The 60,325-nt window shown below is 39.7% G+C and overlaps 8 protein-coding genes across 8 annotated transcripts in view; 4 read left to right on the forward strand and 4 right to left on the reverse strand.

Moving 5' to 3' along the window:
* The first annotated feature begins 858 nt into the window (after nt 1–858).
* On the forward strand, nt 859–13,145 carry LOC133987241 (6-phosphofructo-2-kinase/fructose-2,6-bisphosphatase-like). The gene is made up of 14 exons (XM_062426541.1): nt 859–967; nt 5,830–5,955; nt 6,081–6,177; nt 6,351–6,417; nt 6,690–6,764; nt 7,095–7,151; nt 7,264–7,385; nt 7,497–7,704; nt 9,033–9,179; nt 9,358–9,462; nt 10,913–11,042; nt 11,162–11,224; nt 11,308–11,372; nt 12,453–13,145. The coding sequence occupies exons 1-14, from the start codon at nt 916–918 to the stop codon at nt 12,510–12,512; spliced, it is 1,374 nt and encodes a 457-aa protein (XP_062282525.1). The 5' UTR covers nt 859–915; the 3' UTR covers nt 12,513–13,145.
* A 687-nt stretch (nt 13,146–13,832) lies between these two features.
* On the forward strand, nt 13,833–22,783 carry itih6 (inter-alpha-trypsin inhibitor heavy chain family member 6). The gene is made up of 17 exons (XM_062427773.1): nt 13,833–13,940; nt 14,674–14,709; nt 15,594–15,748; nt 17,395–17,505; nt 17,703–17,950; nt 18,175–18,344; nt 18,466–18,582; nt 18,754–18,925; nt 19,040–20,683; nt 20,764–20,796; nt 20,964–20,981; nt 21,098–21,145; nt 21,251–21,280; nt 21,438–21,482; nt 21,582–21,695; nt 21,814–22,197; nt 22,518–22,783. Exons 1-17 carry the CDS (start codon nt 13,833–13,835, stop codon nt 22,781–22,783), a joined length of 3,699 nt encoding a protein of 1,232 aa, XP_062283757.1.
* Nucleotides 22,784–26,317: 3,534 nt separating this feature from the next.
* gdi1 (GDP dissociation inhibitor 1) lies at nt 26,318–31,043 on the reverse strand. The gene is made up of 11 exons (XM_062426940.1): nt 30,581–31,043; nt 29,496–29,603; nt 29,171–29,270; nt 28,850–28,984; nt 28,535–28,733; nt 28,108–28,239; nt 27,902–28,001; nt 27,333–27,504; nt 26,899–27,043; nt 26,707–26,761; nt 26,318–26,470 (listed from the first exon to the last, which is right to left on the reverse strand). Exons 1-11 carry the CDS (start codon nt 30,623–30,625, stop codon nt 26,318–26,320), a joined length of 1,344 nt encoding a protein of 447 aa, XP_062282924.1. The 5' UTR covers nt 30,626–31,043.
* Nucleotides 31,044–32,329: 1,286 nt separating this feature from the next.
* On the forward strand, nt 32,330–38,005 carry atp6ap1b (ATPase H+ transporting accessory protein 1b). Its single transcript, XM_062426892.1, has 10 exons — nt 32,330–32,469; nt 33,742–33,868; nt 34,259–34,333; nt 34,429–34,622; nt 34,723–34,760; nt 34,876–34,961; nt 35,099–35,319; nt 35,428–35,463; nt 36,644–36,881; nt 36,982–38,005. The coding sequence occupies exons 1-10, from the start codon at nt 32,342–32,344 to the stop codon at nt 37,192–37,194; spliced, it is 1,356 nt and encodes a 451-aa protein (XP_062282876.1). The 5' UTR covers nt 32,330–32,341; the 3' UTR covers nt 37,195–38,005.
* A 1,163-nt stretch (nt 38,006–39,168) lies between these two features.
* Nucleotides 39,169–42,624, forward strand: LOC133988248 (ciliary microtubule-associated protein 3-like). The gene is made up of 5 exons (XM_062427827.1): nt 39,169–39,318; nt 40,165–40,263; nt 41,231–41,364; nt 41,451–41,568; nt 42,559–42,624. The coding sequence occupies exons 1-5, from the start codon at nt 39,169–39,171 to the stop codon at nt 42,622–42,624; spliced, it is 567 nt and encodes a 188-aa protein (XP_062283811.1).
* A 200-nt stretch (nt 42,625–42,824) lies between these two features.
* taf8 (TAF8 RNA polymerase II, TATA box binding protein (TBP)-associated factor) lies at nt 42,825–47,442 on the reverse strand. Its single transcript, XM_062427358.1, has 8 exons — nt 47,292–47,442; nt 45,906–46,065; nt 45,146–45,244; nt 44,990–45,052; nt 44,756–44,880; nt 44,522–44,669; nt 44,264–44,406; nt 42,825–43,297 (listed from the first exon to the last, which is right to left on the reverse strand). Exons 1-8 carry the CDS (start codon nt 47,337–47,339, stop codon nt 43,157–43,159), a joined length of 927 nt encoding a protein of 308 aa, XP_062283342.1. The 5' UTR covers nt 47,340–47,442; the 3' UTR covers nt 42,825–43,156.
* A 2,214-nt stretch (nt 47,443–49,656) lies between these two features.
* g0s2 (G0/G1 switch 2) lies at nt 49,657–50,275 on the reverse strand. The gene is made up of 2 exons (XM_062427702.1): nt 50,230–50,275; nt 49,657–50,109 (listed from the first exon to the last, which is right to left on the reverse strand). The coding sequence occupies exon 2, from the start codon at nt 50,095–50,097 to the stop codon at nt 49,744–49,746; it is 354 nt and encodes a 117-aa protein (XP_062283686.1). The 5' UTR covers nt 50,098–50,109; nt 50,230–50,275; the 3' UTR covers nt 49,657–49,743.
* A 3,812-nt stretch (nt 50,276–54,087) lies between these two features.
* camk1gb (calcium/calmodulin-dependent protein kinase IGb) overlaps nt 54,088–60,325 on the reverse strand; it is a 9,395-nt gene continuing 3,157 nt past the window's right edge. The window contains 11 exon segments of the mRNA XM_062427010.1: nt 54,088–54,179; nt 54,817–54,911; nt 55,003–55,349; nt 55,697–55,784; nt 56,108–56,186; nt 56,305–56,417; nt 56,709–56,784; nt 56,965–57,088; nt 58,047–58,185; nt 58,302–58,376; nt 58,565–58,690. Coding sequence (XP_062282994.1) covers nt 54,857–54,911; nt 55,003–55,349; nt 55,697–55,784; nt 56,108–56,186; nt 56,305–56,417; nt 56,709–56,784; nt 56,965–57,088; nt 58,047–58,185; nt 58,302–58,376; nt 58,565–58,690 — 1,222 coding nt within the window. The 3' untranslated portion in view covers nt 54,088–54,179; nt 54,817–54,856.

The raw sequence follows: 60,325 nt of genomic DNA on the forward strand, positions 1-60,325 counted from the left end.
GTGGAGTACTCTTTCAAGAGTTTGTTTCTCTCTTTTACATGTGCAAAGAAAAAGAAAAGCAGGAGTGTTAAAAGAGTCTCAGGTCCAGGTCTAAAATCAAATTTCAGGTGTTCATGTCATGAGTTCAAGTATTATGTTGAGCAGGCACATCGATAATATCTCTAGGAGGCATCTGTTGCCGCTATAGACACACAGCTGCATGCACAGCTGCACAGGACTCTTACTATCATAACTGGTTTGTCTAATATATGATGTAGCAGGCATTTAAGAGTCATTTTCGTTTAATCATTAGTATCTCTTTGTATATATTTAAGCCTATGGTCACTATAGTATATTAAAAAAATGATTGTTCCATACTAGAAAAATTAAATACAGTAGTGCGTTATGTCAGGACTTTCAAACTCTCAAATATCACACCCTCCCAGTTTGTCCCCCGAGTGTATGACATGTTTCAGTGAGGCTGATTGTACACTGCACAGCTGACAACAGTGTCGTCACTGCTGTTCATTTTCCCAGACAGGCACGTTGAGTGAAAGCGGTGTGTAAGCACAAATGTGGCCGTGTCTCCGTGTGCAATAACAATCACTGTCTTGGCGACCTTTGCACTTGTTATGACCTGCCCTCTGAGCATTGCTTCTCCTTCACCATGTGCGTACGTTGTGAACTCTGGCCCTGGCAAACATTAAAGGACAAGCCCAGTCTGCTGCTATCATATGTCCATGTGTCGTGAAAAGAGAGGGCTCGGAAGGGTGGGGGTAGAGGGGGTGGGTTGAGAATACTTTGGCAGAGGGATTTAGTTTCTTTAAAAAGAGCATCAGTTCTCTTGCCACTGGCTACATAATCCTGTGTGTCGATTGTGTCGATGGTCTTTAACTGCTTTGCTGGTTTGGTCTGGTCATTGGAGTGTTGTACAGAATGGAGCTTCCCCAACTGGAAAATGTGAGACGGCGAAGGTGTGACAGTGCAGGTGAGATCGCCGATTAACTGCCTTTTGCAGAAAACAGCCAATATGTAGAGGAAACCTTGCAGCATGTTGTCACAATATAGTAAAGGCCATAGATATGTTTATACTGACTGAGTGCAACACAGATATGGAAGCACAAAAACAGGCTTCATGTGTCTTCATTCAGCAGGGAGATAACTTTCCTGTTGACTGTAGCAACTGCACAAGTAGCTGATAAACATACAGTAGCGGGCAAAGGTTTTTAAACACTATCTCATTCAAGTGAATGGGAACAGTGTCCAAACTTAGTAATAAACACACAGCAGTAATGAGTGATAGTAAGGTGGAGCTTTATAGGAAAGTAAAAGCCATAAACGTGCCTGCACTCACCTCACCCAAAAACAAGTGCAGAAATATGTAGAATTGATCAGTCTGCAATCTGATCTCCAGTAGCCCCTGCAGGTCTGCTTTCTTTTTCATATTTGCAGTGATTTGCTGACAAGCATTATTTAAAATCCTGGAGAAACACATCTCTTGCTGTTACATGTGTACAGCTATATGTATGTGTAAGTAAGACAGGACAAAATAATGGAAAGGAAAAGTCTTATTCTCAGTGGCTGTTGTTTTAGGGAAGACGTGCTGAACTGCTGACAGGGCAAGCACCCAATAAAATGGCATGTACCATCTCTTAATGGTCAAGCTCCTTCAAAAACACCATTAGTGGCTATCACTGCCATGATTATGACTGCCCAAGAGCAACTGCTTGTTAGACTTTGAACATTGGCCACAAACTGGGTATACAGTACTCTTATAATGTTCCTTGTTTGAAGTATGGGTGACATTACAGTTTGAGTCTGCATAATGTGATGACTGGTCCTGTCTTTTGTGATCAGGCAAGAAATGCAATGTCACTTTTCTTGCCTCATACACAGAAAAGCTACAGCTGATTTCCAGTATTTGTTGTGGAAACATGTTGATTTGACAGATGCCTTTACGCAAGTGCTATACTTAAAGGAAAGGTTCAATGGAATGTTAGATGAGAAGGTCGACTCCACGCTCACACCAGTCCGTTAAATATGAAGCTACAGCCAGCAGCCACTTATCTTAGATTAAACTGATCAACAGTTTATAAATAGTTCAAATTTGCTCCACCCTTTTTTTGAATGCTGTTTGTATCAGCAATTGTAATGGTAAAATATATAATACTGTATACACTCTTAAAGGAAGCAATGTGGAGAACTTTGACTTTTGATGCTTACTGTAAGTGCATTTGCTGATACTAACACTACACTTTTATTTCATTCAAAACTGAATCCCTTACTTTACAGATATGGAAAAGACTAATTAAATATAATTTGACCATAGAAAAGACTAGGATAACAATTAATAAAAGTAATTCAATGACGTAAGTAAGTATATTTATGATGCCCTATAAGACTTGTGGCAAAGCTGGGAGTGTGGGGGGGGGCTAAACTGGAAAAACACAGGACAGAGAACTAACGCGTCTGTGTAAACGTGTGTATTTATGCCCATAGAGGGTAGAGGGTGGGAATGAGGGGTGTGTGTGTCATGTTGTTATGTAATACCTGTGAATGTACAGTACATGTACAGTATGTCTTGGGTATGTGAATGCGTCTGTGTTTTCTGTTACCCTGACATCAACCAAGGTTATATATACATTATCTTAAATATACAGATATTAGTATTTGTCTCAGTTAGTAGGTAACTGTTAGCAATACAACAAAGTGGAAGTCATTAAAATATGTTTAAAGTAACTGGAAATAATTATACAAATATAAACGATACAGTACTGAGCAAAGGTTTTAGGCACTTAAAGTAAAGTGAGTAAGAATGCTGTGAATAATTTAAAGAAATATGAAGTTAATCAATTAACCTTATACAAAGTCCAGTAAACAGAAGCAACTTAAATGAAATTAATATAAGTTGTGAGCAGCTTTACCTTTTCAACAGCAGCAGTTTTTCAGGTACTCGGCAGGTCGGTTGTTCTGTATCTTGAAAATGCTGCCACAGTTCTTTCTTCTTCTGTGGATTTCAGCATCTCAGCTGCTTCTGTCTCTTCATGTAATCCCAGATTGACTCCATGATGGCCAGATCAGGGCTCTGTGGGGGCCAAACCATCTGTTCTGACTCCTTGCTGTCCATGTCAATAAAGATAGTTCTGTACGGCTTTGGGGGCGTACAATAAATTTGGGACTGATTGGATGCCTCCTTGATAGTATTGCATAATGGATGAGAATCTGAACATCTAAACTGCCTATTTGTTTTTGCACAATAATGTATAAATTGAAAAGTAAATGATCTGAATATTTCTTCCACCCCAAGGTATATTATGCATTCACTTGCTAGTTTATTAGGTAACACTAGATAAAATGAATGCAGTATGATGAAACAGCCTAGTCTGCCCTCATTCATATAAATGGGATGGACAAAATATTAGAAACACCTCTCATTATAACCAAGTTCAAGTTCAACCACACTGCAGACTACAGCTGCCAAAATAAATATAAAATAAATCATCTCCTCTCTATACAGATTAAATAAACACTGAACATTATAACCATCATAAAAGGCAGGCTTTATTGCAGGGCTGTTGTATTACACTACATTTACTTTTATGTAGGTGCTTACTCAAAGCAGCAGGGGGTCTAGGTGTCATTTCTCATAAGCAGCTGTCTGTTCTCTGTTAGTGAGCTGCTTTTATGAATTACTAGAGAGGAAAGTTGGCTGGTTTGCTGAATTCAAACCAGTCCAGCTTTCAAATGCACACAACATTAATAAGGTATTTTTATAGACTCTGATATGACTAACTTATCTAACCTTTATCAGAGCAAGAATATTTTTACAAACCCTTAATAACAACCTTCACTTCCTGGTGTATCCCAGATTCAGGATAAAAGATTAAACTGCCCTCTAGTGGTAAGAAATGAGAATCACCACTCCACACTTCACAGTTAGATAAACAGCTTGTGCATTACCCAACATGCTCATTTGAATTCATGAGAGGTTCCCACCTCTGTTATACTTGTCTCACATGGTTTCACTGCTCTTACTCTAACTGAGAAACCAGCTGTGTCACCACAACAGACATACAGCTAGGTGGATTTGGATGCCTCCCTGCTCTCTGACATCACCACAGAGACCTTGGCAGCTCCCCTTAGGCCATTTAAATCATGAAACAGACGGAGAGGCAGACAAGCAGGATGGCCTCCAGTCCTCCCCCTCCTGCCTACCAAGTACTTCTCCTTAGCAACAGTCAGCTGACCTGCAGTAGGTAGTGTTCAGTGAAGCACACACATGCACACAGATAGAGCAGTGTGCCCCAGTCGCTCACACTCACTCCTCCGCCTGCCACCTAGGCCTCATGGCTCTCACCATTAACACGTCCACAGAGCAGAAAAAACTCACACAGACTCCTCTGCTCAAGATCTGGGTGCCATGGATGGGCTGCAACTTGAACCGCAGGAGGGGATGTAAGTGCAGTAAAAACCCAACTCAAGCTTGAATAGAAGAAGAGTATGATACATTACTTAATCTGTGCTCCTGTTGTTTGTTCTGCCTCTACTTTAACTTAGTTCTTGTTTCAACAGACAAAGCTTTTGTTTGCATCACTTTGCATCAGCTCTTCCAGCAGCCATAGTGTTGCATACTGACTATGCTGGATCCTCAGCATGCATCCCTCTCCTCTTGTTGATGCAGGGTTGATCTCAGTCCTGTCGGGGGGATACAGGTAGGCAGGCAGCAGTCTGAGAGAGACAGAGGAGTCAGTCATGGGATGCCAGCCAGCATGGACCAAGCCAGGTCTGAGCTGGCTCTCTGTTCAGTCACTGACGTTGTCCTTTGAGCATTTTGCTGATGCAGCATACTCCATTCATAATCGAACAGCCTGGAGGCTGACACTCTCCATGTCCCTGTATAGACACACACAGACCATCCGGGTACTTTTGGGCTACAGCTAACTGGAAAGCAATCCTGCAGTGTGCCTTATAAATTACTGGCATTTTTGACCACAGACAGACAAGCATGAATCAACTGAGTCATGACTGGGTAAGAAACACACAGAGCTTTGAGGTTTGTGTGGAAAAGTATGAGCAGGGAATCCTATTATTCATCTCTGAGGTCATTCTAACAGTTCAATATATGGTGGCTCCTCATTTCTTAAAGCATTATTTTCTTCACTGTAACTTCATTAGATAATTGCAAGTGGTGATGCTGTCTAAACCAAGGCCTTAGATTTGTGCAGTAAGAAAAGTGGTTTTACAGTGAGAGCATTTCTGTTTAGTTTTATGCTCATTTGTAAAGTTTTGCATGGAAGAAACTGACATATTAACCCACTTGGAGATCAGGGGTGGTTCTTGTTATTGTCAGCCATATGGTGCATTACACTGTGCTGCTCTGGATGTTTCCCATATGTGACTACCTGAGGAGGGCAAGAATCTAGTTGGTAGAATTCACTCCTCACTTAAGAATAAATTGTACCTTATTTGCAGAGGATTATTTAATTGTTTGAATGTATTTATGCATCTGTTTATTTGTTTTTGCTAGTGGTCAGTCTGACAGGTTTCTGTGTCAAGACGTACAGCCAGATAAGCCTCATTAGGCTGGTTTACAGATATTTGAGCTGCACTGTAGAGCGCTTGTTCTCTCTTTTAATATAGATCAACTCGGCAGTGACACACGCATACAGCAGGCCCTGCAGCTCAGAGCCACACAGAACATTGCGTGACTCCGGATTGCATTTGATCATGAGGCCCGATGCTGTATGGCTAAATGATGCATCACATGCGCAACATTAACGCTTAAATTACATCAGCAGCAGCATTCGGTGACTATTGCTTTATGTTATTGTTTTTTTGTTTCCATCTCAGCCTCTGTGCCGCAGTTCTGTAACTCTCCTACAATGATTGTGATGGTGGGATTGCCAGCCAGAGGGAAGACCTACATCTCCAAGAAGCTCACTCGCTACTTGAACTGGATTGGAGTCCCTACAAAGAGTCAGTGAATCCTTGAATGCTGATCATGTAAATGTACTATCTAAATATATATTCTGTGAGGTTGTTTTCTCACCCTAAAAAGTAAAAAACAGTTTTTAACCTCTCTGTTGTTCCATTCCCACCAGTGTTTAATGTGGGCCAGTACCGCCGAGAGGCTTGCAAGACTTATAAGAACTTTGAGTTCTTTAAACCTGACAACGACGAGGCCATGAAGATCCGCAAGTAAGGACAATATAGATCTGACAAATCACTTAATGATGAGAGTCATTATGGGTAATGCTGATTTTACTTTCATACCTGTGACCTGATTTTTCTCCCTCTGTAATTTTATGTCACATTCATCATATTTTGCAGTGTTTGCTGCTTTGCCTATACGAGTGTAACTTTTCTCTCAGGGCCTGTGCATCCGCCGCCCTCAAAGACGTGGCTGCCTACTTCACAAAGGAACAGGGACAAGTAGCCGTGAGTAAGAGGACAACTGAAACTGTCCCTCTAATCACAATAATACACAATGATTCATTATGCATTTTCAGTTATCAATAAGATTAAGGTCATTTTGGAGAAAAGGGGCATCTTTCTGGCTTAGCTACTGAGTATAATGCCATGTAACACAACGGTATCTGTTGATCTGGATGGCAAGCTGCTACAACAACTACCATACAAGGATAAATAAAGGTGTATTGAATTGAATACTATATGGATGTGTTGATAACACACTGTCCGGTCCCCTCCAGGTATTTGATGCTACCAACACCACCAGGGAGAGAAGGGCAGTCATCAATAGTTTTGCAAAGGAGAAAGGCTACAAGGCAAGTACAGATGTGGATGTGACACAAAGATGTTTAACAAACAGATTGCAGAGAGTTAGATTACACACACATAGATACCACTAGAGCAGCAGTACCGCTATAGCAAGCAGGCAGTTAGCTTAGCTTAAAGACTGGGTATGGGGAAACAGTTATTCAAAGGTATCAAAATCCAGGTTTCCAGCCTGCTAAGCTAAGCTAAATTTCTGCTGGCCATAGCTTCATATTGAACAAACAGATATATCACTGATATTGATCTTCTCATCTAAATATCACAAATGTATTTTATAATGATTAAATAAATCAAACGTCTGATTGACCTTTTGTACACAGGTGTTCTTTGTGGAATCAGTCTGTGAAGACCCTGACATAATCGCAGAGAATATCAAGGTATGGGTCTCCTTCACATCCTCAGTCAAAGATGTATATTTTTATGCAAATGCTTAAAGTGGCTGGGATGTAGGTTTCTCAACTTAATACCACAGCTGACTGTCCTTTGCAGCAAGTAAAATTTGGGAGCCCCGATTACGCGGATCGTGACGTAGATGAAGCCATGGAAGACTTCAACCACCGCATTGAGTGTTACAGGGAACACTACATGCCTATAGATGATGACAAAGACAGGTACTGACCTAGTATGCTTTTCTTCATTTAAGATTTTTTTTTAAAAACAGATCCCTAATTTCTGCCAAATTCGTTTTTAAATGTATTTTTCCCAATACTGTCTTTTAACAGGAAGCTCTCCTATATCAAGATCTTTGACGTGGGCAGTAGATACCTGGTGAACAAGGTCCAGGACCACATTCAGAGCAGGATAGTCTACTACCTCATGAACATCCATGTCACACCGAGATCCATCTACCTGAGTCGCCACGGAGAGAGCGAGCTCAACCTATTAGGTCGCATTGGTGGAGATTCAGGCCTGTCCCCCAGAGGACATAAAGTGAGTGGACTGCACCATTCAAAGTTCAATCCCTTAATGCAAACCAACCACTTTAGTAGATAGACCACATACCTGGAAAACTATAGTACTCACTCTTGCTACTGATGTGTTTTTTTAACGTCATGAGTGCAGTAGCAGATCTCATACATGCAATCTCATGCAATATTCAACGGTTATAAGCCAACACAGGGCCAAAAGGAACGCAACACGCAACTAGTGACAACAACCTTAATAGATGAGCATGGACACACTGACACTCTTTACCATCTATATCAATCGACATGGCCAATACACGGACCCGCAACACAAAGGCAGGATGATGAAAAATGCTTTCACTCAACAAAGCTGAATGTTTGCTTGAAGAGAAAGGTGCAGATTGTTCCTCCTCTGGGGCAAACTTCTGGATGGATTTGGGGATGAAGTCCAGTAGCTGCTGAATCTGCTGAGATTGACAGCATGGCTGATAAATTGAGTTGTGGCTGTGCTATGGTGTTACAAGTCAAGGTTTCTGTTGTTATGATGATTTTCAGTAGAGTGATGGTCTCAGCATAAGTCGCTATGTAGTTCTTATGGATGGATTTTTATATAGATTGGGCCGTCTTACCAGTATGAAGCTCAGTGTGGCGGTACAGAGTGCTCAGCTCAGATTTAAACTTTTCCTCGTTTCCTACAGGCCATAGTTTTACATCACAGTCAAGCTTAGATGTTGGGATGAATGACAGGACAAGTGGTTGGAAGAGAGAGCTTTGCAGCGATCAGGTGGTCACTCAGTTAAAACCTCTGCTCCGCTGAGAGATGACTGTGTCTCATGTACACATAGTTTCGAAAACACATCTAAATATTCATGGATCTAGAGTCTGTCGATTCGTAATGGCCTCACTGTGCTGTTTCATATTTTGAACACAGTTTAATACATGCAATGATCCGACTTAGCATGTACCTGTTTTCCTCCACTTGTTTGTTGAGCACCTGTATGCAATGTCAATTTGGGCAGTGAAATTTACTTTTTCCAGGTAAACACAATTTCACAGCATTGTCCAGATGACTCCCACTGCTCTCATGTTTTGCAATCCTCTCAGAAAGTTTCAAATCTTTGTAACTTATCCAAGTAATGTTACCATCTCCACAACAGCAGATACAGAAAACAGTGTTGTCTTTTGTGTGCTAACTGTTAGCCACTTTATTGTCACGCCCTAAATTCATGCCGCCCACCGCAGACCAACTGCGTACATGAATCAGAAAAACTTGGTCTGAAACAGCAAGACAAGAACCAATAATATAATAATTACGATTTTTAATTTTTAAAAAAAAATGTACTCATTTTCTAGTATGCCAGTGCTTTGGGAGCCTTCATCAAGAGTCAGAAAATCAATGACCTGAAGGTATGGACGAGCCACATGAAGAGAACCATCCAGACTGCAGAGGCTGTGGGAGTCCAGTATGAGCAGTGGAAGGCTCTCAATGAAATAGATGCTGTGAGTTTATAAAGTTCACATAATCCTTCAGATGAAGACACATGTACAGCTAATATTCTATTTTTAGATGTTTTAAAATATGAGCCTGCCATCATGCTTGAATTCATCAGAGGTTGTGTATCTTTGGGGGAGTCTAATTACAAAAATATTTCACACTCACTTCCCCTTTCCTACTAAGGGTGTATGTGAGGAACTAACCTACGAGGAGATTCAGGAGAAATTACCAGAAGAGTTTGCAATGAGAGACCAAGACAAGTACCGTTACCGTTACCCCAACGGTGAGGTAAGTACTTCTCAGAATATACTGTGACTTGTTTTGGCCCTTCCTTTAACCAGAGAAGTAACAGTGAGTGTTTTTCTGGAACACGCTGTTCACACTTACACGTAAGACACACATTTCACACCTGGAAGCTGTCCAGTACAACCGCATTCAGATCTATTGGCCAATGAGCAGCCCCACTGGAGCAGTTTGGAGGTTAAAGGAATAGTTTGGCATATTAGGAAGAACATTACACTTCTCAATGATAGTTTGAAAAGAAAAGTGATACCATTAGAGGTGGAAAACATTAATCACTTTATTCAGTTGAGTTGCTGACAGTGCATGTCAGTCAGTGAACATATCACCGGTCTGACATCCAGTACTGATTCTAACCTTCAGCTTGTTGCTAGTCTCAGCTGTCACATCCAGTTCAGTACAAAACTAGCTTTTACGAGCTCTGCCCATATGTTAAACAGCTCAGCAGACTATTATTGAAAGCAGAGTTATCAGATAATGAATGTTTCTGTGTGTATTAATGGTCTTTTGGGGTGCTATAATGAGAATGTAATGCGCTATGAATCACTGCTGAGCTGACAACAGGTCTCTCATTAACCAGTCAGGGGAACACTGCTGCTAAAAGCTACTTATTCAGTCAGTGACAATGTTGATTCAGTCAGTTCACTTTGAACATTTGTTGAGAAAGATTTGTTTGTGCATGACCTCTAGATACCACTGTCATGTCTGTCTAATAAAAACTAAAGCTTTGCTTAACATAAAGACTGGAAACAAGGGGACACAGCTAGCCTGGCTCTGTCCAAAGGCAACAGAATCTGCCTACCAGCACCTCTACAGCACACTAATTCACAGGTTTGTCCAATCCTCCAATAATTTATGATTTATAGGGGTTTTAGTGGGAGTTCTTCTTTTTTTCAAAATATTTTTTCGGCATAGACGCCTTTATTGAGCAGTAGAAAGACAGGAAACATGGGAGAGAGAGGGGGGTGTGACATGCAGCAAAGGACCACCGGCCAGGATTCGAACCGGAGTGGGCTACGTACGTGGCATGCGCTCTAACTGCGGGAGTTCTTCTTGATTGGGTGGGAGTCTACACTGGTTGTCACTGCATTTTTGTATAAATTAAACAAACCAGATATAACTTGTTAGTTGGTTGCTAGTAAGCAGATTTGGTTACCTTTGGACAGAGACAGGCTGGCTGTTATCCCTGTTTCTTGTCTTAATGCCAACTGTCTCTTGGCTGTAGCTTCATATTTAATAGACAAATATGAGAGTGGTATCGATCTTGTCATCTAACGTTCAGCAAGAGAGCAAATAAGTGCATTTCACCAAATATTGAACTTTTCTTCTTCCATCTTAACTTATCCTTCCATATTCATTATAAGAGATTCTGACCAAAGTCAGGACAGAAAGAGTTGAATAATTAATGAACTCTTCAATTATTCTGTCTCTTGCACAGTCCTATGAGGACGTTGTCCATCGTCTGGAGCCAGTCATCATGGAGCTGGAAAGGCAGGAAAACGTTCTGGTCATCTGCCACCAAGCTGTAATGCGTTGCCTGCTGGCCTACTTTCTAGACAAACCTGGAGGTACAGAAAATCATGCTTCACCTCTGCAGGGGCTTGCTACTCTTCTATTTATACTGTTTTATAATGCTTTGAAATACCTTAAAAAATAACTTATCCATCTTATTTTCCTCTTTCTGAAGATGAGCTGCCTTATCTGAAATGCTCCCTTCACACTGTGCTCAAACTCACACCAGTAGCCTACGGTAAGTGGTTGGTACTTGACTCTGTGACATTTCCAGTCTCTGTAAGTCTTTCCCTGACAGTCTGGCTTTCTCTTCAATTGTAGGGTGTAAAATTGAGTCATTTTTCCTCAATATTGAAGCTGTCAACACGCACAGAGACAAGCCAGAGGTAAGTTTCCACAAACACACATTTGTCATAATAGATACCCGTCATTGCCAACTTGGTCTGTGGTGCATCACATACAGTTCTCTCATGGCAGCCGTGGTCGAAAGTAACGAAGTACATTTACTATTTTACTGTGCTATTTCCATTTTATGCCACTTTATACTTCCATTCCTCTACATTTCAGTGGGAAATACTGTACTCTCTACTCCACTACATTTATTTAACAGCTTTAGTGACTTTTCAGATGAAGATTTTACACAATGGATAATATAACAAGCCTTTAAAGTACAACACATTGATAAAGACTTTATAGGTTTTTTTCGTCTTTCAAAAAGCAGTGTGTAGTCAGGCTCACATTTCAGATGTCTATGAGTTGTTAACAGCTCCACCAAATGGGGATTTTTTCCCCCTCTAAACTTCTCACATGGTTTCATTTCAATAAATGTTCAAATGATCCAATATTTCAGCAAAAATTAAAGATTAGAGAAAAGGTCCAATAACTGAAAATAGATTTATGTATCAGAACTTGTTTTTTCTTCTTTCCTCTCCCATTAATCATCTCACCACCCATCACATGTATCTGCTGACCCTTTGGAGGGGCCCCACCCCTAGGTTGGGAACCACTGGACTAAACTAGCTAACTGTATATAAAGTAGTGTAAACTAGCTCCACCTCCAGCAGCTACAACAGTAACATGCTGCTCTAACACTGATGCTTCACTATTAATAATCTAATGATGTCATATATAATAATATTTCTGTCAGAGGGACCAAACCACTACTTTTACTGTAATACTACAACAAGCTCATACTACTTACGTACTCTTACTTAAGTGGGATTTTACATGCAGGACTTTTACTTGTATTTTTACAATGTTGCATTGGTACTTTTACTCAAATAAAGGATTTGTATACTTCCTCCACCACTGCATGGGAGGCAGTAATGTTAACCCAAACCCTTCATATTAGTGAAATATACAGCTGAACTGATTTGTCTTTTTCTCCTTTTAGAAATTGGAAACAAAAAATTAAAACAAAAATCTCCCCCTAAAGAAACTGAGTATTTGTGTTGCTGTTGTTGCAGAATGTCGACGTCAACAGAAACCCAGATGAAGCCCTGATCACTGTTCCTGATCACATATAGACGTTGTTTTGGAGAAACAGACCACAACCATGTGAAAGTGTGTTACTACTCATAAGCTAAACTAAATGTTCAAGATGCACTCCGGTTAAAGGTTGATTGTATGGAGGCAGAAGGAAGGGGTGCTTAAAGGCAGCAGACGACAAGATGGTAAAAAGTTAAGTTATTTCTGAAGCACATGTATTCCCCCTGCAGCGTCTACAGCTGGTACGGGAAGTTCTCTTTTAAATATCTCTGTCACCTGTTCCTGTGTCTTTTCTGACTCTATTAAGTGCAAGATTTTAAAAGTGGCATTGTTTACAAGTGAGGGAAATATTTCTGTATTTAAAGGCTGAGAGAAAAACATAAAAATATGTAGGGAGGTTGTTATAACGTAAGCCTACATGCACATGTAACTGTTGTACAGATACTAAAATATGTTGTTGATCGTCTAGGAATCAGCACCATGGATAGCACCCAAACAAAACAAAACAAAAAAAGAAACTATTTGTTGTAGATTTGACAACTTGGCTGTAACATTTGTAATGTAGATTAGATGCCAAGCTTCAGGAAGGATTGAATGAAATGTATGTATGATTGAATGTAAATAAATAATGTAAAGAAAGTGTCACCTCAGAAAATAAATTCACAATTCAAGTCTGTGTGCTGTTTGTGGTTTGCTTGGCAGCTTTGTTACGTTGCTCACTCTCCCACAGAGAAGATGAAGAAAAAGTTCAGTTTAACATGATTGCACAACAGACCAATGGACTGTTCCTTTCAGCCAATAATGGCTCCTTATGTAAGAGCACTCAAGGAAAATAAAAACCCACATTTGGGAGTAATTTAAATTGAATTTAACCAAGAATGAAGACTTTTAGGTGCACTCTTGCACAGCTGAGAGGAGAAGAAGAAGGAGGAGGAAGTGTTTTGGTCCCAAATAGTTGAGCAGGGGTTAATAATCCCTCATTTCCCTCATGGACCTCAGTGGCAGCAGTCCGCGAAATTTCCAGTATGCATGAACACAAGCTGGGAGCTGCTTTCTCCAACACAGAGGGACACACGCAACTTTCTGACTGAACTTCACCCCTTTTCGCCTGCTTTGCTTTTATGACGGATATTTAAATCTTATAAGAAAACACTTTTTAAGTTGTCATCACTGCTGTGGAGTTATTTAAATTAAGCAGAGGGAGGGGAAGGAGGACTGCCCCGTGCAAAAAATAACTTGTGTAAAATGTGAGGTGTGCACTGCGTCCTGCTGTACGTGCCACCTCAGTCCCGCTGACAACGTGACGCCGCCGGGAAACTCAACTTCTTTTGGAGCCTAAAACCTGTATTATTATGGAAATGACGCGTTTAAAATTTCAGTGCATTCTAGTTTTCTTCACTTTTTGTGTGCAAGAGGGATTATCAGAGGATTATGCAGCGCGGATTGGAGAAAATATACTTTTACAGGTGAGGATATTCTTTCGGTTATGTGCCAAAAGTCGTCGCTATATCAATTTAAAGGGGTGATGTGCTCATATAAAGCTAAACTTTACTTTGTATTTAATTAAACAAGAATCAATCATATCAGTCACAAGTTAATGCTTGGACAAACAACATTGCATAAACTTGTTTTTTTAAATTATTATTATTATTTAATATTTTTAAATACCAGGGCCCCCAGTAGGTTTTTGCAGCACAGTGAAAGAAGTATCATGTAGTGTCATCTGTTATATGAAATATGTGATTTTTTAAAATCTTGTCTTTTAAAGGATTTCCACTTAATTTTATTTGTTTGTTCCCAGTGATGTCCAGGATATGTGGTAATGTATTGACACAGCAATGACTTGTGTGCAAAATTAACATTTGAAACCAAACTGTGCAGCCTCACCGGCCCTGTGTACAGTGAAAGCATTTATTTCCAGTTCCTCTTCCCCTTCCATTCATGAATGGCTTTGATTCAGACTATTTTGACACAAAATCTTGACCCAACCCTCACATGGGCAGATTGTAGAGATTACTTCAAAAAGGAGGCATTTTGATCAACCTCTGTTGCCGAAAAAAACATTGTGCACTGTAGGTGAAGCTTCACATCAGTATTTGCCATTACTACTTCCCCTTTCTCCTCTGTCTTAAAAGCACCAAACATTTCCACCAAACTACTCAAGCACTCGACTAACATGCTGTCTTGTTTCTTTTCCAGAGAATAAAGCGTCAAAGCAAACCAACAAAACCAGTGGTAAGTTTTTGTGTCACAGCACTCATTGTCAAAAGTTTTTGTTATTATATATGCAAATGCATTTGCATGTAATAGCAGAAATATAGAATGAACATGGCTCAATTATAGAACTGTGCTGTATCATTTGGTCCTGGAGTTGCCCCCTGTACAAAGTGAACTACTGAACATGCTTCACTGACAGGGAAACAACCCTGAACACCTCTCATCGTATCATCAGTAGCTCCACGGTGGTTTGGCCTGAGTTTGCTGCAGTCCCATGAACACATTCTGTCTGTATAGCACAAACCACAGCCTTCCTAAATACCAGCGAGCTGGAGGGCTGATGTGGCTTTCTTCCTCAGGCCTGTCGCCTCGTCCTGCAATAATGTGGCCGGCACTGACCAGATTGGTCCCAGCAGGCGCCGGCGTTACCCGAGTAAACAAGAGGAGAGCAAAGGCATCATGCAGGGAACTGCTTTGTTTTGTTTCGTTGACTTGTCAGAGCGATGCAGGCCAAACTGTGATATGGGAAAGAAAGAAAAACTGTTCCGTGTGAGGTTTATAATGGTGTTTTTCTTGTGCCTCAGGGTAGTACAACATTCATGGCTGCCTTTGATAGTCACTGATGGGCAGTATCACATCTATGTATAAATATAGCATGAGCCTACAGTTATTTTGGACCACTCTAGCCCTTTTTTGGATCTAAATAAGTTTTATTCACACAGCAAAACTGATCAGCTCACCAAGCCAGCCTTTCTTGCATTCAGTGGATCAGAGTAATGTGTCTTGTTCCTCAGAGTAAAACAGTACTTTCACAAATGCTGCTTGGCTCCAGTATGTGATAAAAATCTCCTGATCTCCTTTAACCTTTAAAGTGATTTGTCACGTATCTGTTATGTCACTAGCTGAAGGTGACAGACTACCACGTGAAGTGTTCGGTGGTGTCCCGCTATGCTGTTACCTCAGTCCAAAGTGCAGTATGGAACCAGCTAGCCATCACTAAAGAGGCTGCCTTTGAGGTGGACCTGCCCTCCTCTGCTTTCATCTCCAACTTCACCATGTAAGTCGGTCCATCAAGTCTTCCACAATCTCTCTGTCTGTTAACTACAGTGTGCATCATATCAGCAGTACGTCAGTGTTTCCTGTATTTATTTCTGAGTATGTTTGAGTGTCTATATTTCCATTTCCTTTACTTTTAATTTCTTCTAATCTCTAAAATCACTTTGAAAGTCAGTCAGTCGTCTCAGTTACTGTGTTTTGGATGCAAATTCCTGAGAAGTAGAATGGACTTATAAAGTGGACAGATAAAGTATCCACACCTCCAGGTCAAAAGTATTTCCCTCGAAGGAATCTTGATCGTAGGAATAATATTTCCCTGCGGTTTGGTGAGAAACTGAAATAAATATAAGTAATGTTCTCATTGATGGGCAAAATCCAGGAATAAAACTTCAGAGGAATTATGTAAGGAACTAGTATTCCGGTCCAGAGGAGGTGCATAATTTGATTAGTAAGAGGGTCGTTTACCGCTCTCCTTTAAAAATGCTAAATATAAACAAAACAAATAAGTCAACATCGCAGGCCAAGCAGCAAGTGTGGAGCTGGATTTGGGAGCGGAAGCAGGTCAGGAGGAGGGGGAACCTGAGGGCAGATGAATACCAGGCTTTGTAAATGGGAGTCAGAAAGTTAATAGAGAAAATGACAGGAGTTTGCCTAGTCTCCCCTTCTCTCCCCTGCACAGTTTACCAAGGCGCCCTGCCAGTTTAGATTAGCTACATGCGGCACACACATGCTTACATCTAATGTATGTATAGGTGCTTGTAGACCTTAGTATGTGTGAGTCTGTAATGTGTACAGCTTTTTACAACCATAATCCTTCACATCTCTCTTTCTCTGTCACTCTCTTTCACAGACACACACACACAGCTACACATATACATATTTTCCCACACGCTCCTCTACTCCTGCACATCACTAAATACCCAGAGGAAAAAAGGCTGTGGCAAAAGTATTGCGTTAGTTCTTTGGCATTTCTGGGTCTGAAACTAAGAAGTCTGTGTTCTGTGTGTAGGTCACTGATGTATAGCCATTCCTTTACCCCCTTAGCCCGCCACACATATAAATACAAGCACCTCCATTTTCCACTCTGCTCTCTCATTCCATTTTGCTCTGTGTCTCAAACAAGACCCGTTTCAAGCCTGTGGGTTTATTTTAGTTAGCCCTTGATGTTTTTTTCTCTTTGGATATATTTGTCCAAAGAACTTGACCTTAATTTAGCACCTTGTCACGTGACATGCGTGGTCACCAAAATCTAGGAAGTGCACCTCGTGAATTGGTTCATGCTTTTGAGTGCCGGTATAGGTGTGTATTTTGCTGGGTGTAGCACACAGGCGGCACTCCATCTGAGCATCACCGGCCTTCAAGATCTCTCTTCATTAATCCTGTTTTCAGAGGGAAATTACTGTTTTCCACTTACCCTGTTTATGACCCCGCGGCCCCTTCACATCGTATGAACGCCATCTGTAAACATGCATGATGTGTGTTTGTGAAGCAGCTCTATGATCGCTCTGGAAATACAAGGCGCAAAATAAAGTAAATCATGCTCAACAACTCAATGCGGGCCAGGCGTGTTTCTGACTGAAATATAATCTGGCTACTGTGAGTCAAACAGAGAGCTGTTTCTTCTTCCTTTTTCCTCTATCCCATCAGCACCTCCAATGGCAAGGTGTATGTGGCCCAGGTGAAGGAAAGAGCTGCTGCCAGGAAAATTTACGACGCTGCTAAGAAGCAAGGGAAAACTGCCGGACTTGTTGCCACTAAGTCAGTCACAGACAAATTTAGAACTTTTTTTTTTTTTACACCTTTAATTATTACAGAATAAAAAGATGTAATGTTATTCCCTAAGTATATGTTTAGTATGCAATATTGTGCTGCATGTTTTGTAACGCTAATACAGTTTTTAATATTACATTGATTGATTAGATCCAATACATTATTGTGAACTGTTTGTGCTCCAGAGAGAGGGAGATTGAGAAGTTTCGTGTGGCAGTAAGTGTGCCGTCTGGAGCTCGGATGTTCTTCTCACTGTCCTACGAGGAGCTGTTACCTCGCCGACTGGGCCGCTATGAGCTCAGTTTGGGTCTGAGGCCGGGACAGCCTGTCCAAAATCTCACATTAGATGTCAGTATAACAGAGCGAACGGGCATCAGTTTCATCAAGGTCCTTCCACTCAAGACAAGCCGACTGCTCTTCAACACTGCTCAAGGTAAAAAGGATCAAGATATAGTGGAGATTTGTGTTACGATGAGAAACATTCAAAGAACCAAATCATCCTTGATCACATTATCTTATAAATCCTGGCAAGAAAGCAAATAAGCATGTCAAACTCTTCCTTTAAAGGAAATTATCTTGATTATTACTTAAACCATTTTCCATTACTACTACATAGACTTAACTGCTGACATGTTTAGATGCACTGCTTTCCTACAGGTGCTGCAGATGCACCCGCGTCCACTCATGTTGAGCAGAGTACTGGCTGTGCTCGAGTTCACTACAGTCCCACTCTGCAGCAGCAGAACAGCATCTCTTCCAAGGGTCTTGATGCAGACTTCCTCATTCACTATGATGTGAACCTCAGAGACCTCATGGGTGATGTCCAGGTCAGGAGCATCTTTTCATTTCTGGCTTGTCTTAGTGTGCATGGATGTGTTAACACAACTGTAAAGGATCACAACACAAAAATTAGTTTTTCCGCTTTGTACTCTTCTCTGCCTCTCTTAGGTGCATGATGGCTACTTTGTGCATTATTTTGCACCCAGAGGACTTCCTGTGGTTCCTAAGGATGTTATATTTGTCATTGATGTCAGTGGCTCCATGATAGGCACCAAGATAAAACAGGTAAAGTGGCCAAGTCACGTTCACATAAAACTTATGGACCACCAAAGGTTATTTAAAAAGGAGACGTTGTTCTAAGTGTTCTAAGATGGATAAACTTGCTAAAATATGACAATATGTTGCTAGAACTAATGTAGGTTTTCTGTCAGTAATTCTAATCATTTCTGTCAGTAGACCAAACAGGCCATGAGCACCATCCTCGGGGACCTCAGAGAGGGAGACCACTTTAATATCATCACCTTCTCAGACAAGGTTCACACTTGGAAGAAAGGACGAACAGTGCGTGCCACTCGGCAGAACGTACGAGATGCCAAAGACTTTGTGAAGAGGATTATTGCAGAAGGATGTGAGTTGAAATGTGATATTCACTGAGCAACGTTTATCGTTGTATCTTTTTTCAACTTCTTCAATATTTGTTTGTTCAACACTAATTGTCCTCATTGCTCCACTCTTTTTTCAGGGACCAATATCAATGCAGCTCTGCTTTCAGCTGCTCAGCTTGTCAATCCACCATCCTCTAGATCTTCTGGCCAATTCTCATCCCGTCGTGTCCCTCTGGTCATTTTCCTCACTGATGGGGAGGCAACAATTGGCGTAACAGCTGGTGACACCATCCTTAGTAACGCCAAGAAGGCACTAGGCACGGCCTCTCTGTTCGGCCTTGCTTTTGGAGATGATGCAGACTTCCTCCTCCTGAAGCGTCTGGCTTTGGATAATCGAGGTGTAGCTCGGATGGTGTACGAGGATGCAGATGCAGCCTTGCAGCTGAAGGGCTTCTATGATGAAGTGGCCAGCCCTTTGCTATCAGACATCCAGCTGTCCTACCTGGATGATCAGGCGTTTGACATCACCCGCTCCCTGTTCCCAAACTACTTCCAAGGCTCTGAGTTGGTGGTGGCTGGGAGGGTTAAACCAGGGGTTAAGGATTTAAAGGTGTTAATGTCTGCCATTGATTCAAAGCAGCATGTCAAGTTGGAGAATGATGTGTTGATTTCCCAAGCAAAGGGGAATGGGACTGCATATTCGCTTGACTGTTCAGGAGGTTTAGAAGGAATCTCCAGCTTTGTGCATCGTCTCTGGGCGTATTTCACCATCAAAGAGTTGCTGCTAGCCAAACTGAATGCGACTGACCCTGCTACTCAGAGGTTACTGGCAGAGAAGGCCACCAACCTCTCCCTCAAGTATAACTTTGTTACACCGGTCACATCTTTAGTTGTAGTGAAGCCAGATGCAGATGAAGCAGCTCAAACTCCAACCACCACAAAACCCACTACTGCAGTCACTATAACCACGACAGCAACGACTACCGCTATGTCCAAAATATCAGCTGCTGGTGCTGCAAAGAAGCCAAACTCACCCTCTAACACAAGGCCAAAAAAAGCAAAACCAGACCCTCCTCAGCCACCTCCCGGACACTCTACACCACAACCTAAAAAAACATCATTACCACTTTCACCATCCAAGAAAACCACAACAACGTCAAGTCCCAGCTCCACTAAAACTGCCCCAGCGCCACTCTCTGGCAAAAAGCCCTCTCCTTCCCGAAATGATTCTAAAACTGCCTCCCTTCTTCCTGCTGGAAAGTTATCCAACTCTTTGCTTAACGCTCTAAAAACAGCGCCACCCCCTGCACCTGGAAAAATATCCACCCCCCAGCCCATGAAAACAATCCCACCCTCAACAACAACAACAACAACTACTACTGCTGCTACTACCACCACAATGCTAACATTCACCACCAGCACCACACCTCCTCTCAGGACTGACCCTGTATTCCTGCCTGGGAGACCCCTTACTGCACAGCCCAGTACAGTGAGGACAGCTCTGTCTCCTGTCAAATCGGCTGCATCCTCCACAGAGGCAGAACAACCACACACCACATCCGCTTCAGGTCTTACTCACCCTGAAATCACCACTGCTCTGTCACAACTATTGTCTCCACTCATCCCTCCCACCCCGGCCCCGGCTCCGGCTTTTGAAGGCAACGACACAGACTCAGATGTGGACGTAGATCTGAGCATCGCCACCTTTGTGTCAGCTACTTTTGCTCCCATGCCGGGTGTGACAGATGGGCCAAGACTGTGGGAGGCAGCAGGGCTTCTGGGTAGGTTTGTCCTAACCTTCCTGTAGATTGCAGACTTAGTATTATTATGTCTAAGTGAATGTACTTTATCTCTCCACTAGATGTCTCCACCTCCATTCAGATTCAGAGGAAAGGTGAAACTGAATTTCCTCTCTATGTTAACATTTCTCAGAGCTTTTAATTGCATTTTATGTGACAAAAATGACTTTAAATGAAATAAGGTACTTATTAACTACACGGCAGCATTGGAGCTGAATGTTGGGCAGTGATTTTATTTTTCTGTCTCTTTTCTGATAAATAGATATTGACCTTGTGAAAGGTGAGTATCACTACTAGTTCTTCATAATATGTCAATCCTGTTAAAATCAAAATTTCTTGGTGAACAGCAGCATGTGTCCTAAACTTCTTATCTCACTGCTTGCTTCCAACTCCCAGACTACGATGCAACCTACGACTATGACTACGATCTCAGCTACGATGCCTGTAAGTTTTAAATGCTTATTGGAAGCAAATCTGGACTGTAGCTGCATTTCAGGCCTCGACATTGAACATTTTCACATAAAACACATGTCTTTGACTTATTTTCAGGGGACGATAGTGCAGACACAGAATCATTTGGTGAGTATTTAGTGGGTTTTGTTTACAGCTTTGTGTCTTGAATAATGTACTACTTGTTGTAGAGACACTGCTCGCAATACATGTTTAGTCCTGTGATTGGTTTCAGTGCTTGGGAGTGAGGAAGACTGTCCTTTAGTTGAATGTCTTGTGCTTTTAGAGCCTCCGTCCAGACTGAGCACCGTCAGGGTCTTCTCCTCATCAGGTCAAGAGCCAACATTTTATGAATTTGTTTTTAATTAAATCCTCAATGTAATTTAAATATTTTAAGTACCAATGTTATATTTGTGCTTGTCTGTTGCAGTTGATGGAGATCCTCATTTTGTGGTACAGTTGCCAAAGCTGCATCAGAACCTCTGCTTCACAGTAGACGGCAGAGCTAATGACGTTCTCCGACTGTTAGAGGACCCAAAGAGAGGTTCGCATGTCAATACATTTTCTCATTTCAGTTTCAAGTTTATATGTATTAAGATCAGTTAATGCATACTACTTTTTGGTGAATTACCAAATGTGAATGTGCTCCCTTCCTCTTCAAGGGATCATTGTGGATGGCCATTTAATGGGGGCTCCATCCAAGCACGGTGCAGAAGAGCGCCCCCGAACCTACTTTGACAGGCTCACCATCTCCTCAGCCACAGCTGGCTCTGGTGACATTATGATCACACTCTCATTGGACAGTGTGGTGGTGGAAGGGGAAGGGCAGGATATCCTCCCCATCAATCAGCAGGGATCGGTGACAAGGCAGGGTGTGACGGTTGCTGTGGACAACCATCGGAGCTGCTGGATCGAGCTGACTAAGGATATACGCTTCCTGGTTCTGTTCCACCAATACAAACACCCCAGCTACCTACAAATGCCACACCTGGGTTTTTACATCACACACGGACGAGGACTGTCTGCCTCAACTCAAGGTCTACTCGGTATGTGCACATCAGCAACTAAGGATTATTTTCATTTATGATTATTTTCTCGATTAATCGATTATTGGTTTGGTCTATAAAATGTCAAAAAATGGATAAAACATCAATCAACAACAGTCCACATCTCAAAGCTTGTCAATTTACTGTCACAAAACCAGAAAATATTCACCTTTGAGAAGCTGGAATGAGATCATTTGAGTATTTCTTTCTTAAAGAATGACTTCAAATGATTAATCGATTATTAAAATAGTTGTTTCACTGATAACTCTCTGGCCTCTGTGAACTATGCATCTCACACACTGTCCTCTGTCTACCTACAGGCCAGTTTCAGCATGCCGACATGAGCGTAAAAGTGGTTAAGGATCATCAGGATGGAGGTGCTCACCGGGCTAACAAGGAGGGAATTTTGAGCAATTCTGGGATCCTGAGGTGGGGATCAGAGCACGTGCCCGTCACTTTGCAAGACAAGACGCTAAAAGACACTGTGCGAAAACGCCACCTAGGCAAGTGTTGGGTGGTGCCCAAGACAGAAATAGAGAGACTACTGGGTCATCCGTATGAGAGCTACGTGGTGGAGCATGTGTAATTCTAGCTGAGTCAACTCCGCCTTGTTGCCTCTCTGCTGCACAGCTCAGGTCACGGCAATTATCAATGGCATGGTTATTGGACAAAGGGATGAGCAGGAAGTAGGACTCCACAGGTCTAAAATGACAAGTTGCCACAGTGTAATATTCTGAAAGGAAGCAGTGAAACACAGGTGTGGTTACAAAAGAAGAAAAGTGGGGGTTACAGATTAGAGACCACAGTGAAAGAGAAAGCTGCAAATAGAGGAATAACGAGGATGTACGGTTCTACATGTAATATGGTTAAGGACTGAGTGATGCTGATGTGCCTTAACCATCATCACTGAATTTGAATTAGACTCAATCTCTGTGTTCAACATCTATGGCCGAGACGCAATGTTCTCCTGTTCGCATGGCAACCACAAGATGTCTATTTGTGCTGCAGCAGTTTGTTCCCAAATGTCTTGCACACTAATAATGTTCACAACTTCAAATGATATTCATCTTATATGTCATTATGAGGTGATTATTAGACAATAACAGATTTTTCTATTTCAGAATGATTTATAAAAAAAAAATTGTATCATTTTGTGAGTTGTATTTTTTAGTACAAGTGTATATAAACTATTATTGTATGTATGTTAAGATAATCTTACCCCCCAAAAAGGTTACTCATCTGGATGTAGTGATTGCATCTTCAAAAAGGTAACAAAAATCAGGGTCTTTCCAGGTTTGCCATGTGCTTTTTATTTTTCTATCATTTCATTCGCAGTTTAATTCATTTTATTTGTTACACAAGACATTAGGCATTGTTCACATACTAGTGATCAAACAAGGACAGTAAGTTTTCTACTACTCAGCCTGAACTATTTCTTTTGTCAATTTCAAGGGATATTGTCAATAGTGGTTTTCAAAGGCCAAACTGGATGGAAATTAAAACAGTACAACCACACATGAGGCTTTTGTCTTCAATAAATTAAAAAAAAAAAAAAAAAAAAGAAGAAGAAGAAGAGAGGACAGTATGCTGAGGAAGGGCAGGGGAAAGAGGGAGGGCTTTAAATATATCTATGTTCCAGGAGTAAACAGTATTCCAGTTTTTAATCAGATAACATGTTTCCAGGATGAAGACCACACACAATGTTCAACGATGCACAGTGTGAGATTGTTGCGATAAACACGGCTTTTCAGAGACCGTTGCTGTTATCCTTCCATCAAAACCTGTTTCTTAAGAATGCTAATAATCATATTAAACCATGATGCAACACTGGAATGATCACTGAATAAAAAGGTAAACATAACACATGACACAGCAAATAACAAATAAACAAAAAAAACAAAGAAATTTCGGTGTGCATCACTTTTGTTAAAATCCATTTTTATCATCAGAACGTAAACTAATAGCATAGCATATTCAGCATTTGACGTAAACCTTCCACAATACGTCAGTGAAATTTGAATAAATAGAGCATAACAATAAGACACGTCAACACCCCAAACACGCAGTAACTTTGTTTAGAGTTGTTAAGGGAATTGGTCTCGATGGGTAAAGTGAAATGGGACCGCTTCAGTGTTTTAAAAGGAAACCATTGGGAGTGTCTCATCTGTTGTTGATGTGTAACAAGCCAAGCCCAAGATCAATCTGGCTGTTAGGCCGCAGCGATATGAGGAAGTGCCTCGACTCCGGTGTACAGTAACAGCCCTGATTTGGTTAAAAAAACAATATCCCTTCTATAGTATTCTGTCAGCTTTACAGAGAAACATACACTACCAAACTGTACTTTAAAACGTTGTCAGTTTTGCCAATAACAGCAACAGCATTTTGGCACAAGACAGACCTGCCACTAACGGTTAGATAAACAAAGCGGTACATTTTGTGATAGGGCCCAAGCATGTTAACAAGACCCCAAATTAAGGCTACAACCAACCAAATAAAAGCTTCATGGTTCATTCTTGTAGGGTGGCATTTGTTACTGGGGCTTCATACTTTTGCTACGCTGAAGAGTCTTCTAAAAGTTAAGGGAGTAATCAGCTTTTTACTCTATTTAACTGCAATTTATTTCCTAGGATTTAGTCTCTAGGGGATTGACTTATCTCAATGACATACACAAGGGTTGAAACAACCAAGAAACAATCTGGTGCTTTCACTATGAGCCGAAATTTCAGTCTTCGCCCTCTTCACTCAAAAGTGAAACTTTCCAAAATGATCAAATCCAAAAACCTTCCTCTCATACATTCTGTTCTCCACGGCGCACTTCCTCGCATCTCAACTCAATTCAATTAGCCATAATCAGCTTCGTCTTCATCACTCGCATATCAAATCTCAGCCAACACTTCGCAGAAAGCCTCACCTGACACTGGACAAATCCATTTCCGTGCCTCTTTTGCTCCTGACATTCCCTTTTTTTTTTCTTTTTTTTCTTTTTTTTTTTTAAATATTCAGCTTGAAGACCACAGTTTAAACCTCAACTCTGTAAACGTCATAACTTCAGCCAGTGAAATGTGCACCAAATATATAGAAATAAAACTCTTCAATAATTTAAAATGTTAGAAAGTAAACTATTCAAATTTAAAACTGACATCACACAACAGAGATAAACAAAGGAACTGTTTTTGTTTTTTTTGGAGAGGTTGGGGGTGGTGGTGTAGAGGGGTGACAGTTAATAGCCACTGGTTAGCTTGCCTGCTAGCACAGGGAACACAACAGCATTGCAAAGTGAGCACTATCAGTTGACAGAACAGCCCATTTATATGTAACTTTTCATCACATTTGTTTTTTTGTTTTTTGCCTGACCAACAGATTTTGCCAAAAGGAACGCCGTCTATTGAAGTAACACAGGTAAAAGACCAAGTAAGAGAAAAGTGAAAGCAGGGTTGACAGGAGCGATGCGTGGAATGGTCCAGCCTTCATAACCGCAGTGTCGTTTTTGAGTCTATGTACAATACTACCGTGTGTAAAAGATGCATGCATGTCAACTGGAGGTGACCCTTCCAGAGGATTCTACACTAAAGCCGTTACAGATCTCTCATGTCAGAGCTCGCCTTTAAGTCTTTCCTTCATCCACCCAACCTCTGATATGAGAAGAAAGACGTTATAGAAAGAATGAAATGCTTTGAAAATCGGCAACAAGTAATAAATTCACCTCTAAGGATCATAGTTAAGACATTAAGACATGATTATAGATTCTACAATGGAATGAAAGACCATATCAACCCTGCTTTTCGGTGACAAAGATAGGGAGTGTAAGTATTTGAACAGTGTGTGTGTGTGTGTGTGTGTGTGTGTGTGTGTGTGTGTTTGTGAGCGTTAATGTGTTTTGAACACGTGTCAAGAGAGAGAAGGGACGTGAGGAAAAGGAGGCAAACGGTTTGAGGCAGGCAGAGCCCAGAAACACGCCCTCCACCGCGCTCAACACCCTCAAAACCCCCAACCCCCCCCCCAGGCTCCTCTACTCTACCGCAGGCTCTGCCGCCGCTTATCGCTCCCCCCTCTTTTCTTTTAATATAACCCCGCCTCCTCTCCCGGCCCCGCCCTCTCTCGGGAAGCCCCCATCTACCGCTCACTGCTCATCCTCCCCAAACACGTCGTTCTGTTTGCGTTTCATGTTCTCAAAGTCAAAGTCGCTCCCAGTCGTACGTTTGTAGATGTCCTTGATGTCGTTGCAGGTGGTCTCGAAGTGAGTGGTGGCATCGTAGGAACTTGAGGCAAAGATCTGTGAATGGCAAAAAGTTTATTGTCATTAACATATCCGTTAGAATTGATGCTTTCCAGTGCAATTAATGACAAGAATGTGCATAAACATACTCGACCACACAGAGTCACACATGCATAATACAAAATACCACCCTGATAGTAAGAGTGTGAATAAGAGAGGGTTGTGTCCCCAAAAAAACTAATCCAGAGTGTCTTTAGAAATTGCTTTTTATAGTTGCAGTGAAATTCTCTCACCTGGCTCTCAGTACCATCATCTGTGGGCTCATAAAGATCACTAATAGCCACAAACCTGTCAAAAAAAACAACAAAAAACAACAATTTCAATTAACTTCCACAGTTATTCATCACATGCATTTTTAAAAAAAAAAGTTTAAATCCATGTAAAACATTTAAACGATGGCAGTGACAGCAAATGCTGGGACTGACTTTTGGTCTATGGGCTCCAGCAGCTCCAGGGCCGGCTCGATCTCAGCTTCTGGCTCGCTGGTTTCCACTGTGGTGCTGACGATGGCGATGTACTTCCCCTGGGCAGCCACGTTGTGAGCATAGGAGATCATGCACACGTAGATGTCTGGAGAATTGAAGAAAGGGTTACGAGGAGGAGAAAGGCTAAGCTACAATTGGAGTATAATATGAAACCTCTTCATTGGTAGAATTAGCTATTTTATAGTTATCAGTACAAGTTATAATAAGGCTAATAGGAACATTCTGATATGGGGATGCTACCTTAATGAAATCTTATTTTTCTGCAAGGATAAAATGAAGCATGTATTAATTTTAGTTTAACAGAAAAGGTTTTGTGCAGTGCATTAGGTCTAAAAGCTATCAAATTGCATTCAAGCACTTGGCCGCCTCCTCACCTGAGTTGCGGTTAACCTGATTCTGAGGAATGATGATCTGGCAGGAGTTAGCGTCATTAGTGTTCTTGATGGGGTGGCTGAGGATGCAGATCACACGGATCACCTGACCCGCCTTACGGACGCGGTCCGGGATGTAGCTGGGGTCACAGATGAGCTGCTTACAACGAGCCACCTGCAGCAGGAGCGAGACAAGGTGAGCGTCTGATACTTCATACTACTAAACTGCCTCAGGAGCCTTTGTAGATATATGATACCCATGAAGGAGCAGTCACTCTGTCTCCTCTCTCTAATTAATTCATTAGTGGATTGACAAAAAAAATGATCGGAAAATATTTGGATAATTCTGCTGTTGCTCAAACAAATAAGACATTTTAAAACTTGAACTGAGATATTATAATGTGCATTTTCACTGTTTTCTGACATTTTACAGAAAGAACAATGAATCATTTTTTGGCAGACTGATTAATAATGAAAATAATCATTAGTTACCGACCTTCTCCCCTCTAATATTTGTTATAACAACGTTAAATTTGCATGTGATCATGAACAATAGCTCAGCGAGGCCGTACCTCGCCCTCAGACTTCACTCCGACCACATGGCCATCTTCCATCACTATCTCATCCACTGGTTTGTTCAGCATGTAGGTTCCTCCGTAGATTGCACTCAATCTAAGAAGATAAGCGAATAAGAACTGTCAAATCATACAGATCATGGATTTGTATTTCTTTATTTACTATTGAAGATAATTAAAATGATCAAAAATAATTTAGGCACCTGGCAAATCCCTGCGGCAGCTCTCCCAGACCATACAGCGGGTAGAGGTAAGGGCTCTTTCCGTACCGTGCCAGCGATTCGCTGTACAGTTTGATACGATTGATGGTGTCCAAACAGGGAACATCAAGGTAGCTGAGAAAGTGACAGAAAATGACAAAATAAGCTTTTAATAACCACAGATTTAATGCTCTCATTCTGCACATATTCACAGTAAGAAATATGATCCTTCTCTACATACATTTATGTGAAAAAGCAAAAACCTACTAATCGCTGAGTGGTCAAAGTATTAGACATTAACGCACCTTCGTCAATAATTATCCACATGTTAAAATGTTAAATATAGATGTAAAGCTCACTAAAAAACAACCCTATCAAAGAGCTGATTACAGGCTATGTATAACTTCATAGTGTCCTTTGTTGTTCTTACTCGTCCGTCCTGTAGAGTGCCAGGGCGTGGCCAGTGAAGTCAATGACATCCTGGCCCAGGTCAAATTTCTTGTAAACGTCCCTCATCGTTGTGGTTTTGGGGTCCACGCCCTCAAAGGTCTTGGGGTCATTCTCATCAAAGTTAGCCACGAAGACTAAGAACTTCCTAAACCTTCGCTTCTCGAACATTCCCATCAGATCTGGAGAGTGAGACGAAGATGACTTAAATGTGATTTAATTGCTGTACTTCAGATATCTTTGACTACAAAAAAATAAATAAATAAAAAATGCAATGCGACATATTTGATGGGCTTACTTGAAGCTAGTGCCTCGGTCTCGGTTGACGGCACCTTGTAGATCTTTCCTCCTTTGTAGACGAAGCTTCCCTCCACCACTTTAAAGTCAAGGTACCGTGTCACTTCTGTGTATAGCAGCATCTTCACAAGCTGACCTGCAATCACACAGACGAACATCTTATCATCTGAATATGCGTCATCAAGCTTAAACAAAGCCTTGATAGCAATAAGATAGGGAATAGGATAAAATGATTCCTGGGTCTTATCAGTAATACTAAGAATTATTCTCAGTATATGATGAGTTAAGATAGAAAGTTATTAGTTATATATGTGAGACTGACCATTGGCCATGAGAAACTTGGGGATGAGGTCAACGTTCCAGTCCCTTCCTCTGCCCATTGATTCGGGCGGACTATCTGGAAGAGTGAAGCGCTTGTACAGCTGAGGGGAGGAAAAAAACGACAGGAGAGTCAACAACGTGCTGACTGACAGGCATGAGTCTACACAGCTCACAGAACCTAAAGCACGATGGAGGAGGATGAGGCCGTTAGCAAATGAGGACAGTAAAAATAGCAGCTGGTGCACAGTGGCACTAACGGTAAAATGAGATGTATTGAGGAACATAAAATATATTGATTGCTTTTATAGATCCCGGGAGCACGTTACCTCCTCCAGAGGGGTGATGGAAGAGCTCTCCCCTCCATAGTATGGGTTCCTGTCCATGTGCAGAACCTTCTTCCCATTCACAGACATGATCCCAGACAGGATGCATTCCTGCATAGACACAAGATTTAACACCCGGCATCAATAAGGTGACATCACATTAATGTGGAAATGAAGGGACACGTAATAAAAATGATTTAGGACACATATCTCTTGAAAGGGGGAGAAGAGAGAGAGAGAAATGAATGCAAGTTATGAGGTTTTGACAGGCGACTGCAGGGAGGACAGAAAGGACGCTGTGCGCATGCGCCACGGAATCGTTTCACCTATGTATATCTACTGTAATAACAATAATGATGATAAAAATAATAGTTATTATTACAATAACAATGTGTATATAAAAGAAAGGTGTAAGAATGAAATGATCACATTAGAAAAATGCAAAATATACCAAGATCGATCTACAAATGAATATATAAAGATGTATTTTATAAAACTGTCTAAATGTCGACTTTTTAAATGTGAATGCGATGCGTGAAGAAAACCACGATTGAGATATCACATTACATGAACAGGGCCCGTTTGTGCCGCATTGGGTGTGATAAATTGAAGGGAATTGCGGCGAGAGTAGCAGCAGTGAAAGGCTCAGTCATTGAATAAAAGCCGTGTACAGGCCTGCGCCAACCCTTAGGATGGAGGCCTGTCTGTGCAGAGAGGACCATCACACACTGACTGAGGGGGTTACGCCTAAAAGATGCTACAGGGTGGAACACAACACTGAGCCGGCTGTCACAATTAGAAAATTATCCCCCGCTGCTTCATCTGCTTCTTATGATGCACAGGCTGCTCGACAGGTGCATCATTTGGAGACATTTTGACTAAAGCGCATCTGTTTAATTTAATAATGTCACAAACACACACACACACACACATACACACACAGAGAAACACACACACACATAGGGAGCCTTTCACTCTTTGGGCAGCCGGGCCTGATTGTCCAACCTTAAATAATCATCACATAATCAACCTCTCCTCTCTCTTGTGTGTGTGTGTGTGCAAGAGCAAAATGAAGCTTGACTACTTACTGTGAGTCCGGTGCCCAAAACGATCACATCATATTCCTCATCCATGTTGTATCACCGCCTCTCCCGTCTCGCCCTCTTTTTTTTGCCTTGAGAAATGAAGGGTATTGAAGGAAAAAAGGAAAGAATGCCAAGTGAGTCCCACAATCCGGGAATCGGCTCCGTCTCTCGACCCCGCAAGACAAAGAAAGCGCTTTTTAAAAAAACGTCTCCTTAGAAAAGTTAAGATATTATTTATTAATCATTGAGGCATTAATGACCAATGGAATAAACTGTCCACACTGTCACCGGCGAGGACGACCAAAGATGGCCCTGATCGTGGAGCAACTCTAAAACAATGTCTTTGCGCGTCGGGAAATAGTGCGCATCCTCCTCCTGTCTTTTCCCCATCTTTGCCACACAATGGGACTCATAACTCAAAAAGCAGTGCGTAATATTAAGGCAGGCTTTATCGGGCGCTTGTGCACATGAGTTTTGGACTTTCGCTTGCAGTTTCATGTTTTTATTGACATTTTTAAAACCTTTTTTTAATGCAAGTCTGTGTGCTCTCTGTTCCCTTTTTCTATCCTTCCTTTCCAGTTGTAGGCGCAGCGTTGCGTGGATGCAGGCAGTGTATCCCTCCGCCACCACAGCTGTGTGGATGGGAGTTGCTTTCACTCACTGAACCACGTAGGCCCTTTTAAATAAGGGGAAAATAAACCTGCTAAACTATTTAAATATTTTATTTAAATGTTTTGTGTGTGTATTATAATGTTACATTTACTGAAAAAAAGTGTAATTAAATTATAATTACTTGTGAAAATGATTATAAAGGGGGTTACATCTGATGTCAGACCTTTTTGACTTCTGATCTTGAGGTTTTTCTTCATTTTTTTAATAATCAACATCCCTGAATACAGATATTGCTGTTTTTACTCTTTGAAATCAATATTTGTTTTATATTTTGTTAGTAAATCATGATGTGGGCTTTAATGGTGTCGCAGTATAACAATTAAGCCCATGCCAGACTGTTTACTTTTCTTCATAAAATATCTTTATATTCCAAAATCTACATGAACCAATGAATACATTTTCAAATGAGAGATAAATGTTGCTTTATAAGAAGTTATCTCCCTTATAAATCATGTCAGTATCCATGAAAAACACCTGAATTTAAGATGTTGGTGTTTAACAGCTGAAAACATTGGTTAGAGAATTAGAAAAGTAATCAAAAAGTTACATTACTTATGGTTAAGTAATTGAAATAGTTGCATCATCATTACATTTTAAATAGAGTGACTAGTCATCTTTAACCTATGACATTTCCAAAGTAACCTTCCCAACCCTGATCAGCACCATGGACAGTTGCCAGGTGTAGCTGTCATTCAAAACTTAAGCTGCTTTTTAAAAAATACATTATATTTATATTTATGGCACTTTTTTTTTTAGGTTTAATAAAGCATGACAGCGTTTTTAATGTCATAACATCACATGTCCTGCCGAGCACTGCAGTGAAGTACATCCCCACTGACATTGACAAGCATTACAATGACCGGAAACTAGTCATTATCTTCATTAAACATGCCAGAAATTAAACTAATCCTTCTGTTTTTTAACCTGATTAAAAAAAAATAAAAAATAAAAAAAGTATGCAAAGCTGCGTGCAGAAAAAAACAAGCAGGAAGTCCTTTTCTTTCTTTCCTTAGCTCGGCTGGGCTGACTGCACATGACTGTCAGCTGGTTTGAGTCACATGATCACAGCTTTGCGGAAAAAGACAAACTAAAATGAAAATGGCAGACTCGAAGCGACCGAGTCAAGTGCGATTAATGGCTTTTTTGGGCTTTTTCTTCGCCCTCTTCGCTACAGGAAGCTCCACCGCTCAAGTGCCTCTCCTCATGTGGCCCAGTGAAGGGTAAAGTGTTTATTTAATGTCTTATTTAGTCAAGTTGGACTCACTTTCACAGCTCGTCTGTCAATGCTAAATGCTAACACCTGGAGCTAACTGGGTTTCTACTATATCCAGACAAGACTAGCTGGTTGATTTAGCCTAAATTAAAAGGTTAAAGTCTAAAAACTGAATATCAGGTGATTGTTTGGACTAAAAGAAAATATCACTGCTTTTCTTGGTTGCTTTGGTGCAGTCGAAGAAACACTGAAACCCTCAAAGTTAATTTTCTCAATATAGTAAATTGATTTGTTATGTTTTCATACATGATTTAAATAACTTCATGATGCACTGTGACACAGCTGGGTTTCACTTCTTTACTAAAGAATTCATGCTTAATTATCACTTGCAAAATAGTCTCATCTGCAGTCATATCATGCTAAACATGTTAAATGCATTGATAGAAATGAGCTGGTGTTGCTTATTAAATGGTAAAATTATGTTGTTATACTACAGGTGGTGAAGTTTTATATTGGCTTGGTTTGTGGATGTTAAAGCAGATATACATGAAACAGACAGATGACTGTGAAAGTTCATTGGTTTTGAGAGAGGAAGAGGACGACAAAGACTGTGGGTACATAAAAAAACCACAACTAGGGAAGAGTTCCACCATGCTAACACACTCATGTGTATTTCAATGGCATGCATCAACACTTAACATCAGTTATATAAGTGCTGGTTTATATAAGATATAAGGCATATTATTATAATTTGTGGAGGCCAGACACCACAATTAAGAAGATATTTTTGTATGTATATTGACTGTTCTGTGTTTAGAAAGCTTTATTTTTTATATTATAAAGGGCTGCAACTAATAATTATGTTCATTATTGATTAATGTGCTGATAATTTCTACATTAATCAATCTGTAAAATGTCAGGAAAGAGTGATAAATGTCTTATAATTTCCCACAGTGACGTCTTCCTATGTCCTTGATTTAGTTTGACAGAGAAAAGCATCGAATCATCATGTGTGAGAAGCTGAAATTAGCTAAATATGTGGCTAAAAATTGTTTATTCAGTTATCAAAATAGTCATGGATTAATTGATTTATCATTGCAGCTCCAGTATTATTCCTACTAAGATTACAGTAGAAATACAAGATGCACACTAACAGTAAAAGCCTTTTGATGACACTGGTGCTTCAGCTGGATGTGGACGATATTTGACTTGTGATGTATTTGATGTTTTGAAAGAAAAACTATACTCTTATTACAATTTATCTCTCTTCCCCCTGCAGGTTTAGTTTACCACCACTGGGCTTATCTTCAGCTGGTCACATAACATCAAACGACCAGTTAACTGCCTACCTCACCTCCGCCTTTGGCCACAGCCCCCACACTGTGCTGCTGTTCCTGCAGGACAAGGTGAGGCACCCTGAGACATGAACGCTGTCTCTCAGGAGCTGTCAGGAGCTGAGATTTGACACTGAATTTCTTAGATTTCACAATTCATCTGTTAGAAAGAAGGAAACCATGTTAGTAAAATAGGGTAGTAATGAGTCATGTGTAGCTGCCTTTGAGTCCACGTGACACCGTCGTTCAGTATTCTCATTCTGGTGTGACCACGAGCTCTGCAGTACTTCTCTATTTCACTGTTCCTCTGCAACTCATCCATTACTCAGGTCTGTCGAGGCTGATTAATGGGACAGATGGATTTTTTAAAAATAGTTCAGCTCTAGCGTTCACAGTTTCAAGATCTGTTTCCACTTCTCTGTCTGTGTGGTTGAAAGTTTTATTGTCGTTGTTTGTGTTCAGCTGAGCAAAGATGACTTCACAGTGTTTGGTGGAGCTTTTGGAAACAAGCAGGATAGCGCCTTTCAAAACCTTCAGGTACGTTTTTATAACTTACACACAAGTCCTTTTAATGATGATGATGTTTGTCAGAGCAGTAGGACTGATGATTGTTACCACTGGCTCCTCTGCAGGCTGCGCTACAGTCTTCCTCCTCATCGGTGACGCTCCCTGCCTTAGAGTGGTCCGGCTCCTCGGTCATCCCGGCTCTGCTGCAGGAGAAGCTCGGTGTCTCGCCTTTGCTCGTAGACGCAGACACTCTGTCACAGCTCAGCATCAACACATCTGTCAGCAATCTGCTGCTCATCAATCTTCCTTATTGTGCTGGGTGAGACTCTTTGTGCTCTGCAGCTTATCAGTGAATGGAAATATCTTCTCTGTTTTTAAATAAGTGAAAACTAAGATATTTTTTTTAATTATTTTTATAGGTCGCAAAAGTCTTGCAAGGAAGTCCTACATGACAACGGTAAGTTTGAGCTGTTGAAGACTTTTTTAAAGTGTAAAAAATAATGTATTATTGTAGTCATGTATAGATTATTGACATGTTTATATTTATCTAATATATATTTTGTTTTCAACAGATGAAATTATTGGGAAAGTTCTGGATATCATGAAAGCCAAAAATGTTCATTACACTGCAATATACACAGGACTCCAGCCATCACGAGTAAGATCTTATTATTATTATTATTATTATTAACCATATACAGTAAGATTTCAAACACACACTCTGTTTTACTGGGTGTAATATAAGGATGTCAACCGTTTTAATATTCATTTTTTTTGTATGATTCATCATTGCAGGTGATTTCAGAGACGTCTATGACTAACGATGGTGTGGGTCGCTCCTTGCTCCAAACAGCTGCACCCACTGTCAAAGCACCCATCGTGTTCAGTGAGTCCGGTAACCCTTGCATCATGCTCTGGGCTCAGAATCTCAGTATCAGCATCACAACCGCTTGGATCGACCTCGCTACAGAAACGCCTACCTTGACAGGATCCGTGTGCAACGACACCAACTCCCTGTAAGAAGACTTTTCCTCATTCAGTAGAAAACCTGCAGCATATTAGCATTTTTGTTGTTGAACTTTAATTTTGTGTCATTTAAATGTTTTTTTCTTTTCTCTCTGTAGGCTTGTCCTCAATTATCCAAGTGGTGTTATTCTAAGGTAAGACAATTAATGCATATTTAAAAGAGTAGTTTTAAGTTAGCATCGAGGCTGAAAAGTAGGGGGAAAATGTTCACCAGGCTCTGTCCAAAGGTAACTAAATATCTTCTAAAGCTCTGTAGAATTTTAATTTGTTGGCCAGGTGCAGTAACCAGAAGAGACTCTAGGAAATCTCCGTGTTGGGCCAAGAAAATAATCCAGCACATAATCCTCCATAAAACCGCAACATGTTGTTTTAACACTTTAGTTTATGTACAGATTAAATGAACAAGATGTACGGCTGATTTCCCAGACAGGGATGAAGTCTAGTCCAAGACAACAGTTGTTTCTCAAGGGATATTTACACTGACTCATCTTTTAACTAAAAACACATCTCTTCACTTTAGCTTTTAACTAGCTTTTCTATCCTGCACTTCTTTTAATACTTGATTTTATATATTGTTTTTATTCTCTTTTTAACTACTTTTACTGTGTACTATTTTTATTGTTATTTTTATTTGTATAGTCCATCTTATATTACATGAATGTCTTTTTTGAACATTGTTTTATGTTCCTTTTATGTGAAGCACTTGGTGCCTGTAAAAGCACTTTGAGCTGCATTTACTGTATGAAAGGTGCTATACAAATAGTAAAATATCAGTTTTTGTTATTATTGTTATTTAGTCTAGGTCTAGTCTTAATCTCTGTGTGAGAAACTGGACCATAGTGTGTTAATTTGTGAGCATTAGAAATACTGTCAGGCAGATTTCTATTGAACCTACAGATATAAAGAAGGCGGTGTGGATCATCTCATTGAATTCGAAGCAGATTACACAAAATAATAATAATAATTTGTTTAAATCACTGTTTCAGACCCTGCAGAACTGTAGTCCATATTATTCACCATAATTCATTTGTAGGCTACTTTTTCATATATTAAATATTTTATCAGTACAAGTGTGCCAAGGTAGTTTTATGTACTGTCGTCACAGTCTTCAGTTTTGATTGATATTACTGCTACAAGAAGCCAAATCTGAAATGTTCCAAGTTCTAGACAGGGTTGTAATTAAGTGAACAATTAAGCCATTGGATGATTAATAATAGTAACAGTTTGTCAGAATACTAGCTATGAATTCTAGTCATTGATTTGCTGTCATTAAGATATAAGATATTCAGCACCTTTTCTTTTGTTGATTTCCAGCTTCTCCCTGAGTCAGCAGTTTTATCCCGTGTCTGCGAGGAACTGGTCGACCCTGGACACGGTGCAGCTGCGCGCTAACGGCACGACCGCGACTTTCCTCGGCCGCCGCGGCATCTACAGCCCCGCAGAATACTCCTTCCACTGCCAGTCCGTCACCAGCTTCCAGGACGCTCTGCTGGTTCCAAACAACACCCTGCAAAACGTAACAGAGTGGAAGCTCAACTTTGTCGACTTCCAGGTAAATAGCGTGCTTCCTTTTTCCTCTCTGCAACATCATGTACTGCTTTCGTGTTACTGCTTCTTCATTGAATCCTCTCCTGCTTTGTTTCTTTTTACAGATTCAGGGATTCGGTTTGAACAACGGAACAAATTTCTCCTACGCCAGTGACTGTGCAAGCTTCTTCACCCCTGGGATCTGGATGGGGCTTCTGACCTCACTGCTCATGTTGTATATTTTCGTGTACGGCCTGCACATGATCATGCAGCTTAACACCATGGATCGATTCGACGACCCCAAAGGCCCGTCAATTTCAGTGCCTCAAACGGAGTGAAACGCTCCAAACACACATGCACACTCCTCATTCCTGCAGTGCCTCCCAAAAGAAGCCGCCTTTTGTCTTTTTCGGTTTTTCCTTTTTTTTCCTTATGTTTCTCTGATATTCTCTCCTGCGGTTATTCCTTCCTGAATCCTCACACAGCTGTCTTTTGGGATACAAGGCATCTTCCATTTCATCTCTCTACATTTGCAAGTGCCAAAATGGATACACATTTTTAAGATCTGAGTTGAAATTGAGTGGATGTGCTTAAAAAAAAAAAAGAGTTCATGTTTTTTGCGCCACTGTTTGTCAAACACAGCGGATATCTTACTTTAAAAATAAATAAATTGCACTCTTGCCAGATTAATGCCTTCCGTGCCAAGGTGAATGTGATTGCTGGATGCTGTAGGACCGTTTCAGACCTCAGTTCTTCCCTTTTTTTTAATTTTACCCCTGCTTATTTTAAGACTACTGGTGATGAAAGAAGTGCCTGTATATGAAGAGTTGATCGCCCTTTGTGACTGTATTCTGAAATATTGCTATTTTTGGAATTGCCTTACAGAAGTATACTAATACTTTAAGTTGACTTTAGGTTTTTTCTCACTTCTCATCGTCAAATCAATACATGAGTGCCACCACTGCAATCCAATGTTTTCCTAACTTATTTATATATATTAAAAAGAATAATAATAACCTGCCTTTAAAGTTTACTTCAGGTTCATCAGTAAATACGGCAGTGGATTGGTTCTGCATTTGTCAGACTTATCGATGTGCAATTGCCATGACGTGTCTTTAATTGCAAATAAAGATATCTTTTAAAATATGATTTACTTCTGTTGATTGAAGTATGTGCAGTGTGACAATAAAAGGCTGTTTTCATAATCTGCTGAGAGAGGGAAAGTTTCTCTGCACTCAAAGAAACTCTTGACTTTAAGATGTGAAATCACAACTAGTTTGGAAGCCAGTTGTGAACCATAATGCAAATTACTCAAATGTGATGTGAAAATTTGAAGCCTCCAGTGCACAAACACTGAGAATGGACTTTGCAATGAAGTAAGATAAGATAAGCTGTATCTTTATTGAACCCTTACGAGAAATTTGATATTGACACAGTAGTATAATGGTTGGGGGGGGGGGGGGGGGGGAAGTAGCAGCATAAGGGTGAAAGTGATAAAATAAATTAAGATCAAATACTTTATACAGTTATCAATCTCTGTAAATAAATTTGCAATATATAAATGCACAATATACAATATACATACAAGAAGTTCCCGAGATTACATACATGTGTGCAATGTTACTGGGATTTAAATAGTAAGGAGAGCATCAGTCTTTTTTTAGTGGGAGTGGGAGGTACTGGAAATTAAACTGAAATAAAAACAAACTGAAGTAAAAAGAAAATAATAATAGATTATGGATTTTATTGAATCAAGGAGAAAGAGAATACGTCATTTTAAGAATTTCAACTGGTTAATAAAACTTTTTAGAGGTAAAACATACAATTTAAAACTTTTATTTAATAATTATTTATTTAATTTAATACTATTATTTATATATTTTATAAATTATTATAAAATTTAATTGAAATATGTCAAGGGTTCTGTAGATGATCTGTAATTTTTAATTCAAACACTATGAAACTAATCCACTGATTTTATTAACATCTTAAAATTAATTTACCCATTCATTGATAGAATTAAGGTTTTTATTAATGGATTGTTAAAGGGACAATTGATGGAGTAAAGAAGGGGTTAAAAACATGAAACACACCTTAATTTATACCTAAAATGCCCTTATTATCCAATTAAAGAGAAAATTCAGGGGTTTAGGTTTTTTTTTTTTTTTACCCCTTAACGTGTTTCACAGTTGCCATGGTTACGTCAAGTCAAAACAGGACGACTCCAAGGCACGTCTAGACGCAGGTAAACCCTGTGCACCCGTGATTCTTTTTTTTTCTTTTTCTTTTTTTACATTTAAGTTGTTTCCAAGATGTCAGCTCCTCCTTTTCAGAGATTATATTTCGGCAGCGCTCTGGAGAGGAGACTCATTCCCCTCCATTATCCACCAAACCGGCTCGGAAACCAAGTGGCACGACAGAACGCACCGGATGTCGGCCCTGGGCGCTATGACAACCACGAGGTTTATCTCTTTATAATAACGTGTGTTAGTTATGGGGAGGATAGTGTGTTTACATGCAGTATTATGTGTCCACATTTGGAAATGTAATAGGTTACAGATTACTAGTTACTCTATTTAAATGTTTAAAAGTAAGTAACTATTTCAATTAACTTATTAACTTATTACATTTGATTACTTTTCTAATTGTCTAACTAATATTTTCAGCTGTTAGGGTAAATGTTCCCATTAAGCACCAAAATCTAAGTTCAGGTGTTTTTCATGGATACTGACATGAATTATAAGGTATATATTATAAGGATCATTTCTTATAAAGCAAGATTTATCTCTCATTTGAAAATGTGTTCATTAGTTCATGTAGATTTTTATTTATGATAATGAAACAAGTCAAAAGTCTGGCATGGGCTTAATTGGTACTGTGACACCATTTAATTTTTTATCCAATTTATTTACAAAATATTTAAAAAAAAATATTGATTTAAAAGAATTTTAAAAAGAAATATATGTATTCAATAACTTCTTAAAAAATATTTAAAACATGAGGAAAAAACATCTACAAATCTTGAAGGTCTGACTTCAGATGTAACCTCCTTTGTAATCATCAACATTTTTATAAGTAAATATAATTTAATTACCCTTTTTTTTCTCAGTAACTAACAGATTACAGTTACATTTATTTTGTAATTAAATGACGTAGGGCTGTGTATGTAAAGCCATTACATATAACTAGTTACTCCCCAACACTGTGTGTCCACGACTACTTTTTGTCAATGTGTGTCAAATCATCTTTGTTTACAGATTAAATGACAGATTATAGTCTTAGTTAAATCTTTCACATTTCCTTCCCAGTATGGCACCATCCTTTATAACATACAGAAGACACCAGAGAGTAAGAGAGGATATGGTCTCAATGCAAGGACCGCAGTACGCTTTCCACCCTGCGGCAAGGTAAATACACTCACACGTCATTGACACATTTACTACCACAAAAGAGTTACCCAATCAATCATCCACATGTAAATACTTTGACAACCTTTGCATGAGCTTGAAGGATGTGGGTGCTGATTGTTTCAAGTTTGTCTTAAAAGCGTAAGCTAGTTTTCTTCACTGTAGTCATTCCTCTTGCTACAGTAACACTGGCTGTTAAAGGATCACTTCTATATGTTTGCTGCTTATGATGTAAGGGACTGGGGGACAAAATCCACTGTCCATGTTTTGTGCAAAAATGTATTTAAAGGTTTATCTGCAGTCCGTCTCTAATATGAAGCTTCAGCAGTCTGAGTTAGTCAAACCAAGTGGTCCACAATTATTTTTAGTTTAAAATTCTCTCTTTGTGTTTCCCTGTTGAGCTGTGGTGGAAGTATAGTAACACAAAAAGACTGTAATGTTGAAAGATATCTACTTGATTTGACTCATGTGGACAGCTGAAGCTTCATATTGGCTTCAGATGAACTTTTAAACCCATTTGTACACAGAAGGATGACAGTGGATCATCACTTAAAATGTAAGTGCATTATGAAAGGATCTTTTAACAGCCAGATGAACAAAAAGAATGATAACAAGGATAAAATCAATGTTCATATGTTTTTGTGGACCTATTCTTTAAAAAGAGCAATATCTCAGCTTGGCTTCCATACTTTATCCAACAGAAAGTCTGCATTACAAATTGGAAGTGTGAGGTTTGAAATGAAAATGTCCACTTCTCCATTTTCAAGGGGTCAAATGAAATGTTATGTTGCATTATGGGAATTGTAGGATCCAGGGTTATTGGCTGCTTGAACCTTTTCTCTCTCTGCTGCTTTGATTTGAGTTAATATCTTGCCCCTGACTTTATGGAAGTGCAGCACTAAATCGCTCTCTAATACGCCTTTTACAAGTTTAATCAAAGGATGTCTTTATAATCTCTGACCACCAGACAGTGACCCCTTCACCACAGCACTACCAGCAGGATCAAAGCTGGTCTAGAGTTCCCCCTCCGAGCAAAACGCCTTTCAACTCCAACACACAGAGGTTCAAACACAAGTCACGTACAGTCGAGGACAGCCCAGGGTGAGACCCACACACACACACACACACACAGAGCTCCAGTGTAGCCGTAGCTGTACCGAGCTGATGGATGTTACTCTGTGATGCAGCCCTGGGAGCTACGCTCATGATGCAGTGACAAGCAGGAAAGTGAGCTGGCCGATGTGCTTCGGCGGCCCGGATTGGTCCAGACTGCCTCAAATGGAAAAGAGTTCACAAGGGGTGAAGGTGGGTGAAACAAAGCCATGGAAGGATGTTATCTCTCTGTGTACTAAAAATAACAGAAAGGAGCAGATGGTTTAAATCCATATCAGTTTTCAAGCCAAAACAAAAGATACCAGATTATCAAAAACTACTTCTGACTTTATAAAAGCATATGTAGGTCATTACTGCCATGGTAACTTTAAAAACTGGGATATGCATTGATTTACATGGCAAAATATGGAAAATGAGCATAAAGCATTGCTGTTACACTAAATAAGGAAATAGCTAATATTCTATATGTTGTAGGAAATATGCATGAACAACATAAAACTTCAATAACAGAAATCCAAATAAATAACTATATATGGAGCTTATGCCTTGTTTTAGAGCTGTGCTGTCACCACAAACTGAGTTACAGTCATTTTCCCTATCTGACTACTGACATACGTTGCAGCTTAACCCTTTATCGGGCGAATAACTACATTTGGGGACTTCCTTAAACATCCAAAATAGTCTCCCCATGCCTCTCTGTGAGGTTGTAAAACCATGTGGATTTTCTATAAATAGACTTTCTGGAAAATGTTTTAGCATAGACTGGTGAGGAATCATAATTGGTAACTTCATTGACTTTGATTTGCAACATAAAAATTGAGAAATTTTGAAAAAAGTCACAAAAACTAAAACTCACAAAAACTAAAAATGTAATATCACCCAATAACTCTCTAGTCTTGAATTTTGAATTTCTAAGTATAAAGGGTAAAACGATCCATTTTCAAAAGTTAGTCATGAAGAATCGAGCTGCTAGTGTTTAGTGTGTTTTTTGATTGGTTATCAGATTCCTCCCGTCTTGTTTTGATGTTTGGAGAGTTGTTACATTGCTCTTGATCCCACACATCTTGTACATATTACCACACAGCTGTTGCTAAATAGCGTGTATTCCTTTTGGTGCGATAAATGAATAATGGGTCCTGTTATACGGAGCAACATCTGATGCTCTTTTGTTTTTCTCTTCAGATGAACAACGACAAGGATTTCCAGAAGAAGAGGAGCAGACTGGCTTACCTAAGTCTGTACTATTAACCCTAAAACTGTGGATGAAAACACAACATGACACTGATATGAGAGCGTGTCTTTGTCTTGTCATTTTTCTGAACTCTTACTGTCAATAAAACAACAGCAGATACATTTTTTATGTGCTGGACTAAAACTGTTGTTAAGACACGTCTCATACATACATAAAAAAGAAACTTATTTTTTCTTTATTCACAAAATGACGAGATTCCTGTGTGGGTTGTATATTACACCAAGATGTTACTTACAAAATTACGTCACACACATTTTAAACAAGTGAGTGCCTGCTGACAAAAAATGACAAGAAAAAAAGAAGTTATCTTCAGTAGAAGTCCGTCAGTACGCCAAAGTGAACAGCAGTGCTGATTCCAACATGGAGGAAAAAACGCCTCACACACAGCGGGCTTCAGCACCGGGCCGCTCCTCCCTCTCCCTCTCTCTCTCAGTGTGTGTGTGTGTGGAGGAAATCACTGACTGGACTGCTCAAAAGCACCAACCACTGTGACAAAATGTGAGTCTGTTGGTTCAGGAGGGTCCCGGCTCATTTCTTCCTCCTCACTTTGGGTTTCTTGACCGGCCGGAGGTACGGGTTGTCGATCACGTTGTCCTCGCTGGCTTTTGTGGAGGGAACGACGCCGCTGGGAGGAAGTAAGGAGTTCTCTTTGTCAGCTCCTGGATCATCCTGAACGAGGGAAACCAGAAACAAAAGATGTTAGCTATCATTATAAAAACACTCTACCACAGTCATGCATCTCATTTAAAAGGAATAATTTAATAGACATTTTGGTTAAAACGCTTATTTGCTTTCCTAGTTAGGTCTGAGTTGTTTGATCCACACAGAAACAAACATTAAATACAGTAAGTTGTGTTTTTTTTAATGGGGAGTTATGTGCTGGACTATTTCTTGGCTGGCTGTAGTGACTTCCTGTAGTCTCTACTGGTGCCGTCTAGAAGGCTCCAGGAAGTCACTGCTCCTGACTAAGAAACTTTTACAGCACGTAGCTCTCTGTGCAAAGATCAAACAAACATGATGTAACATAAATTTGTGTTTGAACAGAGCCAGTTCACCCTGTTTTTAGTCTTTATGCTAAGCTAAACTAACTTCTCCTGGCTCCAGCTTCATACTTAACAGACAATATATGAAAGTGATGTCGTTCTCTTCATCTAACTCGAATAAGTGAATCGTTCAAAATGTCAAACTATTCCTTTAAATTCAACCAAGTCTCAATCAATGTATTAAAAAAAGAGACATGAAAATTGGCCTTAAGCACTGCAAACTTAACTCTTAAACACTGTAAGAGAAGCACAGTTATTTGAATAGGCAAATAATTTAAAGACTCTTTAAATATTTACTTTCTTACTTGCCTGTAAGACACCAACCCCCACTACTCCTACTACAAAAAATTGAGACTATGTACTAAAACAAAGACTCCTCCAAACCTCATTGACACTACCATGTAACTGTGGCAGCTAAATGATAACAATCCAACCGTAATATGTTGCTATTGTGGTAATAAAGCTTGATTAACCTTTCAGATTTCAGTGGTTTCTTTTAATTTGCGATTCTTTCTCTGCCCCTCCACTAAGTGATAACATCAGATGGTCATAAACTCAGACAGGCATCTTTAAATGAAGACATCTGACTTACAGTGAGGTTGTTTCCTGCCGTGTTCTCGTTGTCTGTCTGCTCGTCCTGCTCAGAGGAGTCCGTTTCTTCCAGTGTCTGCAGTTCCAGCTCTGAGGGCAGGAGGGCGCTGAGATATGGGATGGTGGTCGGCCGCGCTGCGATCACTGACAACACAGTCGCAGGGTTTAGAAGTCATGCAAACACAGCATGCTCTCAATAGCTTTATACATTTTACAACTAATCTTTGAAATACAGGTGAGGTTTTCTAGAGTTGCTCACATGGGAAGGCAGTGATGTCGTCTTTGAAGAGGCTCTGAGTCTCTCCGGTCTTGGCCATGAAGCGTGTGAGTGCTCGCTCCACGTCTCTCCTCTGAGTCGCTGCTTTCTCTCTCACCACCTGGTAGTCTGACACCGGCTCTCTGAACGTCTGCAGAATGGAAAACACACTTTAAAAATCACTACTGAAGGGAATCGGTTTTTGTTTGAGAGGCCTTTGTAAAGACGATGACTCACAGGTGTTTTGATGTAGGTGTGAGGGTCGGGGAACTCTGGGAAGTGGCTGGGGATGTGAGCCGGGTGTGTGCGTTTCTGTCCGGCTGACAGCGCTCTGGGAGTCACAGGCGCGTTCGTAACTGGAGCTGAAAGGTAATTTTTCAGTCGTCATACTTAAATCAATGTAAAAAATGATCACTATCATCATCAACTTCATAATCCGTGCCAACAATGGAGAGCAGAGCGAGTACTTACGGGCAGTTATAACCATCCTCTGCGATCTCTTGGCGTACATGGGCAGAGTGTCCACATTGAAACCTGCAGACACACAAACAGATTAAATTACAGTCCGTTTTATTACATTACCGTAGCTACGTATGATTGATATGTCAGTGTCCTCCAGGAGCTTACCCATTTCAATGAGTGTCACCACTGTGTCCGACAGGGTTGGGACACTTCTGGCTGTGTGTTCACAATAAGACTTGGCACTGCGGCCTATTTCGGTTATATCTGAAACACAAGTCTCTGTTTATGAGCAATTTGCAAATAAATTTATATATGAGTCGAAAAAAAGATGAGATTTCAATTCGGTTTGCAGGAACCACCAACACATTAGTATTGACATACATCATTAAATTAAGAAAGTACATAATAATGATCACAGGTAATAGCTAAAGCAGCAAGCAAGTCACCAGAAAGATTTAGAGCTGTGAAAAGACGATGCAAACCTAAGATAAAAATAAGGGAAATATAAAAGAAATAAATGTTGCACAGCAGCATATGCTGAATGACGTTCACAAGGATCCAACCATGTCTATAAACTTCTTCTACTGACATGAATCCTACAGATCTGCAACCATCAGCATATTAAAGAGCAAAAGAAGATATAAGCAATTCTTTTGGCCCATGAAGTCTTTGGCATACACACAAATATTTTCTAATTTGAACTTACACCCAATTACATTCAAATTAAAACATGTCACACAACTTTTGTCCAGTGCTTTAAAGATACCACAGTAACAAATCTGATGAAGTGAGCTTTGTTGCTTTGATGTTTGTTAAATAAAGCATGTGACAGGTTTTCAATTTGATACACTAAAATCTTCAGCTCCTGAAATGAATGTCAAATCCTCCAGTAGATGGAGGCTCAACTTTAGGGTTTAAAACATACAGCTCTGCATCATCTCAGTGAGTGTTTCCACCGCTGCCTTCTCTGCGCTGTCGAAGCCGCACTCTGTCAGGAGGGCGCTCACGACCACCTGCAGGGTCCGGCGTCGGGCCATGTGGTAGTTCTCCGCTGCGCTGGTGGATCCCTTACCACTACTGGGGCGCTGTGGAAACACACATAAAACAGAGGACTTATTAATGATCCTCATGAAGGAAACTGGCACACACAGCAGGAGAGAGACACAATGATACTGAGTGCTGAAGGTACCAACTACCAGCCAATACTGGATTTTTGGGGCAGATGCCAATACAGACATTAGGGATTTCAAAAAATTATGATATCATTGTATCAGCCGATAAGAATATATATGAACATATTTTATGCAATGTCGTCCAATGTTGTCCATCAAACACTTGTGATAAAGATATGTGATAGAGGCTGTGATATTTTACAGTTAAACTATAAACTTTATTGCATAAAATGATATCAGTGGTGGGATAACTGGGAATTTCATAATTATACAGTAAATTCCTATAAATAATAAAACACATACAACAACAAAAAACATATGTACGTATATATATTAAACTTGAATTGAGATCATATAAATCATAAAATGTTGCCTATATAACAAAACAAAAAAAATGCCAGTACAGATATATCTGTGATAGATCAATATGAGCTGATAATCTCGGCTGACTGATATATCGCTCTGGCTCTGTTACTAACCACTTAACGATGTTTAAATCTCTTTTTATTTTGCCATGTGTTGCTTTTAAATCCTGCCCTGGTCCATTTTATATTTTATATAAGGCACTTTGAAATTGCCTTGCTGTTGAAATGTTAAATAATAAATGTTCCACCATCTTTAGTTGATAGACTTGACTTTGACACAAACATTAGCAGGTGGAAAGACACACAGAAATGCATGCAAACTAGCATATTTCTCATATATATACAGTACCAGTCAAAAGTTTGGACACACTTTCTCATTGATGTGAATGGGAAGATGTGTCCAAACTTTTGACTGGTACTGTATATTGCATGCTGTTCATCACATTATCAGCGGGTAAAGGCATTATTGAGTATGTATAGATATGTGCCCAAAATGAGCTTCACTGTTAAATATTGTCATTAACAGAGAGACAAATGTAGGTAATAAACACCAAAAACGGGTAAATATTAATTAATACGCATTTTACAGAGCAGTGGACTAACTTTACACTCAATAAACGTTGAGTCTGCAACCAAGGACAACAGGTTATTTAATGTTTTTCTGTGTTTTTGTTTTTCTGAATCTTCCTCCAGCTTGCTCTGACTTCCGGAGCTAACAGCTAAGTTAGCAGGAAACCCGTCGCATAACGATGAGCATAAAAACAGCTTTCTCACCCCTCCTAGATTCAGCGAATTGCCCGAAACCACTGCAGGGTCCGCCATCTGTAATTATTTGTGCTCTCACTTGTTTGGATATGCAGATTTATACTGACATTAGCGATATTCCTCCGACGGTCATTTAGCCGCCGATAGTAAACACGGTTTGACTGTGTGACGCACTTCCGTCATCCGGGAGAAGGATGAATATCCGGCAGCGCCTTTACTACCGCCATCTAGTGGTGGTATGTATAATTACACCTGTTACATTTACACGGTCGCCCATGAAGTTGGAATAAAATATTTTTTTACTTCTTCTCATGAAATGATTGTGACAATGTGATTTATTCTTGATAGATAAAGTGTATATTCTCACAATTGTATTTCATTGCACCTGGTCAAAGGTGATTACTGATGTGTATAAATAGAAAATAAAAAGAGGTATGTGTCTGAAAACAAAATTATTCCAACTTTATGGGCGACCGTATATTAAGATAGATAGATAAATAGATAGATAGATAAGTAGATATAGATAGATAGATAGATAGATAGATAGATAGATAGATAGATAGATAGATAGATAGATAGATAGATAGATAGATAGATAGATAGATAGATAGATAGATAGATAGATATATATATAGATAGATAAATAGATGTTAAATGTTTAAATATATATAGTATATAGTAATATATATATATATATAGATAGAATATATTTTTATATTATATTTTTATCATCTCCTTACTGTTCTCGACTCTACCTTCATCTTGTCAATGTCAGTCTTATTACTGCTCTCTGTGTTGTGTGTCTTGCTTTTTATTGTACTGCTTTTGTAACTTTGTGAACTTTGTTTTTAAAAGGTGCTATATAAATAAATACATTTAATAATAAATTATTATCATTATTATTATTTTTATCTTTTCTGGTCTTGCCCAAACTCACAGCTGTTGACCGAAAGACCCTGCAGAAAACAGTGAGAGCAGCAGAGAAGATCACAGGTGTCTTTCACATTTATATGGAACAGTGTGTCTGAAAGGCCTCCACCAAAACGTCTCACCCCTCCCATCCCTTCCATCCCTCCCACCACCTCTTTGCACTCTTGCTATCAGAACTCTGAAGACCCTCCATATGACATGCATGTGCATCTTTACTGTGAACTGGCAGTTTGTATGTTTTATTTTATTGTGTTCAATTTTGTTGTTTTGATTTGTCTTGTCCTCCATGTTGTGGAAAAGCAAAACTCATAAATAAAATGTATTACATTTTTTTTTAAAACAGCAACACTGTATCTACTGCTTATTGAATTAAGGCTTGGTGAAGGTGATGGAGCTAAACGAGAGGAAAAGCATTACATGAACATTGCATGGAATGTGCATTTGCCTTTCCACACATCAGTAAATTAAATGGTCAAAGAACGGTTGTGTGCCAAGGATTAATGTGTCACATGTAAAATTAGCCAAATGTTCCTTGGTTTAATGTAGTTGAATTAATTTCAGTATCACCCTTCATGTAGCTAGTGGAGCACATGTTCCTTGAATCTGTATTTTTTTCTCAAAGGATAGGTTCAGAGCTTTTAGTCTCCTAAAGACTGTCTGCCTAAAGACAACAATCAGGTGTCCATGTGATGTCCATATACCAGCTATCAAATGTGCTTTCATTGCAAGTGATGGAGGCCAATTGTTTTTGCAAAAATTAGTATAAAAGCTTATGTGAATCTTATATGAGGTTTCCGCAGTCTGAGTTAGTGGAATCTCTGTCACATTTACAGTCTTTTTAGCATAAATGTTCCTCTCTTGTGTTTCCTTGGACAGTGTTTCCCTCTTGAGTTACTGTGGAAGTATAGTAACCAAAAGAGGGACTTTGGCACTAAAAAGACTGAAACATTGAGAGATATCTACTTGATTTGTCTCGCTTGGATGGTTGAAGCTTCATATTAACTTAAAATAAACTTTTGAATACATTTTTGTACAGAAGGAGGAATGAAAAGAGAAATGATTATGGCAAGAAAAACCTATTTAAATGTTCATTTAGGCTCCTGACTGATGTTTTTAGACAGACTTGAATAATTGTGAACTTGTCCTTGAATAGCCAAATTATTACTAATCATGCAATCTATTTAACAAACGGCTTCTTACACCATGCACAAAGGGCTATAACATAAAATCATGTCCTGAATCACTTAATAGTTCAAAAATAGGTTTATTGGAGTGCAAAATGAGTTCAGTCACAAACATTCCTTTCCATACACACTTTCCACTAAGTTTCTGCTGCCCAGCAGCCAGACGCCACTGTAACCTGCAGTTCTCACTGTATCTACTTATGTTTTACTCACCAGTCAAAAGTGGCAAATTGGCAAATAAAAGAATGAACACAAAGTGACCAGTTCAACATTGCAATTTAATTTACCACCGTTGCGGTCAATGTTGTGAATTCAGTGTCCTTTTGCATCAAGAGATGAGGGTTTCTTTAAGAGGCATGTACACGGTAGGCTGAGCCTCTCCTCCCAGCATTCACCAGATGTTTGGCCTTCGCCTCCATCCCTACTGTCTCCGGCACCTCCACAGCATCAGAGCGAATCACGGTAGTGTGCGACTTCAACACCTGCTTCTTCTCCTTCTTCTCCACCATCACCACCTCTACTGGTGTGTCCTCGGCATCGTCATTCTCCACAAAGGGCAGGAGAACCGTTTCCAGCAGTCCACCAACCACTCCGAGCACGGCCAGAGTGGAGCCAAGCATGTAGATCTTCAGCATACTCCGGTTAGGCTTCTGGTTCAGCATCTCCTTAGCAAATGGGATGATCTCACCAATGGTTTCCATTTTGTGTTGCTTCTGTTGAAGGATAAAGGAGAAATGTAATGTTTTGTCAGACAGAAAGATTTAATGTTAATTAACTGCAATCAATCTTTCCATTATACACAGTTAATGCTGATGCAGTTGACAAATACTCACTTTGAAAAGTTCTGAGTTTCGTCAGTATTGGGCCCAGTCAGGCAATCGTAGGCAAAGACACAAGGGCTGATTCTGCAATTTAAACCCAAGAGATGGTCACCGCCCACAGTGACAATGAAATGCATATTCATGAGGCTCCTACAGTTGCTTTTTTGGAGATGAGGGCTTGTTTGGGTAAAAGGGCATGGCTGTCTAGCACAAGAAGTGCAGCAAATATTCCCTGTAGGCGAAAATGTGTATGTGACATCACACACGGTCTTTGTGTGACATGCAGTAAATACAGTATTGTTGTCTAATTATCTCAAAAGGACCTCCAACCACGTGAGTGCAGAATGAGGATAAATCATGCACAACATTCATATGCTGGATGTTACTGAACATTGAACAACATGAGTGGTTGGTTCGTGTCGCGTGGCTTGTTACCATACACATTGATCCTCATCAGGAGAGCCTGATTAGTGTCCAATCACAGTGTGTGAGGCTGTGAAGCCATTCCTACTTATTGGCTGACAGGCTAACTGTATGATTATAGATGGAATACCCCATATTGAACACTGTGAGATAAGGTTCATTAGAAGATAAGGTTCAAGAGAATTCCCCTAATCATGCAGTCCTGAGCTGCTCTGGCCCATGTGTGCTGTCTGACCGTGGAGCTGACAATGAAGCAGTAAGAGATCACAGGGGTAAATGTGCCTATTATGTGTACGTGTGTGTGTTTGTGCGCGTGTGTCTTTGCCTGAAAACCTCTGCCCTTTGACCTCGTTCCTCACTGCAGGAGAGGAGGGAGTGAAGTCAAGCAAAGTGAGTTGTGCAATGTGTCTGATCTTTGTCACAGAGAGACATGTGTCATCCGCGCTCGGTTAAAATGACAAGTGGCTAATGTCATGAGACATCTGCATGCTGGTACAACATCTGCACACCAGGTTGATGACGATAAATGCTTGTCATCATAACAAATAATCCATTGTGACCACCAACACCTTGAAATGAATGGAGGGTCAGAAAATTAGCAAATGCAAAACTTATAAATATAAAAATCATTGTTTTTTAACTACTTTATAAACCATCATTACTCCTTGTTCATTGTTCATTACTTTAGTAACACATATTGCAAAACAACCCAAAATTGCAAAATATACATAAAAAAATACACAATTTCAAAATACTGAAGAGGAACAAAAAGAACTTCTCTTGGACACAATTTGTGTTGAAATTACTCTTCATGAGATTTATTGATCAACATTTGAACTTTTGCTCAGCAGTGATGAAATGTGGCTAAACTCAACAACAACCTTTCCCCTGTGTTTGTGAGTTAGGTTTGTGTTTAGAGCCCAGACTTTCCACAAATGTTTTTTCTAGCAATATCTCTATAATTATGCTGTAAATAATGTTCCTCTTTGAGCAACTCCGTTTGGATTTGGGGCCTTTATGTTTGTCACTGCTGGAAAAAAGGTTGCGACTGTTTGGAGACCTTTGCCCCATATTTCTGTCTTCCTCGGTCTGAATGAACAGTCTGTCTCTATATTGGACTTCATCAAGTCAACCATGTTGAGGTTTTGGGGGGGAAGGGGTGGGGACATGGGAGTGGAGGGGGGGGGATTAAGGAGGGTTTTTGGTGTCTGCAGATGTTAAAACTCTTTCAACAGGAGGTCAAAGGAGAAAAGGATAACTATACACAGGCTTTTTAAAATGATGCTTCCAGAAAATAGTATAAAAATCAAAATAAATGTTTTTAGCTGTTGCTGAGATTTATGGTTTAAACTGAACCACCAGACACATAATCTTTTTTTTTTTTTACCATATTATTTAAAATTGAGCTATTTCTATTGTGTCCTGCTTAACAAAGTCTGGCGATTAAAGACAAAGCCTTAAAGTAGAATGCAGGACATGAAAAAACTGAATATGATGCTAAAAATGTTTACATTTCAAAATATTGTTGAGGACTTCCAGTTTTTTAATCCAGACTAATCTGTTATGATAAAAGCTGAAACCTCTAGTAAGAATTTGTTGAATCTGCTTGTATACAGTAATTTACTCCAGTTGAAACCTGCTGATCTAAATGCACTGCATTTAGGTAATCCTGGCTGAGTCAGGATGCTGAAGAGCTGACGTGTCATCTAATCTACCGAAGAAGTACAGGCTGGTAATTGGTTTAGAGGTTAGTTTAATTAGAGATACCAGTCATGTCACATAATCAGGTATAATGAGTCAATAGTTTCTCCTGTTTTAATTGCACATAGCAAGTTATACAAGAAGTAAAAAGGAAAATAGGAAAATATACAGAAAATTTTATTTCATTTATAAAAAAGCATAAAATGTGAGTAATAAATGAAGAGTGGATGGTTTAGAGTTGGATTATGACTGAGCCAATCTGACATTTTTGGCTTTACTTTTCTTGCCAAAACCAGAAGAATATTCAGAAAATGTGAATGTCCACAATCTTCAGGGATCACTCCCACTACTGCAGTCTGGGGATTCATTTCCTTGGAAAACTAGACTTTCACTAAACAGATACTCAAACAGAAAATCAAAACATTGTTACCCAGAAAGACTCTCGAGACAAGTTGTTATGTTCTTGCACAATATTAGTGCCTTTTATCGTCTACAGTACTCTCTTTAATCTTATTGATTGTTGATAACTTGTGTATTTTTTGAAAGTTATAATGTTACATGCACATCATATTGTACAAAAACTATTAATTCCTCAATCCTCAATGCTAGATATCATTTTGAAGCTGATTACAATTCATTTATCCAATCTGTATTTCAATTATATATTTGCATGGGTGATGAGGAGTCATTTTTCCTAGAAGAGAAAGTCAAAGTCAAGACAAAAAAAAGAAGCAACAAAATGAATTTAGATTCTGTATGGGCTTTATTTATGAACATACAGGGATAGCAGCATAATACACAGACTAGATCAATATCTGTTGAATGCATTAATACGAAGACACATACAGCTGGAGAGACAAAAAGCAAACTGCCCAGAATGAACCACTTCAGTGGAGAAACATTTATTACAGTAAATATAAATGACTTTTTCATATCCGAACAGGTTGATGGCATGTGAAAGCCACGAAATTGGCAAGTTATGGTGATACTTGTGGCATTTACACTGTTTGAATGATCCGTCAGTTTGAATATATATTGTTATATATCATATAATTTATCATAATATATTATATGATACATAATATATCACAATTATAGAGATTTTTTTTTTTTTTTTTTATCATGGCTTTTTAAAAAAAATGAAGCAAAAACATTAGAAAAATAAAACTCAACACAAAATGATTAACATAAGGAACATGATAAAAATAAGAAACAACTTTATCAGAATAAATAATATCAGTATGGCTTAATTGAAGCAGGACGTGCAGTTTTTCCATTATCTATTGTACTTACAGATGCAGGTTAGCTAAAGGACAACATTTTACACATCAACAATTGATGAAGCGCAATCATTTTTATTGCATTGTGTGTATTTTCTTGAACGGCATGTGACAATGATCTTTATACACATGTATACTAAGTGCTCAAAATAAACGCTCCCTGATCAAGAACGGTGATATAAAGCCTTTCCTGACATCAGAGGTCAGGGACAACTTCACCATGAATGAGATGAACATTCAAGTGGAGCTCAGCAGCGTGTAATCCCATCATGCCTCATTTAGGAGAGACAATCCCTTGAACACTGTCTGTTTAACTGAAGTCGACCCTGTGCATGGGAGCTAAAGTGTGTCTTGTGTAATGAATGTGTACGTGTGCTTCAGTGTAGTTGTCGGGAAGCTTCATAGGCACTCTTTCCAAACGAAATTGTCCCACTGACTGTGGACCCTTGCAGGCCGTTAAGGTCTGTCGGAGGGATCAACCACTTCTCATCCTCAGTACCAGTAGGGGAGCTGCTGACACACAACAGCTGCATGCTGAGTCAGCACAGCAACACTGACCTGCAGAGGGCAGAAACAAACGCACACACAGGGTGAGACACACATTTGCCAGCTGTACTAAGAATCAGACAAAACATGCACAGAAAGAACGAGATGATTTGTTTGTGTTTTCTTTTGCTGCAGGCCGTAAATAAGTACCAGTATTTATTCTGCTGTTTTTTCTCAACATTTTTTGTTCTCGGGTCTCTCTTGGAAAAGGGATCTTAATCTCAATGAGAGTATCTGATTAAATAAAGCTTAAATAAGTCATTTCTATATAATAAAGTGTCAAATTTTATATAACTGAAGATCCTGTGCTCTAACACAGGAGTTTTGAATTATTCTGGCTTGATTGGACCTCTTTTCTGGTTGAAGCTGCTCTGAGAAATATGTGAGGTCACCAAACTTCCAACACTCAACTATTTAAATAATCATTTAATCATTTTGAGGCATTTTTTTAAAGAAAGAAATGTCCAAATTCTCTGATTCCAGTTTCTCAAATTTGAATACTTTCTTGTTTCTTTAATCTTCTGTAAATATATAAAAAATGTGCAGAAACAAAAGTATTTTGAACACATGATTCAGATACGATTACAGTTTGATTTATACTGTATTTTTAAATATAATTATTATATGCAAATGTTTTATTTGAACCTACCAAGTAAAATACTTTTTCCCATGTAAACTTCATGCAGCCTTCACATGACGGAGCAGACTCCAGTCTGCACAGTCTTGTTTTTGCTCTTAGCGTACCTGAAAGCAAAAGAGAAATGTTTGGTCAGTCCTAATGCTGTATCACAAATTTAAAAATTTAAAAGCTGAATGTGGTTAAGCTGACACTCACCCGTTCAGGTTGGCGGGCTCTGAGTGGTACACGTGCTTGCCCTGCTCTGCCATACTGGGTGCGTGGTGGCCGCTGGTCTGACTCTGACTCTTCATCGGGTGGTAATGGCTCTTCAGTTCAACAGGGCTCGTGGGCAGGGACATGTAATGTGTCCCTTGTACATTCCTGTTGATCTCCGTCACCTTGGGGTCCAGCCTATCCTGGTTGGGATGTTTGCAGTTATTGATCTGCGTGGACACGTCGATCACATTGATGTCTGGGATGCTGGACTGCCTCAGGACCAGCTCTGAGTGGGCGAGATGCAGCCTCTTCATGTGGTTGATGGCTACGGCAGCATTGATGGCTTGCTGTGGAGTGATTATAGACAAGAGGTTGGAAAACAGATCTGAGGGGCCTTAAAGATTACTCATAGCTTCAATTGATGATGATGTTTAGCAGATAAGGCTGACATTAAGAGACATCAAATCTGAGCACACAATAAAATCATTTTTACTGATGAAACCTGAAGTATACTTTGGCTTTCTTGACCTTAAAAGCTCTACATCAGCCTCAAGTAGCCTTGATTACAGAACAATATCTATTAAACTGTCCTTAATCAGGAAGGATTTAGGTTGGCTTCTGAATAATCTACTATAAACTGCCGGCCCTCAATGAGATTAACCACCTCAAAGCCAGGAAATCAATGTATACTGACCTTCCATTTGGACTTAGCAAAGTTCTTTTGGATCTGAACGCTGACGGAAAAATAGATGTCGTTGCTCCGGGCCGTCTTTCCGATAATCCTGGAAAACGGACGACAGAACACAAGCTCAATTTTATTTCTAGGCACAGTCGAGGTTAATCCTGTATTTGTCTGTGTGACCTGACGCTGTGAGGGTATATCCCTACCTGCTGTACTGCACACCTATCATAAATATTGTTTCACTGTTCATTTCTCTAAGAGAGTTGCAACTTCTAATTGGGATTAGATCTACAGTAACCTACAGTATGGATGGTAATAAAATAAAATAAAATAAAATAAAAACAGTGTGAACAATAAATGCAAATGTATTGCAGGAAATTATTAAAGTGCTCCAATGATGTGAGGCTGATGATTGACACTCACCAGGGGTGTCGGAGCGCTTGATCGGTTGAGTAGCGCATGTGAGGATTCTTCTGCATCATGTTACGGATGAAATCTTTAGCTGCAGATGAAAAAGATGACGCACACGTTAGAGAGACCAAGACAGCGCTCTGCGTGGAGAAAGAAAGCAGCTGCTGTGGGTTACACAATATGTCTGCGCTAATGAACAGCGTGTTTACCAGATTCAGAAATGTCATCCCAGAAGGGCGAGTCGAACTCGTACTGCGCCTTCATGATCTTGGAGAAGAGTCGAGTCTCACTTTCTTCGTAAAAAGGGGGGTATCCACAGAGTCTGCAAAGAAATGTTCTACAATAAGAAACATGTCTCTATGTGTGCAGATCTGCATGTATAGTAGATGCTCACTAGATGGTGCTATGACTTAGTTAGTGCATCATTATTCTGTATTTAGGTAACTGTGTCATGCTAAACATATACATGACCAGCAGTGGCCTTTAAATCCTGCCACTTAATAAAGTTAAGCCTGGAGCAGATGCAGGTGTCTAATTTTAGCTGAAATGCCTATTTCCTCTCTCTATATCTATTTCCTGAAGTATGCATACATTCTCCACAGTTTATACTCACAAGATATAAGTGATAACTCCAATAGACCAGCAGTCCACTGTATTGCTGTAGGGCTTCTGTGCCAACACTTCAGGAGCTGAAAGTGAGGTAAATATATCAGAGCTCTGCCAGTAATTACTGTAATTAGTGTTCAGAGAAACAAGGGTATGAATATTACATATCATCTGTATGGTCTAGCTGAGTTACAACCCCGTGAGTCTTATGTTTCTACGAGCCTCAGTAAGTGTCCATTCATCATTCTTTACTGTTTCCTTACCGACATATCCTGGCGTGCCGCAGGCTGTCGACATGATGCCGTTGTCTACCATCTTAGAGAGACCGAAGTCACTAATCATGATCTTGGAGTCCTCATCCTGGCTGTAGTACAGGATGTTCTCTGGCTGCACGGAGACAAACAGATAGCAGAGATGTTCACACACAGGTGTTCTCACAGTATTCACACAACTTTTTCTAAGAAGATTATCAATGCTGTAAATAGAACATTACCATTAAAAGTTAACGTCTTGGAGTAAGAATTTTTTTAATGTATTTATAGTCTCATAAAGAATGAGATTTGAACTTAAATTTATTATTTGATATTATGGAAAATATGCTTATTTGCTTTCTTGGCAAGAGTTAGATGAGAAGATCAATACCACTTTCATATTTATATCCCAAAATTGAAGCCACAGCCAGCAGGGAGTTAGCTTAGATTAGCACAAAAATGGAAACAGGAGGAAACAGTTAGCCTGGCTTTCCAGGAACAAAATCCAGAAGTCACCGCTTCCAACCAAGAAATATAAAAACCATAATTTAATGTTTTTACAGTTTGTCTTTTGTGCAGATTAAACATACAAGGTACAAAATGTAAATTGATCACTTCAGAGGACCTGGTAGGCAGATTTAACCTTTGGACAGAACCAGGCTAGCTGTTTCCTATTGTTTTCAGTCTTTATGCTAAGCTAAGCTAACCAGCTGCTGGCTGTAGCTTCATATTCAGACAGTGGTATCAATCTATCAAGCAAATAAGTGCTTTCCCCAAAATGTCAAACTATTTCTTTCGGCATTAAAAGTAATACACAATTCTGAAAAGCAGAGCAGCCCATTTAAACTCTGTTTAGAGTTTTAGTGGCAGTTTTTAACAAGTTAATTAATCTTATTCTGACTAAGAGGCAACTGAATTATACTAAACTAGATAAATACAAAGTCATTAAATATGATGTAATGGAGAAAAGGTATATATATATATTATATATTTCATCCTAAAAATGTACTTGGGTAATAATATTTTATACCATTTAACCTTTGATTGTGAGTAGACCTATCTGTGTTTTTATGATGTTGGTTGCTGGTTCGTACCTTGAGGTCACGATGCACGATGCCGTTTTCGTGCAGGTAGCTGACAGCCTGCAGCACCTGTTGGATCACCCTGCTGGCATCCTTCTCTGAGTAAACCCCCCGGTCCAGAATACGGTCAAAGAGCTCGCCACCTGAAACTCTGATCAGGAGAGAACACCTCCATCAATATCTCATCTCAGAGTTTGAAAAATTCAATTAGAATTTTCCAACTTGATGTTTTAATAATAATATTTTTTTTTAAACTGCAAAACTCACAGCTGCATGACGAGGTAGTAATGAGTCCGACTCTCATAGAAATCATCCATTCCCACCACATTATCATGTTTGATTCTGTTTAAAGAACGAACAAGGTGCTTTAATTATAACATTGCTGCTGTAATCCCACAACAGAATTCACACATTTTCAACATAAGCAAACATCTAAAAGAGAAAGCAGATCAATGGGATACCTTCTTAGTCTGAGCACTGAGGGAATGTGAAATGAAAGTTGAAAGCTGATGAAAATTCATGTGATTTACCTTCTCAACACGGTGATCTCATTCTCCAGATTGAGGTCCCTCTTCTGTTTCTTTTTCACACACTTCATGGCAAACATCTTTCCCGTCTTCTTCTCCTTCACCATGTAGACCTCGGAGAACGCCCCCCTGTTAATTAACACACACAAACACATTGAAGATGAGTTGTGCGATGATGCCTTCGCTGATTGCTTCGAAACATCACAGGAAGAGATAACGAGCCTCCCACAGTGAGAGGAAATGAGCCTCCCCTCTTATTAGAAAAGGGGGCATTGCTAATAAAATATGTCGACCTCAACGGCTCAGAAACAGCTACGGCTTGTTTTCATTTCTTAATTTTGTTCATAAGTCAGATGTGCTTCTCATGATGAGCTGAAACTCAATTTTGAGCACATTTGGTGCATTAGGTCCACTCTGAAATTGTAATGTAATCTAATATTTTTGTTTTATTTCACTATTTCCTTTCACCTTTCTTTTGCTCTATTTATATTCTTTATTCTACTATGTTGTGTTTGCTAAGACACATTCTTTGTATGCTGACATTACCTGGCTAATAAAAACAGATTCTGACTCTCATGTTTGTATCTTAAATGTAACTAGTAAATCCAGTGCAGAAATAGTAAAAGCACCTTAATAAAAAAGTGCAATATTTCCCAACTGGAATATAGTAAAGTTATATAAAATCTAAATACTTCAGTAGAATACAAGTAACTCAAAATGAAGCCTAAGTAGAGTATTTGAGTAAATGTGCTATTTCTCACATAGATAGAAACTGCCTGATATGAATTTCTTAGAAAGCGTTGGACTTAAAATAAAGACACCGCAAAAATAGATAGGGCTTTAATCAAGGTTCACTGAAGATCTCTGTGGCTTAGCTGTTCTCATGTAAAAGGCTTATTATTCTGCTCTGTGCTGCCCTGAGTCCACGCTGGGAATAGTTGTTCTACCTGGTGGATTAGGCTCTTTTATCCCTGACGCAATGGAAACAGTGGTAGGCTGCAGGCTCAAGGTGCAAATGTCAGAAACTGAGCATGTGTGGCAGGGATCCTTGGGAACAGCGAGCTCCTACTGTACATACAGTACAGGTCGGGTCATAGGCGGGTGTCAGGGTCAGTGGTTGGGACATGGGTTACGGAGGCCCTGACCTCTGCCTGTAAGGTGATTGCACTGACACTGAAGGATGAAGGAATTACCTCTAATGAACACTCAAAGCTGCTGAAAAGAAATGATTTGAACTACTTTCTGTCTTATTTCCCATTTTGATTGTTTGTAAACACATTTAGAGGGCACACACACACACACACACACACACACACACACACACACACACACACACACACACACACACACACACACACACACACACACACACACACACACACACACACACACACACACTGCCTAATGCTTGCTCAGTTGCCAGCATCATCACAGCACTTCACATCGCTCAACTGATTTCTCCCTGGTAACCACAGCTCCTTTTCCTCATCGGACCTCCTCAAAGCTTATTGTGGCCCTCAAGAGAAATCATCAGTCAAGTTCTGAACGCAAACGCTAGGCAGCATCTTCATCTTCATCATCATCATCATCCTCATCAAGACAAAGAGCCATTAGAAATCACTGACGCACTAACTTGAGTGGGCAAATTTGTGAGCTTAAAATTCAAAAAGCCAACCAAAACGAAATTGCTCTTTGCTTTTTGGGACATTCTCGGGGTTACTCTTAAGCCTGAAGGAGGCTGATTATCATTACCAGGAAACCATT

The sequence above is a fragment of the Scomber scombrus genome, chromosome 10, assembly GCF_963691925.1.
Source record: "Scomber scombrus chromosome 10, fScoSco1.1, whole genome shotgun sequence".
NCBI classification, from domain to species: domain Eukaryota; kingdom Metazoa; phylum Chordata; class Actinopteri; order Scombriformes; family Scombridae; genus Scomber; species Scomber scombrus.

What these genes read in the sequence shown, in the direction of transcription:
- LOC133987241 (XM_062426541.1), top strand. Translation starts at nt 916, where the DNA reads ATGGAGCTTCCCCAACTGGAAAATGTGAGACGGCGAAGGTGTGACAGT. An exon ending in ATAGATGATGACAAAGACAG is followed by an intron (nt 7,386 to 7,496) that starts GTACTGACCTAG and finishes GTCTTTTAACAG; the next exon opens with GAAGCTCTCCTATATCAAGA. An exon ending in CTCTCAATGAAATAGATGCT is followed by an intron (nt 9,180 to 9,357) that starts GTGAGTTTATAA and finishes TTTCCTACTAAG; the next exon opens with GGTGTATGTGAGGAACTAAC.
- g0s2 (XM_062427702.1), bottom strand. Translation starts at nt 50,097, where the DNA reads ATGGAAACCATTGGTGAGATCATCCCATTTGCTAAGGAGATGCTGAAC.
- gdi1 (XM_062426940.1), bottom strand. Translation starts at nt 30,625, where the DNA reads ATGGATGAGGAATATGATGTGATCGTTTTGGGCACCGGACTCACA. An exon ending in CAAGTTTCTCATGGCCAATG is followed by an intron (nt 28,985 to 29,170) that starts GTCAGTCTCACA and finishes GTGTGATTGCAG; the next exon opens with GTCAGCTTGTGAAGATGCTG. An exon ending in ATGATGGTACTGAGAGCCAG is followed by an intron (nt 26,471 to 26,706) that starts GTGAGAGAATTT and finishes TGCCATTCACAG; the next exon opens with ATCTTTGCCTCAAGTTCCTA.
- taf8 (XM_062427358.1), bottom strand. Translation starts at nt 47,339, where the DNA reads ATGGCGGACCCTGCAGTGGTTTCGGGCAATTCGCTGAATCTAGGAGGG. An exon ending in ATTCGCTGAATCTAGGAGGG is followed by an intron (nt 46,066 to 47,291) that starts GTGAGAAAGCTG and finishes GTGTTTCCACAG; the next exon opens with CGCCCCAGTAGTGGTAAGGG. An exon ending in GGTGACACTCATTGAAATGG is followed by an intron (nt 45,053 to 45,145) that starts GTAAGCTCCTGG and finishes GTGTGTCTGCAG; the next exon opens with GTTTCAATGTGGACACTCTG.
- atp6ap1b (XM_062426892.1), top strand. Translation starts at nt 32,342, where the DNA reads ATGAAAATGGCAGACTCGAAGCGACCGAGTCAAGTGCGATTAATGGCT. An exon ending in CTCATGTGGCCCAGTGAAGG is followed by an intron (nt 32,470 to 33,741) that starts GTAAAGTGTTTA and finishes TTCCCCCTGCAG; the next exon opens with GTTTAGTTTACCACCACTGG. An exon ending in AATCTTCCTTATTGTGCTGG is followed by an intron (nt 34,623 to 34,722) that starts GTGAGACTCTTT and finishes TTATTTTTATAG; the next exon opens with GTCGCAAAAGTCTTGCAAGG.
- LOC133988248 (XM_062427827.1), top strand. Translation starts at nt 39,169, where the DNA reads ATGTCAGCTCCTCCTTTTCAGAGATTATATTTCGGCAGCGCTCTGGAG. An exon ending in ACAGTCGAGGACAGCCCAGG is followed by an intron (nt 41,365 to 41,450) that starts GTGAGACCCACA and finishes TCTGTGATGCAG; the next exon opens with CCCTGGGAGCTACGCTCATG. An exon ending in AGAGTTCACAAGGGGTGAAG is followed by an intron (nt 41,569 to 42,558) that starts GTGGGTGAAACA and finishes TTTTCTCTTCAG; the next exon opens with ATGAACAACGACAAGGATTT.
- itih6 (XM_062427773.1), top strand. Translation starts at nt 13,833, where the DNA reads ATGACGCGTTTAAAATTTCAGTGCATTCTAGTTTTCTTCACTTTTTGT. An exon ending in GCAAACCAACAAAACCAGTG is followed by an intron (nt 14,710 to 15,593) that starts GTAAGTTTTTGT and finishes TTATGTCACTAG; the next exon opens with CTGAAGGTGACAGACTACCA. An exon ending in GGAGGCAGCAGGGCTTCTGG is followed by an intron (nt 20,684 to 20,763) that starts GTAGGTTTGTCC and finishes TCTCTCCACTAG; the next exon opens with ATGTCTCCACCTCCATTCAG.